The 72,089-nt window shown below is 44.7% G+C and overlaps 1 protein-coding gene across 4 annotated transcripts; it reads left to right on the top strand.

Annotated features, from left to right (window-relative positions):
* Positions 1–21,811: 21,811 nt before the first annotated feature.
* Positions 21,812–64,567, top strand: LOC106612966 (protein c-ets-1-B). 4 transcript variants are annotated; one of them, XM_014214707.2, is made up of 10 exons: positions 21,813–21,935; positions 23,268–23,362; positions 26,136–26,292; positions 47,862–47,981; positions 48,672–48,872; positions 49,407–49,484; positions 49,646–49,891; positions 51,241–51,501; positions 60,905–61,023; positions 61,303–64,567. In XM_014214707.2, the coding sequence occupies exons 2-10, from the start codon at positions 23,294–23,296 to the stop codon at positions 61,516–61,518; spliced, it is 1,467 nt and encodes a 488-aa protein (XP_014070182.1). In that variant the 5' UTR covers positions 21,813–21,935; positions 23,268–23,293; the 3' UTR covers positions 61,519–64,567. The 4 variants fall into 4 exon arrangements, with proteins under 4 accessions (XP_014070183.1, XP_014070182.1, XP_014070180.1 ...); XM_014214705.2 differs by having other exon boundaries at positions 26,136–26,304; XM_014214708.2 differs by lacking the exon at positions 49,407–49,484 and having other exon boundaries at positions 21,812–21,935; positions 26,136–26,304.
* Positions 64,568–72,089: the final 7,522 nt, after the last annotated feature.

Genomic DNA, 72,089 nt, shown 5'->3' with positions numbered 1-72,089 from the left:
AGCCTTCAAAAATGCCTATACTCCATGAAAAAAAAGAGGGAGCGAGCAGTAGAGAGTAGTGTCATTTAGAAAGCCTAAATCATCCCTGGACTATAAATCTACTGACCGCTCATCATTCAACAGCATTTAAAAAGCCCTTAAAGAAAAACACAAAATGAAATGAATATGCTGTCACCTCTAATTTTGATCTAGCTGCTTTGCTCCATAAGACTTGTGTTGTTCCCTGGAAGGCGGTTGAAGGCAGTAGGGCTCTCAGGTTTACCGTGCCATACATTCTCAGGCATTTACTTTGAGGCCCCTGTCCCCCCCAGACATGTCTGACAGCCTGAACTCTCTCGATGTGGGCTGTTCACCAGACTACAAAAATCATTCATCTGTGCCTTCAGACAGTCAAATCTGGATCTAATAAAGGAACCCACTATTGATCCCCTTCTTTTAGGAGTCATTCAACCTCAGACCACTAGAGGGCTCTCTGGTCCAAGCTAGAGCAACTTACCTAGCTCTGTGTCTTAAACATCTTACAAGGCATGTTGAAGAGAAGAAGTATGTCCTAAGACATGCATTTATATATATGAACAATATGTTTAGTTTCATTGGCAGATCTGCAGGAGACTTGATAATACATTATTATTTCCTTAGCTACTAAGCCTAAGTCCTTTCACTTACTATACCCCGAAACACAGACACGTCTTCTGTTGGAGAAATCACCATGTAGCGATTGCCATATTCTTTAGTGATGTATTCTACAACAAAAACAAGTCAAGTGCTGAAATTAGGTATCTTAATCAACTTCAACATAACTCACTGTATTTGATTCTTATTTGACAACTTTAGAAGTTTGAGACGTTAATGAACCAAAATATAACAATTCTGCAAAGTCTCTCTCTCTCTCTCTCTCTCTCTCTCTCTCTCTCTCTCTCTCTCTCTCCCTGCAGCACAAAAAAAGTGTGAACGGGGAAACAAACGGTGCAGTTTACTGATGCCAAGCCAGACAAGAGGGCCGGGCATTGTTTTTCCAAAACGCTGGAGTGAAATGAAACATAAACTTTGACATCCCAATTAAGATCTGGCTAAAATGACTTAAATCGGTTATAGAACCCATTGCCCTTTATGGTTGTGAGGTCTGGGGTCCACTCACCAACCAGGAATGATCAAAATCCAGAAAAGAGCTGTTCAATTCTACAACAAACTAAAAGGGAAGCGATTCCAAAACCTTCCATAACAAAGCCATCACATAGGGAGAGACAGACCTAGAGTAGAGTCCCTTCAGCAAGATGGTCCTAGGGCTCTGATCACCAACACAAACATACCCCACAGAGCCCCAGGACAGCAACACAATTAGACCCAACCAAATCATGAGAAAACAAAAAGATAATTATTTGACACATTGGAAAGAACCAACCAAAGAACAGAGCAAACTGGAATGCTATATGGCCCTAAACAGAGAATACACAGTAGCTGTAGCTGTGATTGACCCAAGTGGGCTCATGGGTGGAATATTCTTTATATATTTTTTGTTTGCCTGAAAATCCAGTGCTTCTATGTCAAACAGTTTTGTTATATTTCAGTCTTCTGTGATGTATATAAAGTGTAATACTGGGATGCAAACTCAAAATTGGCCCTGATTTACCCCACTTCAGTAAAAGGTTCAACCAAAAAACTGAGCAAACTGGAATGATATTTGATCCTAAACAGAGAGTACACAGTGGCAGAATTCCTGATAACTGTGACCCTAAATTAAGGAAAGCTTTCATTATGTACAGACTCAGTGAGTATAGCCTTGCTATTGAGAGAGGCCGCCATAGGCAGGCCAGACTCTCAAGAGAAGAAAGGCTATGTGCCCACTGTCCACAAAATAACCTCCTGCCAAATGTATGACCATATTAGAGACACATATTTCCCTCAAATTACACAGACAGACCCACAAAGAATTTGAATAAAATCACATTTTCATCAACTGCCATATCCATTAGGCGAAGTACCACGGTGTGCCATCACAGCAGCAAGATTTGTGACCTGTTACCTCAAGGAAAGGGCAACCATTGAAGAACAAACACCATTGTAAATAAAACTCACATTTATGTTGATTTGTTTTCCCTTTTGTACTTCAACTATTTGCACATTGTTAGAATACTGTACATAGCCATAATATAAGATTTGAAATGTCTATTCCTTTGATACTTTTAAGTGTGTTGTTTACTGTTTATTTCACTTTTGTCTATTATTTATTTCACTTGCTTTGGCAATGTAAACATATGTTTCCAATGGCAATAAATCCCTCTGAATTGAATTGAGAGTGAGAGAGAGAGGTTGTGTTTGTGTGCAATTGTAAGGGCAGTGCCCCAAACGCCTGGTCAAAACCACTGCATTCCTGCATGCCTCTTAAAGAGACAGTGTCACTGTCATCATATGTGTATCTGTTGAATAAAGTGTTAACATATGGTGCTGTTCTCTGGGTCTGACTGCAGGATACGTTGAAGCCAGTAGGTGGCCATACTAGTTATTATAATGGGCTTTGTGTACGTAAAGACAATGTATTCAGCACAGTGCTTGATTATATATCCACATCAGTCATTTGGTGTAAAATTTAAAAAAAAAATACAAATATTAAATTGTTTTTGGGAAAGATAAATAGATTCCAATTTAGAAAATGCCTGAATCAAAGTCATTATCTCAGCTTGAGCAGGTCTTATGAAAAACACGTTTATTCAAATGTAATCTGCCACTTGAAACCGTACTGCACTTCTTCATGTTACCATGCTACTGAGAGGACTGGCTGGGAAATGGCTGTAGTGTGGTGTTCTACTGATAGAGGGCACAGTTGAGCTTTGGAACAGACTGAGAACCTCATGTAAGTCTATTCACCATTAGTGAGCTAGTAACCAGAGGACCATTAAAAGGAATACAGAAATTGACTGCAATGAATCGGAACAAACATCAAACTTGTTCAACACGCACCAACTTCCAAAACATTTAGACGTTGAATAATTTAGGCAAACTGACAACTGATATGATTGACAGCAGAGAATAATCCAATTTTACTGGATCTGTTCAGATACCAATAGGAAAGAGTTGAGGACCAAACATGTCCAGAGATCAGAGTTTGGTCACAGGTGTTCTTGACAGTCAATGTTGTGACATACTGTAGGGAAATGGAAACCTGAATATACATGCAGTTGCAAATATAGCATTTAGAAGACTAGGCAAGACTCGACAAGGCAATTACCTACAATATACAAGTAACTGCCAAAACAATTGAAACACTTGAGTAAATGGGGGATACAAAGTATATTGAAAGCAGGTACTCCCACATCGGTGTGGTTCTGGAGTTAATTAGGCAATTAATATCCCATCAAATCAAATTTTATTTGTCACATGCACCGAATACAACAGGTGTAGATCTTACCAATGAAATGCTTACTTACAAGCCCTTAACCAACAATGCAGTTCAAGAAATAGAGTTAGGAAAATATTTACTAAATAAACTAAAGTAAAAAATGAAATCAAAAGTAACACAATAAAATAACAGCACCAAGTCAATGTGCGGGGTTTAGATTAGTCGAGGTAATTGTACATGTAGGTAGGAGTAAAGTGACTATGCATAGATAATACACAGCGAGTAGAAGCAGAGTAAAAACAAAGGAGAGGAGGGGGAGGGGGGTCAATGTAAACAGTCTTGGTGGCCATTTGATGAATTGTTCAGCAGTCTTATGGCTTGGGGGTAGAAAATGTTAAGGAGCCTTTTGGACCTAGACTTGGCGCTACGTTACCCCTTGCTGTGCGGTAGCAGAGAGAACAGTCTGACTTGGGTAACTGGAGTCATTGACAATTTTTTGGGCCTTCCTCTGACACTGCTTGGTATATAGGTCCTGGATGGCAGGAAGCTTGGCCCCAGTGTAGTACTGGGCTGTATGCACTACCCTCTGTAGTGCCTTACGGTCGGATGCCGAGCAGTTGCCATACCAGGTGGTGATGCAACCGGTCAGGATGCTCTCGATGGTGCAGCTAGAGAAATGTTTGAACATCTGGGGACCCATGCCAAATCTTTACAGTCTCCTAAGGGGGAAAAGGCATTGTCGTGCCCACTTCACAACTTTCTTGGTATGTTTGGACCATGATAGTTTGTTGGTGATGTGGACTCCAAAGAACCTGAAACTCTCCACCGCTCCACTACAGCCCTGTCAATGTGAATGGGAGTGTGTTTGGCCCTCCTTTTCCTGTAGTCATCGATCATCTCCTTTGTCTTGCTCACGTTGAGGGAGAGGTTGTTGACCTGGCACCACACTGCCAGGTCTCTGACCTCCTCTCATTAGGCTGTCTCATCGTTGTCGGTGATCAGGCCTACCACCGTTGTGTCGTCAGCAAACTTAATGATGGTGTTGGAGTCGTGCTTGGCCACACAGTCGTGGGTGAACAGGGGGGGACTAAGCACGCACCCATGAGGGGCCCCCGTGTTGAGGATCAGCGTGGCAGGTGTGTTGTTGCCTACCCTTACCACCTGGCCCATCAGGAAGTCCAGGATCCAGTTGCAGAGGGAGGTGTTTAGTCCTAGGGTTCTTAGCTTACTGATAAGCTTTGTGGGCACTATGGTGTTGAACGCTGAGCTCTAGTCAATGAACAGAATTCTCACATAGGTGTTCCATTTGTCCAGGTGGGAAAGGGCAGTGTTGAGTGCGATTGAGATGGTCCGCGCATGCTCTGAGTACAAATCCTGGTAATCCGTCTGGCCCCGCGGCCTTGTGAATGTTGACCTATTTAAAGGTCTTGCTCACATCGGCTACGGAGAGTGTTATCACACAGTCGTCCAGAACAGCTAATGCTCTCATGCATGATTCAGTGTTGCTTGCCTCAAAGCCAGCATAAAAGGCATTTAGCCTGTCTCGTAGGCTCACGTCAATGGGCAGCTCGCGGCTGAGTTTCCCTTTGTAGTCCGTAATAGTTTGCAAGCCCTGCCACATCCAACGAGTGTCATAGCCGGTGTAGTAGGATTAAATCTTAGACCTGTATTGACACTTTGCCTGTTTGATGGTTCCTCTGAGGGTATAGCAGGATTTCTTATAAGCGTCCGGATCAGTGTCCAACTCCTTGAAAGCGGTAGCTCTAGCCTTTAGCTCGATGCAGATGTTACCTGTAATCCATGGCTTCTGGTTGGGATATGTATGTACGGTCACTGTGGGGACGACGTCGTCGATGCACTTATTGATGAAGCCGGTGACTGTGGTGGTATACTCCTCAATGCCAATGCCATATTCCAGTTTGGGCTAGCAAAACAGTCCTGTAGCATCCACGTCATCTGACCACATCCGTATTGAGTGAGTCACCTGTATTTCCTGATTTTGTTTTTGCCTGTAAGCAGGAGTCAGGAGGATAGAATTATGGTCATATTTGAAGGGCGAGGGAGAGCTTTGTATGCGTCTCTGTGCATGGAGTAAAGGTGGCCTAGTTTTTTTCCCCTTCTAGTTGCACATGTGACATGCTGGTAGAAGTTAGGTAAAACAGAATTAAGTTTGCCTGTATTAAAGTCCCTGGCGATTAGGAGCACCGCTTCTGGATGAGCATTTTCTTGTTTGCTTATGGCCTTATACAGCTAGTTGAATGCAGTCTTTGTGCCAGCATCGGTTTGTGGTGGTAAATAGACGGCTAAGAATAATATAGAAGAAAACTCTCTTGGTAGATAGTGTGGTCTACAGCTTATCATGAAGTACTCTACCTCAGGCAAGCAATACCTTGAGACTTCCTTAATATTCGGCATCGCTCACCAGCTGTTATTGACAAATAGACAAACACCACCACCCCTCGTCTGCTGGACATAGCTGTTCTGTCCTGCTGATGCACGGAAAACCCAGCCAACTGCATATTATCTGTGTCATCGTACAGCCACGACTCGGTGAAACATAAGAAATTACAGTTTTTAATGTCCCGTTGGTAGGATAGTCTCGAACGGAGCTAATCCAGTTTATTCTCCAGCTATTGCACTTTGGCCAATAGAACAGATGGTAGAGGTGGACAAATTCCAACAAGGCGCCTCGATCTACGCCCCGTGTACCGCCGTCTTTTCTTCACACGAATGAAGGGGATTTGGGCCTGGTCTCAAATAAAAGTATATCCATCACTTTAAAGAAAAAAATCTTCGTCCAGTTCCAGGTGAGTAATCACTGCTTAAAAAAACAAAAACATTTCACCTTCATTTAACCAGGTAGGCCATTTGAGAACAAATTCTCATTTACAACTGCGACCTGGCCAAGATAAAGCAAAGCAGTGCGACAAAAACAACACAGAGTTACACATGGGATAAACAAACATACAGTCAATAACACAATAGAATAATCTATATACAGTGTGTGCAAATGTAGTAAGATTAGGAAGGTAAGGCAATAAATCGTCCATAGTGGCGAAATAATTACAATTTAGCAATTAAACACTGGAGTGATAGATGTGCAGATGATGATGTACAAGTAGAGAATACTGGGGGTGCAAAAGAGCAAAAATAAATAACAATATGGGGATGAGGTAGTTTGGTGGGCTATTTACAGATGGGCTGTGTACAGGTGCAGTGATCGGTAAGCTGCTCTGACAGCTAATGCTTAAAGTTAGTGAGGGAGATAGAATCCAGCTTCAGTGATTTTTGCAATTCGTTCCAGTCATTGGCAGCAGAGAACTGAAAGGAAAGGCGGCCAAACAGAGGAATTGGCTTTGGGGGTGACCAGTGAAATATACCTGCTGGAGCGCGTGCTACGGGTGGGTGCTGCTATGGTGGCCAGTGAGCTGAGATAAGGCGGGGCTTTACGTAGCAAAGCCTTATAGATGACCTGGACCCAGTGGGTTTGGTGTCAAATATGAAGCGAGGGCCAGCCAACGAGAGCATACAGGTCGCAAAACGGATGGCACTGTGATAGACTACATCTAATTAGCTGAGTAGAGTGTTGGAGGCTATTTTGTAAATGACATAACCGAAGTCAAGGATCGGTAGAATAGTCTGTTTTACGAGGGTATGTTTGGCAGCATGAGTGAAGGATGCTTTATTGCAAAATAGGAAGCTGAATCTAGATTTAATTTTGGATTGGAGATTTTTTTATTTTTTTATTCACTTTTATTTAACCAGGTAGGCAAGTTGAGAACAAGTTCTCATTTACAATTGCGACCTGGCCAAGATAAAGCAAAGCAGTTTGACACATACAACAACACAGAGTTACACATACAGTCAATAATACAGTAGAAAAATAAGTCTATATACAATGTGAGCAAATGAGGTGAGATAAGGGAGGTAAAGGCAAAAAAGGCCATGGTGGCGAAGTACATACAATATTGCAAGAAAAACACTGGATTGGTAGATTTGCAGTGGAAGAAAGTGCAAAGTAGAAATAGAAATAATGGGGTGCAAAGGAGCTAAATAAATAAATACAGTAGGGGAAGTGGTAGTTGTTTGGGCTAAATTATAGATGGGCTATGTACAGGTGCAGTAATCTGTGAGCTGCTCTGACAGCTGGTGCTTAAAGCTAGTGAGGGAGATAAGTGTTTCTAGTTTCAGAGATTTTTGTAGTTTGTTCCAGTCATTGGCATCAAAGACCTGGAAGGAGAGGCGGCCGAAGGAGGAATTGGCTTTGGGGGTGACTAGAGAGATATACCTGCTGGAGCGCGTGCTACAGGTGGGTGCTGCTATGGTGACCAGCGAGCTGAGATAAGGCGGGACTTTACCTAGCAGGGTCTTGTAGATGACCTGGAACCAGTGGGTTTGGTGACGAGTATGAAGCGAGGGCCAGCCAACGAGAGTTTACAGGTCGCAGTGGTGGGTAGTATATGGGGCTTTGGTGACAAAACGGATGGCACTGTGATAGACTGCATCCAATTTATTGAGTAGGGTATTGGAGGCTATTTTGTAAATGACATCGCCGAAGTCGAGGATCGGTAGGATGGTCAGTTTTACGAGGGTATGTTCGGCAGCATGAGTGAAGGATGCTTTGTTGCGAAATAGGAAGCCAATTCTAGATTTAACTTTGGATTGGAGATGTTTGATGTGAGTCTGGAAGGAGAGTTTACAGTCTAACCAGACACCTAGGTATTTGTAGTTGTCCACATATTCTAAGTCAGAACTGTCCAGAGTAGTGATGCTAGTCGGGTGGGCGGGTGCGGACAGTGATTGGTTGAAGAGCATGCATTTAGTTTTACTAGCATTTAAGAGTAGTTGGAGGCCACGGGAGGAGTGTTGTATAGCATTGAAGCTTGTCTGGAGGTTTGTTAACACAGTGTCCAAAGAAGGGCCAGAAGTATACAGAATGGTGTCGTCTGCATGGATCAGAGAATCACCAGCAGCAAGAGCGACATCATTGAGATATACAGAGAAAAGAGTCGGCCAGAGAATTGAACCCTGTGGCACCCCCATAGAGAGTGCCAGAGGTCCGGACAACAGGCCCTCCAATTTGACACACTGAACTCTATCTGAGAAGTAGTTGGTGAACCAGGCATTTGAGAAACCAAGGCTGTTGAGTCTGCCAATAAGAATGCAGTGATTGACAGAGTTGAAAGCCTTAGCCAGGTCGATGAAGACGGCTGCACAGTACTGTCTTTTATCGATGGCGGTTATGATATCGTTTAGGACCTTGAGCATGGCTGAGGTGCACCCATGACCAGCTCGGAAACCAGATTGCATAGCGGAGAAGTTACGGTGGGATTCGAAATGGTCGGTGATCTGTTTGTTAACTTGGCTTTCGAAGACTTTAGAAAGGCAGGGCAGGATGGATATAGGTCTATAACAGTTTGGGTCTAGAGTGTCTCCCCCTTTGAAGATGGGGATGACTGCGGAAGCTTTCCAATCTTTAGGGATCTCAGACGACACGAAAGAGAGGTTGAACAGGCTAGTAATAGGGGTTGCAACAATTGCGGCGGATAATTTTAGAAAGAGAGGTTCCAGATTGTCTAGCCCAGCTGATTTGTAGGGTTCCAGATTTTGCAGCTCTTTCAGAACATCAGCTATCTGGATTTGGGTGAAGGAGAAGGGGGGGGGGGGCTTGGGCAAGTTGCTGCAGGGGGTGCAGAGCTGTTGGTCGGGGTAGGGGTAGCAAGGTGGAAAGCATGGCCAGCCGTAGAAAAATGCTTTTTTGAAATTCTCGATTATCGTGGATTTATCGGTTATGACAGTGTTCCCTAGCCTCAGTGTAGTGGGCAGCTGGGAGGAGGTGCTCTTATTCTCCATGGACTTACAGTGTCCAAAAACTTTTGGGAATTTGTGGTACAGGATTCAAATTTCTGTTTGAAAAAGCTAGCCTTTGCTTTCCTAACTGATTGTGTATATTGGTTCCTAAGTTCCCTGAAAAGTTGCATATCGTGGGGGCTATTCGATGCTAATGCAGTACGCCACAGGATGTTTTTGTGCTGGTCAAGGGCAGTCAAGTCTGGAGTGAACCAAGGGCTATATCTGTTCTTAGTTCTGTTCTGATATTCAGTCATAAGAGACGGTAGCAGCAACATTATGAACAAAATAATTTACAAACTTACAAAAAAAACACAAAATAGCACAGTTGGTTTGGAGCCCGTAAAACAGCAGCCATCCCCGCCGGCACCATTATCCACAATCATGCTTAGCATCATGTATAAAAATGCTGGGCAGGCCATTATTTTGGCTACCATGGCTATGCCCCCATAGGATGACAATACCCCCATCAACAGGGAAAGAATGGTCACTGAATGGTTTGATGAGCATGAAAACAATGCCGTGGCCATCTCAGTCACCAGATCTCAACCCAATTGAACAATTATGGGAGATTCTGGAGTGGCGCCTGAGACAGCATTTTCCACCACCATCAACAAAACACCAAATTATGGAATTTCTTGTGGAAGAATGGTGTCGCATCCCTCCGATAGAATTCCAGACACTTGTAGAATCTATACCAAGGTGCATTGAAGCTTTTTTGGCTTGTGGTGGCCCAAAGCCCTATTAAGACACTTTCTGTTGGTGTTTCCTTTATTTTGGCAGTTACCTGTATGTTCACAAACACAAAACAGTAAACATGTATAGAAAAAAGTGGTTTGCTGACATTAACTGGTGGGCTCCCCTGGCCACCACAGACAGTTCTGGTGGTAAGGGGGAGCAGGTGGAATTATGAGAGGCCTAGATTAAACACAGACACAGAACAACCACGATGCCAGGACAACAACCTCTCCTTCAATGTGATCAAGACAAAGGAGATGATCGTGGACTACAGGAAAAGGAGGGCCGAGCATGCTCACATTCTCATCGACAGGGCTGTAGTGGAGCAGGTTGAGAGCTTCAAGTTCTTTGGTGTCCACATCACCAACAAACTATCATGGTCCAAACACACCAAGACAGTCATGAAGAGGGCACGACAACGCTTATTCCCCCTTAGGAGACTGAAAAGATTTGTCATGGGTGCTCAGATCCTCAAAAAGTTCTACAGCTGCACCATCGAGAGCATCCTGACGGGTTGCATCACCACCTGGTATTGCAACTGCTCAACCTCTGACCACAAGGCGCTACAGAGGGTAATACGTACGGTCCAGTACATCACTGGGGACAAGCTTCCTGCCATCCAGAACCTCTATACCAGGCGGTATCAGAGGAAGGCCCAAAAAATTGCCAAAGACTCCAGCCACCCTAGTCATAGACTCTCTGTTATCGCACGGCAAGCGGTACCGGAGCGCCAAGTCTAGGTCCAAAGGGCATCTTAACAGCTTCTTACCCATTCCATAAGACTGCTGAACAGCTAATCAAATGGCTACCCGGACTATATTCATTGACTCCCCCCCCTCTTTTTTTAATGCTGCTGCTACTCACTGTTTATTATCTGCGCATAATAGTTACTTTACCCCTACCTACATGTACATATTACCTCAATTACCTCGACTATCCTGTACCCTCGCACACTAACTCAGTACCGGTATCCCCTGTATATAGCCTCTATTGTTATTTTATTGTTGCTCTTTTATTTTTTTACTTTCGTTTATTTAGTAAATAACACTTATTATTCTTAACTGCATTGTTGTTTAAGGGCTTGTAAGTAAGCACTTCACGGTAAGGTTTACACCTGTTGTATTCAGCACATGTGACAAATAACATTTGATTTGATTTGTCACCTAAAACAAACTTTTACAGATGCGCAATTGAGAGCATCCTGTCGGGCTGTATCACCGCCTGGTACGGCAACTGCACCGCCCACAACTGCAGGGCCCTCCAGAGGGTGGTACGGTCTGCACAACGCATCACCAGGGGCAAATTACCTGCCCTCCAGGACACATACACCACCCGATGCCACAGAAAGGCCAAAAAAATCATCAAGGACAACAACCACCCGAGCCACTGCCTGTTCACCCCGCTTCCATCCAGAAGGCGAGGTCAGTACAGGTGCATCAAAGCTGGGACCGAGAGACTGAAAAATAGCTTCTATCTCAAGGCCATCAGACTGTCAAACAGTCATCACCAACACAGAGAGGCTGCTGCCTACATACAGACTTGAAATCATTTCACACTTTAATATATGGATCACTAGTGACTTTAATAATGCCACTTTAATTATGTTTACATATCTTGCATTACTCATCTCATATGTATATACTGTATTTTATACCATCTATCTTGCCTATGCAACTCTGTCATTGCTCATCCATATATTTATATATTGTTATTCCATTCCTTTACTTAGATTTGTGTGTATTGGGTAGTTGTTGTGGAATTATTAGATTACTGTTAGATATTGCTGCACTGTTGGAACTAGAAGCACAAGCATTTCTCTACACTCGCAATACCATCTGCTAACCATGTGTATGTGACCAATACAATTTGATTTGATTTGAACCCTCTGAGTCTTCACAATCAGCAACAGGGCAGGAGAGAGAGAGAGAGTAATGGCCTATGCCTAAACCACACAAAAACAACACTAGACACTATGGAAGACAACGTTTTTACTATCTCATCCTGGAATATACAAGGTCTGAGGTAATCTGCCTTTGGTTGCCCTCTAGGTTACAGAGAGCTGGTAGTTCCATCCACCAATCTACCAGGTGTTACACAGGGAGGAGACTCAGGGGGTATGCTAATTTGGTAAAGATCAGACTTAACCCACTCCATTAAATTAATCAAAACAGGAACATTTTACATTTGGCTAGAAATTAAAAAGGAAATAATATCAACAGAGAACATTTTAATTCACTGTGCTACCTACATCCTTCCACTAGAATCCCCATACTTTAGAAGAAAGCTTCTCCATCCTAGATGGGGAGTTCAACCATTTCCAGGCCTGGTGACATGTACTAGTCTGTGGTGACCTAAACGCCAGAACTGGACAAGAGCCTGACACCCTCAGCACACGGGGGGACAAGCACTTACCTGGAGGTGACATCATTCCCTCCCAAATATGCCCCCCTTGACACAACTACAACAAAGCAAGCAACAAAAATGGGTCACAACTCTTGCAGCTCTGTCAGTACATAGTCAATGGTAGGCTTCGAGGGGACTCTTACGGTTGGTACACCTACAGTTCATCCCGTGGCAGTAGTATTGTAGATGACTTTATCGCTCAACCCAGAGTCTCTCAGAGCGCTCACAGTCAGCCAACTAACACCCCTATCAGACCACAGTAAAATCACAATATACTTGAACAGATCAATACTCCACCATGATGTATCGAAGCCAAACAAACTGTATGTTATTAAAACATGGGTAGTGTAGACAACCTACCAAAAAACAATTGGCCAACAAATCCAATCGATCCTAGACATCTTCCTGGACAAAATATTTCCCTGCAATATTGAAGGTGTAAATTTATCAGTAGGAAGCCAGAACAGTATATTTTACCTATCAGCTAACATTCTAATTAAAAAATATTATAGCAGAAAACCTAACAAAACTAACAATGAGAAATTGTTTGATGAAGAATGCAAAAACCTAAGAAGTAAATTCAGAACACTATCCAACCAGAAACACAGAGACCCAGAAAACCAGAACCTACACCTTCACTATGGGGAAACACTAAAACAGTACAACAATACACTAAGAAAAAAGAAGGAACAGCATGTCAGAAAACAGCTCAATGTGATTGAAGAGTCCATAGAATCAAATCACTTCTGGGAAAATTGGAACACACTAAACAAACAACAACACGAAGAGCTATCTATCCAAAATGGAGATGTAGGGATAAACCTCTTCTCCAACCTTTTCAGCCATATAACAAAGAGCAAAAAGAAAACACATATACATGATCATTTGCAAAACTTAGAATCAGCTATTAAAAACGACCAGAACCCACTGGATTCTCCAGTTACATTGGATGAGCTACTGGACAAAATACAAATCTTCCAACCCAAAAGGGCCTGTGGTTTTGATGGTATACTAAACGAAATGATAAAATATTCAGACCACAAATTCAAATTGGCTATTCTTAAACTCTTCAGCATTATCCTCAGCTCTGGCATCTTCCCCAATATTTGGAACCAAGGCCTGATCATCCCAATCCACAAAAGTGGAGAAAAAGTTGACGATAATAATTACTGTGGAATCTGCGTCAACAGTAACCTAAGGAAAAATGCTCTGCACTATCATCAACAGCAGACTCAAACATTTCCTCAGTGAAAACAATGTTCTGAGCAAATGTCAACTTGGCTTTTTACCAAAATATTGTATGACAGACCAGGTATATACCCTGCCCACCCTAATTGACAAACACACAAAACAAAACAAAAGCAAAGTCTTCACATGCTTTGCTGATTAAAAAAAAGCTTTTGACTCAATTTGGCATCAGGGTCTGCTATACAAATTGATGTAAGTAGTGTTGGTGGGAAAACATACGATATTATATAATCAATGTACAAAAACAACACGTGTGCAGTTAAAATAGGCAATAAACACACAGATTTCTTTCCTCAGAGCTGTAGGGTGAGACAGAGATACAGCTTGTGCCCCACCCTCTTCAACATATACAGTATATTAATGAATTGGCAAGGGCATGGAACAGTCTGCAGCACCACGCCTCACCCTACTAGACTCTGAAGTCAAATGTTTACTGTTTGCAGATGATCTGGTAATTCTGTGGGCGCCAGGTAGCCTAATGTTTAAGAGCACTGGGACAGTAACCAAAAGGTTTCTGGTTCTAAATTCCCGAGCTGGCAAGGTGGAAAAATCGTCCATTCTGCCCTTGAGCAAGGCAGTTAACCTCCAACAACTGCTCCCCGGGTGCCGATGATGCCGATTAAGGCAGACCCCCACACCTCTCTGATTCATAAATGCGGAAGACACATTTCGGTTGAATGCATTCAGTTTCCTTTTCTGTCCCCAAACAAGGAGGGCCTACAGCAGCTCACAGATTCTGCCAGACTTGGACCCTGACGGTAAATCTCAGTGCAACAAAAATAATGTTGGTCCAAAAAAGGTCCAGTTGGCAGGACAACAACTACATTTTTTATCAAGACACTACTGCCCTAGAGCACACAAAGAACTATACCTACCTTGGCCTAAACATCAACAGCACTGGTAACTTCCACAAGGCTGTGAACGATCTGAGAGACAAGGCAAGAAGGACTTTCTATGATATTAAAGATAATATAAAACTCGACATCCCAATTATGATCTGTCAAAAAATACTTACATCAGTTATAAAACCCATTGCTCTCTATGGTTATGAGATCTGGGGTCCAATCACCAACCAATAAATCACAAAATGGGACAAACACCCAATTGAGAGCGCATGAAGAATTCTGCAAAAACATTATTATTGTACAACGTAAAACCCCAAACAATGCATTCAGAGTAGAATTAGGATTGTACCCACTAATTAACAAAATCCAGAAAATCCAAAAAAGCAATGCACACACATTCCACCACAAAGCCTACAGAGATTAACCTAGAAAAGAATCCCATCAGCCAGCTTGTTCTGGGGCTCTGTTCACAAACACAAACAGATCTCACAAAGCCCCAGCCAGCAACACAATTAGACCCAACAAAATTATGAGAAAACAAAAAGATCCCTATTTGACACACTGGAAAGAACCAACCAAAAAACAGAGCAAACTGGAATGCTATCTGGCCCTGAACAGAGAGTACATAGTAGCAGAATACCTGACCACTGTGATTGACCCAAAATGATGAAAATCCTTGATTATATACAGACTCAGTGAGCATAACCTTGCTACTGAGTGAGGCCGCCGTAGGCAGACGTTGCTCTCAAAAGAAGAAAGGCTAAGTGCCCATTGCCCACAAAATGAGGTGGAAACTGAGCTGAACTTCCTTACCTCCTGACAAAGTTATGACCATATTAGAGACACATATTTCTCACAGATCACACAAACCCACAAAGAATTTGAAAACAAATCAAACATTGATAAACTCCCATATCTATTAGGTAAAATAACACAATGTGCAATCACAGCAGCAAGATTTGTGACCTGTTGCCATGAAAACAGGGCTACCAGTGGAGCACAAACAACACTGTAAATACAACCAATATTCATCTGTTTACTTATCTTCCCTTACTATTAATACTACAACTATTTGCAAGATCTCAAAACACTGTACATAGCTGATAATATAACATTTGAAATGTCGTTATCCTTTTGAAACCTTTGAGTGCAATACTGTACATTTGTATAATGTTGTTTTGTGTTTCTTCTCACTTTTATTTATTGTTTATTTCACTTGCTTTGGCAATGTAAACATGTTTCCCATGCCAAAAAAGCCTTTTTGAACTGAACTGAGAGAGAGAGAGAGAGAGACAAAGAGAGAGAGAGGGGGTGGGGGCTAAGCAAAGAGAGGGGTGGAGGGAGAGAGAATGTGAGGGAAGGATGGAAAGAAGAATGGGGGAAGACAGAGAGCATCCCGTTTCCTCACAGAGAGAATCATGGCGCAGGATGGACTATACATCCTTAAAACATCAACTCTGGGCTAAAAATATCTCCGGCGCTGCACAGTAAGGGGGCGGGGTGGAAATGGGGTGGGGGTTAGGGGGGCATGGGAAGGGGAGCCAAGTGGGATAGTCAGGAGGAAAGCTAGTGAGAAACACTTCTCCGGAGGACGGTTATGTTGGGATAAGACTGAGTGTGAGTGAAAAGGGGCAAGATGGAGAGGGGATGGGGGGGAGTATTATTTAAGCAGTTGTAATCTAACCCACTGGCTGTATCTATCTACCTCCACAGAACAGAACCAGGACTCAAATGAACTATCCTGTCATTAATTATAGGCTCTGGCTCTATAAACACTTCTCTCAGCCTGACCTGGTGGAGGGAGGGAGGGAGGGAGGGAGGGAGGGAGGGAGGGAGGGAAGGGAAGGGAAGGAAGGGAAGGGAAGGGAAGGGAAGGAAGGGAAGGAAGGGAAGGGAAGGGAAGGGAAGGGAAGGGAAGGGAAGGGAAGGGAAGGGAAGGGAAGGGAAGAGGGAACCATGGGTTAGGGGTCTGCTGTTCTCAGGGTGAGCATTAGCAGGCCTCCATCGTTGTAGCAGCTGGAGTACCTATAGTATTGTGGGGGGTTGTAGAGCTAAGTTTACATCCCTTCAGATATGTTAATGAAACCAAGGCCTGGTAAGAATAAGGGAGCGTATGAGTGAGGGGTGGCAGGAGCGATGTCTTTCCCAGGGCAGACGCATAGGCTCTGGACTGGACACTACCCAGACCCTGGTGAAAATCACTCACTGACAAGCAGCAACATCTTCCCTCTCATCGCCCTGCCGTTGATAAGCCTCGCTGCACCTTCACAGATCACAGCATAGAGGAGCTGAGTGAGCCTGGCAGATCTACTTGTGTCACTTATGTTGCTATCAGCGCTAACACAATGGGACTAGGATGGAGTTGCTGATTGTCCAAAACAAACCGAAGACAGAGTCACAAGGGAGGCTGTTTTACACTGTCATCTCCCTCTTTACAAAGCAGGCATGTCACTCCAGCTGACCCCTCTCTCTCCAGCTTCACGTTGTGCTGCTCTCTTACTCTCCTCTCTACCCCTCTTCTCTCTTCACCAGCTTTCTCTCACGTCTCTAATGACAGTATGTGTTTCACAAGCATTCAGAAAACCCCTCTTCTAATTACATGACAAGCATCTCGTTCTGGGCGGCTAATGAAGAGGAATAGTTAGTGCCGGTGCTGGGACCGGGGCCCAGGCTGGGGCTGGACAGAGGAGGGGAGGGGGCTGCGTGGGTGTTCGTTTTGGAGCTCTGCCAGCAGCTTATCAAGGGCATGCTGGACTCAGCATCTTGTTCTCCCTCCTCTTTACTCCTTTTCCCCTCTCTCCCCTTCTTTCATCTTTATTTTCTGCTTCTTGAGCTAAAACTAAGTTTAAGGCAGTCAGTTATCTCTGAAATGTTTTACCACACTGTTGTATTTGAGAAGAGACATATGGAGGGGATAATTTCAATCCCTGTGTTGCAACTTGCAGTTAGTTGGTACATTTGCTGATCTTGAATTAAAATGCTAAGAACAAACATTCCATTGGGTCAAAATCAAACTCTGTATACGTGCCACAACCTCCAAAAATGCATTTGCATTGCTCTTTTACCAAAGTGTTCAAGGGGCTCTAAAAAAAACTTTTACTTTCTGTCCCCTTTACTCAAGAGGTGAAGTGGGAAGCATTTGTTTTAATAGTACTGTGACAGTGTCATGACCCCGTAGATATTTCAAGACAACAACTTGTGAGCTGAGATGAGCAACAGTCAAATGCAGGGGGAAATGCTCTTTAGATTGAACTCAACAACACAGTCCCTGACTGAGGAGTGAGAGAGAGAGAGAGAGAGAGAGAGAGAGAGAGAGAGAGAGAGAGAGAGAGAGAGAGAGAGAGAGAGAGAGAGAGAGAGAGAGAGAGAGAGAGAGAGAGATAGAGGGGGATTCAGCATGTGATTCTGTGAAACCAGGTCTGTCAAGGCAACGCTTAAACAGAAGATCCCTGTCCTGGGCCATCCCTCATGAAACACTCCAGAAACATGAACCATCTGGAGCAATTGCACGCTCCCAAACCATCAAATACTGAGGATGTTAGTCTGATTTAGTAGGCCTATTTAGGCCTGTTTAGACAACTTGCCAAAGGGATTGGTGCCTTAATTAAAGATAATATATCTCCCAAGACCTCTGCTTCACAGTCAGACTGCAACAAACTCACAGTTCTTTGGGTCAGAGTGAGACCTAACCTACCTAACCACTGCCACTTCTGTATAAACACACTCAAACCAATACAGAGAGCCTTTCTATGACTTTAGTATTCATTGAGTTTAGTACTCCAGTGTTTCACACTTTCTTTTTCCCAATGTCAATATAGCTTCTTAGCCTTTTCAACGACCTAAAACTCTACCACAGTGATCGCACATGGATAATGTAATACAATATGACATCCTCACTTTAGTCATTTGAATTGGGGCTTTAATCAAAAAATATCTCGGCAAGGAATAAAACAAGTCTTGAGCAGAAAGATCAGGCCTCTACCTCTCAAAGCACCACATCTCGGAAACAGAAACACACAGGGACCAAAATAGACGTTCTCCTCATAAAGAGCTCCTTCTTTGTAGTCGGCGTAGCAACATCTGCGGGCCAGTTTCTTCAGGGGGGAAAGGAAAGGATTCGGGCATCATATCAAAGAGAGTGGCCATCTCCTGTGTGAGGGGAGTGGGAGGAGAACTCCCCATTCTCACTCTCCTTAGAAAGGGATGAACGCAGCCCAACCTACAGCAATCAGAACACTGCTAATAAAAGACCATTAATATCACCTGTCAGTGCTATCTTTAGAAGATCCAAAAATGAGAAAGTGAGACAAAGGCTTCATGGTCTGCACCCACTCAACACACCACAGGACAACGTTGGGGAGAGGGGGAGGGTGTTGATTAAAACAATATTGGGAATTGGGATGACAGACGCATATTGTCAATGAGAGATGAGAACAGGACTGAGATATCTTCTTAATGATATTCTGAATGATTTCTGATGTTCTTCTTGCTTGTCTGATCCATGGAAGGAACCCTGGGAAGTACTGCTCTTACTTTTTACCTCAGTTTAAATAGTTCACCCCAAAAACGAAGTGTGCCAACTATACCATGCCAACCCTGTGTCAATTCATTGAGGACTGAGACCTGCAGAACTCTCCTGATGCCTAAAGTAAAACATTGTGAAATAAATAACAAGAGTACATACAGTGCCTTTGGAAAGTACTCAGACCTCATTACTTTTTCCACATTTTGTTACGTTACAGCCTTGTTCTAAAATGGATTAAATAAAACAATTTCCTAAGCAATCTACACTCAATAACCCATAAGGACATAGCAATAACAGGTTTTTAGACATTTTTGCACATGTATCACAAATAAAAAACAGAAAACCTTATTTACATAACTATTCAGACCCTTTGCTATGAGACTCGAAATTGAGCTCAGGTACATCCTGTTTCCATTGATCATCCTTGAGATGTTTCTACAACTTGATTGGAGTCCACCTGTGCTAAATTCAATTGATTGGACATGATTTGGAAAGGCACACACCAGTCTATATAAGGTCCCACCGTTGACAGTGCATGTCAGAGCAAAAACCAAGCCATGAGGTAGCGGGAATTGTCTATAGAGCTCTGAGACAGGATTATGTCAAGGCACAGATCTGGGGAAGGGTACCAAAACATTTCTGCAGCATTGAAGGTCCCCAAGAACACAGTGGCCTCCATCATCTCTAGAGAGACCTGAAAATAACTGTGCAGCAACACTCCCAATCCAACTGTACAGAGCTTGAGAGGATCTGCAGACATAAATGGGAGAAACTCCCCAAATACAGTTGTGCCAAGCTTCTAGCGTCATACCCAAGAAGACTCGAGGCTGTAATCGCTGCCAAATGTGCTTCAAGAGAGTACTGAGTAAATGGTCTGAATAATTATGTAAATGTAATATTTCATTTATTTAAATTTTTTATTTGCAAACATTTTGAAAAAACAGTTTTTGCTTTGTCATTATAGTGTATTCCGTGTAGATTGATGAGGGAAAAAACTATTTAATCAATTTTAGAATAAGGCTGTAACCTAACAAAATGTGAAAAAAGTCAAGGGGTCTGAGTACTTTCCAAAGGCACTGTATAACTGTAGTTTCACTAAGACAAAAATCAGGAGGGAAACTGTGAACGTCAAGTAACACCATGACTTTGGTGAAAGTACAGTTGGCAATAAAAAAGTTCCCACTGAATGATGGGGTTTACTGGTGGCGATGGCAGGGTGTTCACTATCTGTTTAATGTAAAGCATGACTGCAGTTGAGCCAGAGAGAGAAGGAAAGACTGAGAGAGAGTGACTGAGCGGAAAAAGGTGGCACAATAATGGGGAGGTGAAAGGCATGAGGCCAAGTGATGAGAGCTGCTTCATGTGGAGCAGAAGTGTATCGGGGCCTCCCCTTTGAACTCCCAACGTTCATAATTGAAACAGCATTGAGAGGGCATCAGAAGAGATCTGGATCGCATTCCTCCCCCTTTATTAAATTTAGCTCATCAGAGGGGCGAGCCTGATTTCCTCTCTCGGCATGGCAATAACTCATCCCCTCCCCTTTTGCCCCCGACGTGTTGCCCATGTGTGCCCTAAGGGGGCCAAGGGAGAAAAGGGGGGGCCGGGGGCGAGCGGCCCGCGTCAGGGCTTCAAACGGGGCGCTGAGAAAGTACAGGCCGCCCACCCCAGCCCAGCCTGCCACTGGGCTCTTCGTCTACAGCACTCCTTCAAGCCTCTCACCTTGGACTTGAAAGCACCCCCAAGATATTTATTTTAAGAGGCAGCCACTGCCAGGGGCTTGGACCGTGCACTTTCTAATTCAAACAAATGTTGTACCAGGGTCAAGAGAACCAGGGTCAGGAGAACAAAGGTGTTTCAGATGAGTCGCAAGTGTTGAGCTGATAAAACCCTGATTTTCCCTCCTCACCATGATGTTTTCCAGTAGAATGTTTTTTTTACAGATAGATAAATACATATAGTACAGTTAATAACCAAATGAATAGATACATCTCCTGTTGTTACCTGTGTATAACAGCACCCTATCAGACACAGAGGGCTTGTAGATTTCACAGAGCGTGGAATCACCTCTTCTCATTTCGCAGACGAGTGGCTGAGGTTTCCGTCAGGCCTCTAATCAGCGTCACACATGCATGGCCTAGGAGGGGGCTGAACGGCGCTGAGGCACCAGCCACTAGAGAGCTCTGGAGGGGCAAATAGGTGACAACTATTAAAGGGAATCCTTTAGTGACCCGGAGGCAGCCATGAGCCACAACGACAAGTGCTGTTTGCGACACCTTGGTGGTGACACACTGTTGATGAGCACATGCTTCCTGACACCAGGCATGACAGAAAAAGGCCTTGGCTTGTATGTTCTAACAACTGACTGACCACTCCCTTGGTCTCACCCTGGCTTGACTCTTCCCTGATGTGATTCTGTGTGGCCTGTGTGCACATAACTGGTGGCTTATTCCAGCCCACACAGGAAGCCTATCCATTGTCACCATTTTTAGCTCAGTGTGCTTCCCTTTAACTCTTGCTTTGGTATGTTCCTGTCTCCTCATCCTACTTATGACAACCTAAACTGGAAATAAAAATGTATTTCATAATTCCAAGTTCCAACTACACCTGCAAAACCAACCGAGCTGATCATATCATTGGCTTGGTAGTAAGAATACAAGTTGACTTGTGAAGTCCACGATTGACAAACCTGTATAGGATTGATGATGAAAACCCAGATGCATCACGAAAAAATTAGACGTTTTTCTATTTGGATAACAGCAGTTCGGTTACTTAGCGAATGTATGGAAAACCCCAAAAGGATTTTGAGTGGGTCTCGGTAGGATTCGAGGGTGGGACTTAAATCCGGCAAGTGCATTGTCCTTCCTCCTTGGACTCACGGCAAGCCCAGGTACAACATCAGTGCATTGTCTATCGCTGAACTGTCACAGCCAAGTAGCGTGCAGAGCGCACCACTCAACCAGCCTGCAAGAAGTTTCACTCACAACACACGGTAAGGTTATATACTCTTACCAATTTTACAAATCCAGTAGATATATGTTGGTAGAAAATAATATTGTTTACATATAAATAGGTGAAAAAATAGGAATTTGATGTGTCGTGTTGTAAAGCTCGCTTTGAAGTGCTGTTGCGCTTCCCGTGAGGAATGCTGTTGGAGCGTGCATGAACCGTACAATCTGTTGCATTTTGAATGAAACGGAGAAGACCTCGTTTTTCTTTCTTCAAACGTACATCAAAATAGTTACAAGAAAAATATTACAGCTTAATAATATTTTTGGTATATGTGCATTCATATGTAATAGCATTATCACGTGCGTCTCTGTTTGGATTCTCTGCTGTGCCATTGGCCACTGACCCAGTCATTTGGAAAACATGTTTATATTTCCAAATACAGACGTAAAGACAAATTATATTTATTTTTAATATTAAGACAATTGTTTTTTCGAAAATATATTTACAAAAATGTAGTACCTCACAATGAACTGCAAAGTATTTGTGTCCTAATGTAATTTTATGATAGACAGATAACCTATTTTTGTCTTAGTAGTCAATTACACTAGTTATCACTTGCAAATTATGAAGTCTTTGTTATGTGTGCTAAATAAGGTCTACATGCTAGGCTACTTGTCCCTGCCCACGTAGTCAGCTCCCCTGGAAACGCTCTCCTCTCAGCTGGGTTTCTGCTCCCCCTGTCTGTGGATGTTGCTGCTAGTAAACACTTGATAAAGAGATGCCCAAAGTGAGTGGAAGGGAAGCAAGGAGAGTGGGAGGGAGGGGGAGAGAGAGGGGACAAGGAGGAAAGGAGGGGTGGAACATCAGGCAAATGTAACCTTTAGTTAACTAGGCAAGTCAGTTAAGTGATCACCTATCAACACTGGAGATAGTGTGACTAAACATGTTCAATTCTGAATATTGAAAAAATCGGCCTAATGTAAATGTCCAAATATGGAAAGACAATAGCAACTGAATTCATTATAATTTTGACTGGAATGTTGTAGGCTAGAATTTAGTATCTGTTATTGCATTGTTGTCCGTGCAAATTTTAAATTTGAGGGGGAAGTTCTTGTTCATTGAAGATCCTCTATTTCTAAACCCTTTTCCATCAAGTGATTATGTCATTTAAAGGCAACATTGCAAAAAGGAAGAATTCTAACAATGTTGTTTGGGATGTCTGCATTAGATGTTACACAGAGTAGTGTGGGGTGGTGCCACTCTATGTTGACCTGTGGTGGCAGGTTATTGTAGTCACACACAAACACAGTGTAAACAGTGTGTGATTGATAGGGGCCCCGCCCGGCTGTTTGTATGCTGATCCCTTCCACAGGCCTGCTGCTCCATCCAAACCCCAGGATGAGTTACTACATGGATCCAGTTTCCTCCTACCCGACCCTTCACCCCTGTGACCGTCTGGGCGCGATGGTAAGACCCCGACCACCATAAATCACACTGCTGTTACAGCCTGTGGATGGGCTAGCTACCTAACACACGCCACAGTGTAGGCAGAGTGTGTTAGCACAGTACCTCTGGATTCCATCAACCTAGCTACCGCAATACTGACTGTCCATGTCAACTTAGTTCAACACTGGGGTGTTGTTAGATTTACTAGAAAACATTGACACTATTTGTCGTAAAAAAAATTCCACTATGAGTTCTTCATTCTAGACCACTATAGACCAGAGGTGAGTATAAGGTAGACATTGTCTTGGGAGGCTGAGGTGGAATAAAAGATGCAAAAAGTCAAAGACCAAGGTGTCAAAACTATAGTTTCAATCACCTCTGGATTGCACAACCTGCTCTACAAAACAATTATTACCTCCTAACCATGTCGGCAGTAAATATCTTAAAGTGTGGGACTAACCATCACTGAGTCTATTTAGAGCCATGCAGAGCAGCCCCACAGAACAACACAACACTTTTCCACGTAATACCATCTTGATGTGCTATAGAGCAGGCTATTTGTAAACAGTCTTTTTAACACCATCCAAATGAAAGGACCATATGAATACAGCCTGTCAGATCACAGGAATCAGGGACATTGGGATTCCTGTCATTTGAGCTCTGAAAGGTGAAGGTTGACAAGCGTTGACAGAAATGTTGCCATTTGTATGCAGAATGCAGCCCCGTTAGACAAAGAGGACGAGGTCACATGCAAATATCAACCCAACCTGGCTCTGGTACAAAACATGGAGGGATAAAGCTCCCTCGCCCCTAATTGGCTCAGGTGGTTCTGCTTGCCTTTGAAATTGAGATTACTGTACCCGAGGCCAGACGTGTTCGAAAGGTGAACATGGGTTGCCACTGCTTTTCCTACGAATTGACATGTATTAGTAGAGAAAAGGCCTCTGATTCCACTGCCCTCTTCCTTGGTAATTTTCCATGTTATTCTGGATGCAAAGAGGGTGTTTATGTGAAAGAAATGGCAGAGGTTTCCATGTTTTGTGACCATGTCCTGTAACAAGGCAGTTAACCCACTGTTCCTAGGCCGTCATTGAAAATAAGAATTTGTTCTTAACTGACTTGCCTAGGTAAATAAAGGTTTTTAAAAAAGGAATAACTGTGGAAGATGCTGTAGTTGAATTGCCCCTGACTCTCCTACTTTTATAAATCAGATGTGTGACCTCAAAGGTTCATCCACAAAAGGAATAGAGAACTCCAAGCAACCTACTTTTGCCGGACCTCCAATATTTTGGAGGACGGCTCATAATAATGGCTACAACAGAGCAAATGGAATAGCATCAAACAAATGGAAACAGTGTGTTCGATGTATTTCATACCATTCCACTTATTCCGCTCCAGCCGTTACCACGAGCCCATCCTCCCAAATTAAGGTGCCCCAACCTCCTGTGCTTTACAGTGCCGATACGACTGCCCCGCTTCCGCTGGCTATCACTCCCCTCTCCCTGCCAGACTGAACTGATAGTGCCGTCATCGGCCCACGTACCCCCTAGAGACTTCCCTAGATTAGGCTCCCTAGTCCCCTCTCACTCACTATTAGCTGGCTGTAAAGCTGACAGCCTACTGATAAACCCAGCATCGCTTTAACAAGAGTCCTTATCAGATGGGCAGTCAGTCAGGTACCCTGATCTGAGATCTCTGCTCCTAGCCAGGCCTGTAGTGAAGACCAACCAGGCAGTAGTCAGTTTAGTGGTGAGGTTACAGGAGCCACCACTATTGTCCCTATGGTGAGGTGATAGATGGAAACTGATACTGGAGAGGCTCCTATGCTTCTTGCTACTGGTCATCACATCCCTGCCAGGTATGCATCAAATGTCACTTTCAGAGTGTGAACACCCATATCCTGAAGTACTGCATCAGAACTGCATCATGTTCCATGTGGTTGCTTAGTGTGATTTTGAGTCAATGGATGTTTTTCTCAGAATAGTCCTGACCGTTATCTACTCACCTGATATATCGTGTATCCACATGCATACAGTATTCATATCTGGTCCTCCCCCCAACTACTCATTCACTTTGGACCTCCCCTCAGTCCAATCTCACATGTGATCAACAGGATGAAACAAAGATAAACCTATTGAATCAAATTTAGCCTTCATTGTATCTGTACGGAAAGCATAAAACAAAACCAGCTCCACTCCAAAATAGTGTTTTTAAAACTCTAGCTTGGTCTCTTCTCCCCTTACAATCAAGCTCGTTTACGTTCTCGCAGTAAGTCAGTAAACTGTTGTATCACATTACGTACAGCAAGTAAACACAGTTTGAAAGTAAACAAGATGTGAGGTTGAGATACTGTATACTGCATTTGTGCCTTGCTGTTGCTGTAGGAACCAGGTTAGGGCTGGGCGATACATCGTCTTTTAAGGTATACTGGTATGGATTTTTATAATACCATCTAAAAAGGTGATTTAGTACACTGCTACATAAATGAAAAATTCTAAGAATTTGAGTACTTCAATGTCAGTTTTGTCCTAGTTTGGCTGAGTATAAAACAATTGGAATGGAGAAAGCCCATTAAAACCACTTATAATTCATTTGTTGCCATCCTCGGGTTATGCACTACTCATAAAACAGATTTAAAACGTATATTATTCAGAAACATAAAATACCACCAAATACCTCCATATCATCAAAAATAAGAAACATATTGTGATATTATACTTTGGCAATATCGCCCAGCCCTAGATTATGTCCAGGCCCAGTGAGTTAACCCCCCTGCTGTGTGTTGCCTTTACAGAGGCGGAGTGGAGGGGTGGCTATGGGACCACTGACCCAGCTCCCTGGTATGGTGGTTCACCCCCAACAGCAGCAGCACTACCCCCCATCCAGACCCCTCTACCCCCAGGATGTCACCCTGCAGGAAGTCCCCAACGGACACGACCTCACATCCACAGGTAGGAGCCAAAGTAAGCCTCTGACTAAGACCAAATCCTACAGAACACAGTTTTTTTGCCTGTTTGTTCATGTCACCTCACTTAAAACAGTAAATGAACCAAGCAAAGTAAAATATGCCTTTTAAATTTCACAAAGGAACACATATAAAGGGAAACTAGATTGGGGTAATAACGGAAATGAGATTGGGGGTGAAATATATTGTTCATTGTGAATGATGTGTTCACTGGAAACAAAGGACATTGTGTGGAGGGGCGTGGTAAATGAACTGTGACTCACACACAGGCACCCACCTCCCCATCCCCACATCTTACATGGACACACACACACACGCACACACACACCAGTCCAGGCAGTCCGTCTTGCTCCAGAGTGCTGCATGCACAGTGGCCGGTTGAGCAGCCCGGGGCCCCCTGTGGGTCTCCTCCTCCCTGGGGACCATGGTGACGTTGACCCCAGGGCCTTTACCAGATGCCTCCTCCTCTGGGGACCGCCACATGCCCCGCATGTCTCGTCCTGCACTCTTTTTTTTCTACCGATTATTTTAAACTGGAACATTCCTCCCAGTGCGTTGTCTCTGTTTGACTCTGGCCTCCCTCGTTCTTAAGAGTGATTTATTCAGGGGACTGGGACACACGCCATGGGGTGGGGGGGGTTGGGGAGGGGGGTTGCTTAGGCCGGGCACCAGCTTTCTTCCATCTCCACCCAGGCTAGATGCAGGGGCACGGGAGGCAGGAGGGCCAAAGGGCGGCCGTATTTTTCCCAAGCCTCTGGTTCCCCTCAGGGGGATTGGGTCAGGGCTGGATCTGATGGGACTTGCTGATGTTTGTTGCTGGAGACACACTCCTTAGGAGGCTCCAGTGCTTCCTACGCTAAACCGTTGACATAAACATTATCAAGTGGAAAAAAATGACCTCCAGTTGACCTCCTCTCCATCGTGATGGTGATCATGCAAACCACTGCCGTTCATTCGTCCGCGCAATGCAACCACCTGTAGACATAATTATAGTTATTTAGTGACCCCACTGAGTGTCATTTGCATGTTGTTGTGTAGCTTCCCAGGATATGGAGCTGAAATCTCCAAACCAGGTCAGTAACCCTTGACACACTCCACTGCCTGAAACCATTGATCTGACCCATATGTTTCTCAAACTAAAATATTTTGACTTCTTAACGAGAGTCGTTTGAGGTCATCTCAATAACCTACTGAGAAAATCAACTAGTAAGGATAGACGTGAAGAAGTCTTTTTTGGCTGACTGTGCCACCAGCAGATGTGCTCTTTCTTTCCTGAAGCCACACTTTACCATGTGTGTAAGCTTGGCCCGCTTATGAGGCCACTCCTGCACCTTGCTTAGCTTTGAACACATTTGTGTGTGCTTCCCTTTCATATTTTACAGCCCAAGTCACAGCGCACGATTAATCAATGCCATATTTCTGCTAATGAACACGCATTACATTTTTCCTTTCATGGAACCAATGCAATTAAACACATATCACCTCAACTGCTGTTGAGTCAGGCTAACATTATGGAAAGTGACTGTCTGTGTGTCAGTATCCACCTAGAATGTCCAATACAGTATACAAATTGTGAAGAACCTCTTTCTGTTTCACTATGTGTATGGCCAATACAAACTGCCCTGGTTACCTTTCACGGAGATGACTGCTACATAATATCAGCACATGTGCACTGAGTACTGGGGCCAGTAATGAAAATGTTCTCTACTTTTAATTGAGGAACACAACTCAAAGTTTGAAAGACTGACTTCCTCATTCAGTACTGTAACACCCTTTTAGTTTACATGAGATGACTTTGTTGGACTTTGGATTTATAGCGTGCTGTTACAGTAACTGTGAGAGAGAGCTGAGAGCAGATGTGGTGAAGGGATGTTGTATGTTGAAGGGCCTTTGCATGTTTGGCCCTGAGCCCACTGTCACACACAGCTTCCTGACATCCGCCATGCCATAGCACTGTTTACAATACCCCCCCACTCTCCTCTCTTTTCCATCCATCTCCTTTCCACTCTATGCTCCGCTCTTCTCCTCTTCCAGAAACCTGGCCACTCTCACACCACTGGGTCTGATCATAAATGCCCACTTAGAGATCCATGGTGTGTGTGCTGCACAGTCTCACTGAAACCCAGAAATGCACACACAAACAAACACACACAAACACACACACTTTACTTCCAGTAGTCGCTCACACCACACATATTAATTCATTAAATTCACACCAGTTTTCTGGCATGTATTGTATTACTGTATCCTCCCATTCAGTAAAAAGCCCACTTCCACACACATCCACCTCCAGGCACCTATGATCTCACTGTAGATTTAAACATACACTCCCATTTAGAACACACAGCTGTGATATGGAACCCAGGGACCATTGGCCTAGGTTTTAATTGATGTGATTTAACAGCTGGATAGTAGGGAGGAGGGAGGAAAGGGGGGGATAGAGGGGTGGAGTCACAGGGCCAGGGCTGGGGCTGGGGGTGGTGGGAGAGAGGGAGGGAGGAGGAGAGCAAATGAGGGGAGGGGGAGAGATTGTGGGGGGGGGTCGCCTATGATGAGGGGCACGTCTTTTCTACGAGTAAACAGGCAGCCTGCGGGGGTCTGGAGGTTATGGGAAAGGAGGAAACAGCAATGCTAATCAGGCCGGCACACACTTCCCCCGACAATAAAACAAAATGAGGGGAGAATGGAAAAAAGAGAGACAACTCTGGAGCAGAGGGTCACAGCGCAGCCCCACTTCGCTAGGCTATGTTTTTGCGAGTGGTTGTAGTAGTGACATTGGCTTTGTTTGTAGTGATAGCTGATAATACCATCAGGCATACTTAAAAATGGTTCTCTAGAGAGCCTCTGTATGTTGTGGCAATGACCAGTCCTGGGAAAGGTAAGTGGGGTCAGTTCCTCTACAGTGACTAACCAGTGACTACATATACAGAACATTCAGTCTTCAAGGACATATAGTACAATCACTGGGAGCGGTGATGCAACGAATGCCAACTCATTGGAAAGGTGGAAAATATGGGTAAAGATCTCTATTGTAAAAATGCTATTGTGTGGCTTAGTAATACATACTGTCATTACACCCTTATGAGTGTGTCAGGACTGAACAATGCATCGGTGTCGATAACAGGTAATGACTATGTCATTGTTATAATCATAATGGTATCATAATCATATCACATTTGGAATAGAGTGAGCTTTTATAGTCAACCAATCAATCCAGCTAATGATTTTAACACAATATTGTAATGAAGACAAGCTTCTAAAAAACAGGCTGTAGTGTAGCTGAGGAGATGAGGGGCTTTCCTTTAGCTGCAGGGGGTGGTGGAGCTTTATCAGTGAGCTCTCTCTCTAACTGTGAGAGAGCAGGAGGAAGGCCTGGGGGGGATTGAATTATCTGCACGATGGAGGGATGGAGGGCACGTGGTGGCGCTAATGGAGGAAGAGATGTCCTTTTTATCGAAGCTAATTGTTCAGAAAGAGCCGAACTTATGTTCAGGCAGGCCCAGAACAAACCCCCCCCCCCATACTCACTCAAACATACATACGGTCAATCACCACGCACACACGCACAAATGCACACACAAACACACAGCCTGTGGTTCTGTCCCTACTGGATGCCTGCGATCTCAGCAGGACTGCATCCAGCCTGTGGCATCCTCAGACGGCTAAGAGACAAGGGCCAACAAGAATCCCACTGTGTCATTAGTGTGTGTGTGTGTGTGTGTGTGTGTGTGTGTGTGTGTGTGTGTGTGTGTGTGTGTGTGTGTGTGTGTGTGTGTGTGTGTGTGTGTGTGTGTGTGTGTGTGTGTGTGTGTGTGTGTGTGTGTGAATGAGTCAATAACTCGCTAAGTGGTACCTAAGAACAGGGATGCCAATCCAGTAATGCCATACCCATTGGCTGGTGGTAACAGAATAATATTTTTCATTTCAGTACGCTTCTCCACTACCTCCAAACCCTAGTGTCTGGGTTTCATACTGTAGCAAAAATACAAACATGTCAACGTGTTGCATTTTAAGGCACATAAAGAAACAACAGCTCGCCAACAATTCCCCAGCCTAGCCATTGTTTCTAAGCAAAGCATACTGTAATACATCCTTGTAAATCTAATCATATCTAAAACCAGGGGGAGGCATGTCATCATGATGTAATCAAGGAATGACACCCAAAACTTAAAGAGAGGGACCGATGTCAAAAGAAGGTGAGCTTCAATCCCCAGGATATAGTATAGGTCATAGGTTAAACTTTCAGCTAGCTAGCTGTCAGTTAACCCCTGGTAGCAGCAGCAGGTCCTTTCAGCTAGCTAGCTGTCAGTTAACCCCTGGTAGCAGCAGCAGGTCCTTTCAGCTAGCTATCTGTCAGTTAACCCCTGGTAGCAGCAGCAGGTCCTTTCAGCTAGCTAGCTGTCATTTAACCTCTGGTAGCAGCAGCAGGTGCACCAGTTACATGTCTGGATTAAAGAGAGGCAGTCAGCCATCACAGATGTGCCCGAGGAGCAGCTTTGCTTTAGCTATGGGTGCTAAAATGCAATGCTATTGCATGAACCCCTAACTGTCAAAACCATGGCAACAGCATTTGCCAGGTGAAGAAGCGAGACATTGAAACCCAAGTGCACATGTTGCCTTATCTGTGGGACATGACGGTGGTGCTGCTCAGTCTCATTGGGAGGACTGTCACTTACACTTACAATGACATAGAGAGACCTTTTCATTCCCATAACCATTCTTCCTGTAACTGTACAATGTATAAATTACAGTACAATGACTAGTGACTAACTTGACGTGGTAGTATCAAGGAAACTGTTTGTGTGGTTAACAACAGCAGCCCCAGTTCTTACAGATGTAGTATCTTAATTTGAAACAGTTTGCTATAGCAGGAAAATAATCCTGCAGCAACAGGAAATGTGAATTATTATGTGGATTATAATTAATGGACAAGTCTGAAATTACAAACTTCAAAAGCCTTTTTAATCCTCAAATACTGTGCACGTTTTACATGTCCTGCATTGCAATCCTGCAAATTCAGATCCTACATCTGTAACTTGCTTTTGTAATAAATAAATCAACTTTAATATTTCCTCTCAGAGTTTCTCTTTGAACCATTGGTTTTAGTAAAGGGAGACCCAGCTCTTATTCCCTCTGTTGTAACGCTCATGGAAATGAGTTTAGCCTGTCAGAAATATAATACTGAATGAAAACCAGAGTTTATTAACCAAGTTGAAATGGGTACATCCCCTCGAAAAAGAATTCTGCCTGCGCTTATATGTGTCTGTTGAGCTCTCAAAACATTAAACAAAAGTTTATATTCAACTTGACCTATTTCCAGAACTTAGTAAGTTTCAAACTAAGATATTAAGTACATAGATAGATAGAGAGATAGATTAATACGTACTTTAAATGTTCACCATTAACACATGGATGTTACTTATAACGGAACGAGAGGGGGCATAATGAAAAGTGGCCTTGAAAAGGCCACTCAGCTAGCTCCGGTCCAGATATTAGTCAGCAACACTATTAGTCTTAATGGCTGCCCTCAGGCACAAAGGACCTGGGCTGTCCTTTTAAGAGTAGATACAAGGAGCTCATTAAGCCAAAACAAAGAGGGCAGTGAAAGGGAGAGAGTGGAGAGTGACTGACTGACTGACTGACTGACTGACTGACTGACTGACTGACTGACTGACTGACTGAAATGAAGTAAGCGGTACCTTTAAACCACCGCTCCCCTCATACCCACCCCCTTGACAGCCCCTTGTGAGGAGCAGTGAGACCGCAGAGGCCACACAACATCTCTGCCTGGCATTTCCACTATGGCTCATATCCAGGTTTGCTAATGGAGATGGTGAAAGATCCCTATTTAAAAATCCATACATGATCAATACCCCTGGCTTCCCTACCTCCCAATCCCATTTGGAGATATAGCTATGTACATACAGAATCATATTGCCTTGCAAATTAGGATGGACCATATTGACTTAACTAGCTATGTTATTTTGTGTATGCAGACCTGTGTAGATTGGATGCTGAATACATTGGCTAAATCCTATGTCACTATATTGTTTGTTTGAGGCATTAATTCTACAGCTCACACACAATGAAACTATTGTACTTTATCTGTCTACTTCTACCAGTAATATTGTCTTGGACAGACCCTCCTACTGTTGTCAACATAACTAGGTTCCACTAAAGAAGCAGAGCGAACTGCATGTAAAAAATTGCAATGACAATCTGTTGCCATGGCAGGTAATTTCCTTGTGGTTGTCATTGTTTCAAGTGGAGCACCAGCACTCCTTCTCTCTCGCTCAGATATTCAGTCATTCTCCTACAAGAGGTGTAACTAAATCTTGATTCAATATCCAAAATGACACGTTGATTGTCCCTCATCAGAGTAGCCTAAAAAACAGACTCAAATATAAAAAGGATCTTATAGATTAAACAGTAGTACTTACAAATCAAATTAGCAGTGATGGCCATGATGACAGGGGCCCCAATTTTATTTGTGTCGATAAAGAGATGATTGATCCAGTTATTTTGAGCACTCTGTGTCTACTGAGCGATTTTGGATGCGTTTCAAGTTTCAGCAGCATCAAATCCTGTGCATTCTCCCAAGACGTCATCCCTTTTCTAAAGCCTGAGAGGTAGTTCTGTAAATAGGCATGCTTGTTTTTTATTGATCAGTACAAGGTGAACAGGAAATAATCGGAGGTGTTTATGAGGGCCGGTTGCAAGTTATGAGGACGCTTGAACCCTTGGAATTGGACACAGACGGAACCCTTAGCCTGGGATGCTTTGTATACTGCTCTGTATGCTGGTCTATCAGATGTTTAACAATCCTCCCACACCTTTCTTTTAACTTGTGCTTAAGGGTGACTGTGAGAATGTTTCATAAACAATGCGAATTGTATAGGGTTATTGACTCACTGTATTTGGTCTCTATCTGCATAATTATGTAATTTGTTCAACATTTTAATTGAAGACCTTCCTATAATGTTTCATAAAAGTAGCGTTATGGGGGAGTCTTTGACATTAGGATTATAGAACATGGATAAACTTCTGTAGGTCTATTGGTGTGTGTAAAAACTCTAAACAAAACGAATCTCTAAATACTAGAAGTAGCCTAACTAATCAGATGTCCAAAATAACCTACTGTCAGCCTCTGAATTTGACTAATTTGCGGGAACATGTGGATCATTGTTTCTCACAGAAAGACAGTGGACAAGAACGTAACGTAATTGAATTGTGAATCACTGGTGGAGTTCGTTTTGCATCGCCTGGTGTTCCGGTTGGGTGTAGATGTCACTTAAGGACCAATGGAATGTTCTAAAATGAGAACTTTCCTCAACCGGGGAACCGGGCCATGCAAAACGAACTTGAGCACTGGCGGTCGAAACGCCGCCCCTTCAGATGTCAAGACGTACATTTAGGCTCCACAGAGGGAACAACCTTTTCCGTGCTTCTCAGTCAGAGCGACAGAAACGCCCTGACGGAGATAGAGGGAGGGAGGGAAGGAGAGAGAGAGAGAGAGAGAGAGAGAGAGTGAGAAAGCCATTGAATTGAGAGAGAGAGAGAGAGAGAGAGAGTGAGTGAGTGAGAGAGTAGCGGAGAGAGAAGTTTGTAGCCTACTGGAGAAATGTTGGTGGAGATAAATTGAAGCGGGAGGATAAGAAAAACGCAATATTGTTTTTGAATAAATCATAACTTTATTGGACGGCAAGGGAATAAAACCATTTTTTATAAATTGTCTCGGAACTATTGTGTTAGAGAGAGAGACAAAAATAGAGCATCCCGTTATCGAACAAATTGATCTGATGATCATGACGGCAGCTGTCGATATGAAACCGACGTTAACCATCATAAAGTCTGAAAGAATGGACGGTGAGTAAATCAACTTTTCAACTTTGACATAATATAACATTGTAATTACAGTAGCCTGTGCTCCGTATGTTTCATATTACCCGGCCCATAGCGGCTTGCATTTCAAACTTGGGTCAACTTTTGTAAGGCAAAATGCCATCCTATGTAGTGCAACATGTATCAGTGGAGGTGATAAGTATTTCCCTATGATAACGCCATCATGTAGCCTAACTGGACATAATGTCCGTGTCCTATCGCATCTCCATAATTGTTGTGTATGCACGAACAAGACAACATGTTTCGATAAATGTTTGTGGTTCCAGACAGTTGTGTTGGATAAAATAATGGTCAAGGGAAAATCCATGTATTTTTGTTTTACATGACTCTAATGCAATTTAGGCTACAGTACATTATGCTTGGTTTATAACCTACTCCTAACCTACAAAATGAATAATATCCCCGTTTACATAGTTGTATTTCTTAATAGTCTATCTCATGTTCGGTAGAAATGATGCAGGGACTATTCTGTCTATACCTGTCTAAAGCTCTGTATCACAAGGCTAGACTGTAGGCTGCTGCTGAACCCTGCACTAGACTGACAATCATATTTCAGAGGATGAAGAGTTAATTTCTGAGGAGACATGATTGAACTATTTTACCTGTATGAACACTGACTTCAACTATGATAAATAACATAGGACTAAAGCAATCAGTGTGACATTGTGCATAAGCGTGTTAAAAATATATGTTTTAATTTGACAGTTGACACATTTCCTCATTCATAAAGTTTGTTAATTTGAACACATGATTATTTATGGAGGTTTACAGTAGCCTTGTGCCTGTTGTGTATGCCTTTGGTATAATAGTAAAAAAAAATGTCTGTCCAAATGATTTCCCTCTAGAGAGTAAGCCTTCTCTTTCATCCTGAGATCATGCCTCTCCGGGCACCTACTATCACAGTCCCATCTCCTCTCCCAATCACAGCCTATCTAACGGCCTCTCCCAGTCTCCCTCCCTGGCCACCCAGAGTTGCCCCAGCCCCAGCACAGGGAGGGGGGGGTGTCATATCAGGCATGCTGCTCTGTCTGCATGGGAGACCACGCCCAGTCATCAGTATTCCCCCTCTCCTTTCCCCCTCTCATCTCGTCCTTGTGCTGAGTGGTTTAGCTGGCGTCTCCAGAGAGAACCAGAGGCAGACGGTGGTGATGAGTGTGCAGGCCTAAGGGCTGGATATCCTGCCTGCTGCCCGTAAGGCCAGGCCAGGTTGCACTGGGCTGTGGCATGGAGTCAAGCCCACACAACACAGTGTTTGTGTCTGTATTTAGATCCGTGTGGTTTAATTCCCCTCAAAGTGACTCTGTTCTTTTACACAGAGAATCAGGCTGATTTCACTCTTTCTTCCTTCATTGATAGGGCTGACTGTGCTTTAGTAGCTAACATCAGGCTAATAATCAGACAAATGTTTAGCTTCAGAAGTGTGCCAGCTGTTAATGTGGCAAAGGCTTGAGACGTCATGGAAACATAATACATACACTACACCGTAACCCGATACGCTGAAAAAAAGGAAGAACGTGTAATGACTCCTTGAGGTGAAGCACTGGTGATGTGTTCACCACTTTAATTCAGATTACACCTGCAGAAGGTGCGCGCACACGCACGCAGACACACAAACACACAGGAATGGTAACACACTCATATAAAAAAGTTGCTGACAGCTGCAGTGGGGTTGCCAAAACATACTGATATCTTGCAAAGCCATTTCGCAATGCTAGCTCCCTCTTCCTCTGCCGACCATGTGTGTTGGGGTCAGGCTGTAGCTGCCAAGACTCTCTACATCAGACATACACATTCCGTCTACTCCTTCCCAGTTTCCATGTAGCTAGCTTCTCTCACTGCAAATAGGACAGTAGACCAATGGCCCACTGATGAACTGAACCCTTCCTGCTCCTTCTGATCCAAAGAGGAAATTGCAATGTTCCTCGGTGGCTGGTTTATACTAGAACAGCCCTTTGTCTGTGAATGGTGGAAAGGGTTAAGTGAGCTATACAGTGATGATACTTAGGCAGAGGATTTGCTTAGTAACATTTACACTAAGATACAGGTATAACCTTTTTCTGTCTCTTTTTCTCTCTATGTGCACACACACACACACACACACACACACACACACACGCACGCACGCACGCACGCACGCACGCACGCACGCACGCACACACACACACACACACACACACACACACACACACACACACACACACACACACACACACACACACACACACACACACACACACACACACACACACACACACACACACACACACACACACACACACACACACACACACACACACACACACACACACACACAGCAAGACAATAGGATTAAGTGGTTGGAGTACATCTCATTGTCTTGTTTATTTTTCTATCTTTGTGAAGGTGCAGTGAGTGTCAGTTTACTGAAGCTTTTTTCACTCTATCCCACTGAGGTAATTATTTTTAAGTGCCTACAGGCTGTGGTGGAGGTTAGGGGTGATCCAAAACAAAGCTGTTTATATTCCACAAAGCAGGTTCCTGAGTTACAGTAGTGGTACTGACATAGTAGATCCTTCATTCCCACACACAAGTCAGATTCTTTGGAATTCCAAAAAGTAGTGCCAATGATATATTGGGAAATACAAGTGAAAGTTTTCCACATGCAAGTGAACACTTGGCAATAAAGTGCTGCTATATTGAATTAGATATGTACTGTAAGCCTAGTATAACGTAGAGCATGGTGCAGTAGCTGATTACCCCATTTATCAAGTAGCCATAACAAAACTAGAAAGCTATGGAGTGGAGCTGCCAAGGCTTAGATAAGTCCGATTTCTTCTCAAGATGGAGGGTGTTAGATTGCAAAATAACGGCCTCTTTTTCTGATTTCAAAAGAATGTAGCTTATGGCTTCTTTACAGTACTGTATATACACTACTCCTACCATCCTGTATCCTGTATAAGGACATGTGCTGTCCTGTACTGACTGAGTCCTCCCTGCATGTTCTAAGATCCCGCTCTCTCTGTTTGTCAGGTCTGCAGGTCAGGGTTAATTGACTGAGAGGAATGTGTGCGGCAGACAGGACTTCTCGGTCGCAGTCTCCCTTTTATCTGATTAAGACGCGGCTGCTTGTCTTAACTGGCACGCTGCACTACTGGGCCGGGCGGCTGCACTCAGAACCCCTTATGCCACCACACACCCTAGCCACACACAGCCAGCCAGGGCCCTCAACGGGCCAGGAGCCAGACGCTTGACCCATCTCTCCCCGGGTGGGTGCCTGTTGGCATGGTGAGGTGTTTTTTCCTCCTGGGCATGGTGGCTTGAATAAGCGTGTGTCGGCTAAGGGCTGGTTTGCCAGTGTCAGCGCTCCTTCAGTAGTGGGGTATAAAATGCAAAATGTGCCCATGTTTGATCCCGCCTGGCCACTTGGCAGCTGTTCAAACAGCGGTGGGGCGATTCAGCCTCCTCTGATGTGGGCTGCTGCTTCTGGACCCAACAGAACAAACATGTTTGCTCAGGTCCATTTCACTTTGCTGAGTCAAGTAATGGCCAACCAGGATGTTAGATCAAGAGCACTTTTCAGTGCCTGGTATTTGGTGCTGTGCCCATAGTAATTAGAGTGTTTACCTAAACAATGTCTCCATGATGCCAGGCTGCCGTTGTGCCCAATCGGCATTGGATGCCCAGTCTCCTGAATGGGCCACAGTCTAATTTTATGCAGAGCAGACGTTGGTAGAATGGTTGTCTATGAGGAGAAGTACTTTACTACTGGCCACAATGACCCAGTGTCTCTCCTGTGAATGGGCTGTGATGTCACTCTATAATATCATTAAATGGGTATCTCCTCCTCCCTCCTCATCCTTCGTTCATTCATCACTTTGACCGTGGTCTTCCCCTGTTAATCTGTGAAATGTTATCGTGAATGGGCAATATCGGGATAACTGCACGCATTAATTTAGCCTTTTAGAGTTTAGTAATATAAAATAGGTGTGCTACCTTGTGATACATCAGTGTACTAAATAGTAAGCATATGTGGAGAGAGAGGGAGCAAGAAAGGCATTTGAAGGTGTGACATAGTGTAAGATGTGCTGAAGCATAGGTATGTGTGGAATCATGTTGAAAAATGTAATTTGGTTGTATAACAGTATGTGAACTTCTTGAAAGATCATTTCTTTTGACCGTGTCAGAAACATCAGAGAAGATGAATCTCTTGGAGTGTAGCCTTCACCAATAAGCCTTCTCGAGACAGCAACCAAAACAAAGAAACAGCACATCCCTGAGTTTTACATCCTCCCCCCTCTCATTCCTCCTCTCCTCCTCTCCCCCTCTCCCTCCTCTTTTCCATCCTCTCTGTGGGCCACATGAGCATCTCTCAGTCTAACGTCACCTCAGGCCTTGATGTGGCGTCGGCTTGTCTCATCCCAGCCGTCTGTCAGTCTCTGCTAATCACTGAGTCACAGCACCAGCCGCACCACTGCATACCACTGGCTGCCTTCTGCCGCCACAGGCCCTTCCTCTCCCCATTACTCCACATTACTGGACTGACTGGGAGAGCTGACTGGGAACTGACTAGTGGGGTCCACGCTGCCTCACTAAACCTTGGCTGTGTCTGGAGGTGTGGCCAACCACCTCCCACGCATCCCACCATTCCCTGTGCGTGGCACTACATGTATTTCTGTCCCCATATTGCTGTTTTACAGTTCCTCATCAGGAGGTTGTTTGCCCAGAGTAAGAATACTTTGCCTGGTATACACATCAATCTGGTGTCCTCCGAGGCCAGCCTGGTCTTTGTTTACGGCCAGCGGCCCAGATTTTCCTCTTTCCTTTTTGTATGCATTTTCTGTTTTCTGCAGACCACCTGTTTTTGGAGTCAGGCTAGTAGTGAACGTCCCATGAGCCACAGTCTGCGCTTTAATGTATGTCAACCCTACTACATCAGAGGGGTATTGACAAGCAGGTCTGCTCTACTTAGCAGAGAACAATAAGGAAAACTGTGGCTGGGGAGGGGAGTTCTATGATGTAGGTGAGGCTCTGTGGCACTCTCATGTCGAGTCGGGCCTCAGTGACGCAGGCACAGTCAAATCGGAGGCGAATGTGCCCTTACCTTGCTCTGCTCTGGACCCCAAGGAGGGGAGGTTGGGGCCAGGGCTGGGGTTGGGGCTCAGGCTGTGGTTGGTTGGGAGTTGGGTGTTTGGAACAGCTAGATGCCTTAGCTTGGCCTGGCTCCTTCTCTCTCTTTCTTCATATCTGCATATTTGGGATGGAGTGAGTGGCCTGGCCTGGCAATCTCCAGACTGAGTGTTGCTAATGACAATTACTGTGGGCGTCTGGAGGAGGCCCAAGGGTCCGTCCTAATGAGAACTTGACAGCGTTCACTTCCATCACTACAGAGCTGCTGGGACACAGTCCACTGGCAGTTTCTCATAAAACCACATGAAGAGGTCTCTCTACGTGCTCCTATCCTCAGCCCTCAGACTCCAGTGTGTTTTTTTGGGGAACTTCTTAGGAAGAAATGACAAATAGTGAGTAAATGACGACATTTATTTAGATGGACTGATTGCTTGCATTATGTTTACTCACGTCAAGAGGAACACAATGTTAAGTTCAGTCATTCTTTGACGGTGTGAGTCACATCTACTCAATGTTTTGGATGAGTCTGTGTGTGTGTGTTTGCACGCTCACGTGCATGTGTTCCATGAGTTGCTGTTATCCATCTGTTACACATCATTTGATCAGCACACACACAGCGATCTCATTTTGTCTGAAGTGTTGCATTGCGTCAAAAAACACCTACATTGAGAAAGAGGTTAAAAGTAAGTAGATGTTTGATATGTTTTACAAATATACGATTGTTTGCCTCTCACTCAAACACCAATTTCAACTCTAAAAGATCACTGTTCCATCGAAAATAGAGATGAATTCATGTATTTGAACTCCAACCATTTTCTAAGGGGCCACAGTCATTCTCGGACTCATTAGAGGCACACAAGAAAGCTGTGGGAAGCACATTAGTGATTGTTAAACACAAGAGGAATGTATGGCACGCAACATGAAAACAATGTGGTCTGGAGGGAATTTATTTATCCACTATCCATCTGTCGCCCATGCTTTAGAATGAGCAGAGCACATTGAGCTGTATGATGTAGAACTGTATCCATATAGTGTTTGTGTGCGTAGAGTGTCACAAACAGAACTGTGGAATGAATTAATATTCCGTTAATATGATGGATTCCCTCTACTTTCAGGCGGTAACGCTTCCCGCCACATTTCAGAACAGTGTCAGGAAACTGTACTCACGGAATGTTGCAGTTTGGGCTGAAAACGGGACAGGCATGGTGGGTTTGTTAGAAGAATGCAAGCGAGCGAGTAAACTGTTTGTCAGATATGTCGTGTGTTTGATTTAATGCCTAAACAGTTCCCTCAGAGCATCCCCTGTGTGTTTACAGCAGGGCTGGGGCCAGGGAAAGCTGCTACATGCCGCTAAGCTCACACCACCTGCTCTGCTCTCTGGCATGGTAGTTTAACAGCTAGCCAGAGCCCTGCTAACTCACAAAGAACATGGAGCAGCCTTTTCCTGCTTTTTCCCCATGTTTTTTGTCTTGCGTAGATTGAAGTGTTCTGAAATATGCTGTAGGCGTTTTTCATAGGGAGCTGGGGCATTGCACAATGTGTATGTATTTTTGCAGAGTGAGACATTTTGCAACCCAGTCGTCACTTCTACTTTGAAGACGCATAAAACCATCTGCTCTTTCTCTATGATTGAAGTATTGAGTGTATGATCGTGAGTAGCAAGACATGTAGGCGGCTGGCATGGATGGTGAGCATGAGCCATTAGTAAGAGCTTTGTCTCTGTTTTTCCCCCTCTGCAGTAAGCAGGGAATTTCCACCAGCTTTCAAGAGAAATACTCAGCATCCACCAGGCATAGCCTTGGATCAATTGAAAAAGGCAGCTAATGTCATCACACATGAACTTAGACTGGTAAACAATATGGATGAGTTGATGTACTTACTACACATCAGAAGCTAGAATTTCAAACATAAAGAGAGAGAAATAAAGAAGAGAAGCTGTGGGGGCATTCGTCTCTGTTAGCCTCAGAGCCTGGAGAGCTGTGTGTTTTGTATTGTAAAGAGAGAGAGACATACTGTAGTTATAGGTCTGGTCAACAGTAGTAGTAGTTATAGGCCTGGTCAACAGTAGTAGTAGTTACGGGTCTGGTCAACAGTAGTAGTAGTTACGGGTCTGGTCAACAGTAGTAGTAGTTACAGGTCTGGTCAACAGTAGTAGTAGTTACAGGTCTGGTCAACAGTAGTAGTAGTTACGGGTCTGGTCAACAGTAGTAGTAGTAGTTACAGGTCTGGTCAACAGTAGTAGTAGTTACGGGTCTGGTCAACAGTAGTAGTAGTTATAGGTCTGGTCAACAGTAGTAGTAGTTATAGGTCTGGTCAACAGTAGTAGTAGTTATAGGCCTGGTCAACAGTAGTAGTAGTTACAGGTCTGGTCAACAGTAGTAGGAGTTACAGGTCTGGTCAACAGTAGTAGTAGTTACAGGTCTGGTCAACAGTAGTCGTAGTTACAGGTCTGGTCAACAGTAGTAGTAGTTAAAATCAAATGTATTTATATAGCCCTTCGTACATCAGCTGATATCTCAAAGTGCTGTACAGAAACCCAGCCTAAAACCCCAAACAGCAAGCAATGCATGTGAAAGAAGCACGGTGGCTAGGAAAAACTCCCTAGGAAAAACTGCCTTGACAGGCCAAAACCTAGGAAGAAACCTAGAGAGGAACCAGGCTATGAGGGGTGGCCAGTCCTCTTCTTGCTGTGCCGGGTGGATATTATAACAGAACATGGTCAAGATGTTAAAATGTTCATAAATGACCAGCATGGTCAAATAATAATAATCATAGTAGTTGTCGAGGGTGCAACAAGTCAGCAACTCAAGAGTAAGTGTCAGTTGGCTTTTTCATAGCCGATCTTTGAGAGTATCTCTACCCCTCCTGCTGTCTCTAGAGAGTTGAGAACAGCAGGTCGGGGACAGGTAGCACGTCCGGTGAACAGGTCAGGGTTCCATAGCCGCAGGCAGAACAGTTGAAACTGGAGCAGCAGCACGGCCAGGTGGACTGGGGACAGCAAGGAGTCATCATGCCAGGTAGTCCTGAGGCATGGTCCTAGGGCTCAGGTCCTCCGAGAGAAAGAAAGAAAGAGAGAAAGAGAGAATTAGAGAGAGCATATTTAAATTCACACAGGACACCGGATAAGACAAGAGAAATACTCCAGATGTAACAGACTGACCCTAGCCCCCCGACACATAAACTACTGCAGCATAAATACTGGAGGCTGAGACAGGAGGGATCAGAAGACACTGTGGCCCCATCCGATGATACCCCCGGACAGGGCCAAACAGGCAGAATATAACCCCACCCACTTTGCCAAAGCACAGCCCCCACACCACTAGAGGGATGTCTCCAACCACCAACTTACCGTCCTAAGACAAGGCCGAGTATAGCCCGGGTCTGGTCAACAGTAGTAGTAGTTACGGGTCTGGTCAACAGTAGTAGTAGTTACGGGTCTGGTCAACAGTAGTAGTAGTTACGGGTCTGGTCAACAGTAGTAGTAGTTACGGGTCTGGTCAACAGTAGTAGTAGTTACGGGCCTGGTCAACAGTAGTAGTAGTTACGGGTCTGGTCAACAGTAATAGTAGTTACGGGTCTGGTCAACAGTAGTAGTAGTTACGGGTCTGGTCAACAGTAGTAGTAGTTACGGGTCTGGTCAACAGTAGTAGTAGTTACGGGTCTGGTCAACAGTAGTAGTAGTTACGGGTCTGGTCAACAGTAGTAGTAGTTACGGGTCTGGTCAACAGTAGTAGTAGTTACAGGTCTGGTCAACAGTAGTTGTAGTTACGGGTCTGGTCAACAGTAGTAGTAGTTACGGGTCTGGTCAACAGTAGTAGTAGTTACAGGTCTGGTCAACAGTAGTTGTAGTTACGGGTCTGGTCAACAGTAGTAGTAGTTACGGGTCTGGTCAACAGTAGTAGTAGTTACAGGTCTGGTCAACAGTAGTAGTAGTTACAGGTCTGGTCAACAGTAGTAGTAGTTACAGGTCTGGAGGCTGAGAACCACAGGCTTGTGAAGGGAGAGGGCGCCCAGCAGACAGCGGTGGAGCCCTAAGAATAGCAGCAGTGTACCAACAGGGAAGGATGGATGGTGAGATAGCCCCAGCCTGTGACCTCAGAGCAGCCCCTGGGCTGGCCCTCATCTGGCCCTGGCCCACGGTCGGTCCTGCTGTAATGCCACTACTTTGCCTGCCCGGCAGCTTCCTCTAGCGAGTGCCGAGTGGCCTCTTCTATTACTGTCTCTGGCCCTCACATGGGAATCCAAATAGCGGTAGAACAAGCGGTCCTCTCAGGACATAGACTGCCCTCTGAACCCCCCCCCCCCACCCACCCAACTTCATTCCCCTGCTGAATGGTCTCTCTTTATGTCAGCAGGGTTTATGACCCTTCGCTCCCAGACTGGGACTGATAGGAATCCCCATCAAATCTCTCTCAGATAGCGGTGTCACATCTGGACATGGGGTCCCTGAGTGAGTAGGACCCCCTGGTGGTACCCACCATGCTGCCTAATAACCTATAAAGCCGTGGAGGGATATTTTCCATAAAGGGGTTAACTGGGGTTGGCCCTGAAATGACCGACCCGCTCAACCCACCACTCACCTCTCTCTTTCTTTCTGGGAAGTGACACCTTAGCCTCAGGAAGTGGACCCTCTCGCATACATAAATACAGCCTTACAGTGCTGCAGAGAGAGAGAAAGAAAGGTGTATTGTCAGCCACGGATGTTAATCTCACATCAGACTGAAATAAATCAGCCCTTTATGGCTTTAAAAGCATTTCACTGCTGAATTATTTGACAGTCCACTGAATAGCCCCATAGACATTCTCCCCACTTTGATCGCACACTCACTGTCTTTCTCTCACACACACACACACACACACACACACAGTGACAGACCTAAATGGACACACACACATTCATACACACTCAGTCTAGGACTATTTATAGCCACATGATAGCACAGTGTCTCTTTCTCCCATTGTGTGGGTGGAAGTTGCCTGCTCCATGCATATCGAGGCAGCGTCGTAGCAGGGGGTTTATGAATGAACGCATCAGTCTCAGCCAGAGACAGCGTCGTAGCAGGGGGTTTATGAATGAACGCAGTAGTCTCAGCCAGAGACAGCGTCGTAGCAGGGGGTTTATGAATGAACGCATCAGTCTCAGCCAGAGACAGCATCGTAGCAGGGGGTTTATGAATGAACGCATCAGTCTCAGCCAGAGACAGCATCGTAGCAGGGGGTTTATGAATGAACGCAGTAGTCTCAGCCAGAGACAGCGTCGTAACAGGGGGTTTATGAATGAACGCAGCAGTCTCAGCCAGAGACAGCGTCGTAGCAGGGGGTTTATGAATGAACGCATCAGTCTCAGCCAGAGGCAAGGAGGAGAGGCAAGGAGGAGAGGCAAGGAGGAGAGGCAAGGAGGAGAGGCAGGGAGGAGAGGCAGGGAGGAGAGGCAGGGAGGTGGCACCGTTCCAGACACTGAGAGTGTGTGAGAGCAGAGGGAGCACTTTGAGGCCTGTGATCAACTCACATTACAGCTCAATGACTCATCCTTCCAGTCTCCCTCCACTCCACTCCCCTCACCCACCCTACCCCACCCGCCTTGGTCTGCCGCACCCCAGCCCCACCACGGTTCCTTAGGGCCATGGCCCTGGCCACAAAATCCCAATTTCACGCCCTCGCTCCGGCGCACAGACGAAGAAGGCTGCTAATTTGGTTCACCGGTGTCTCCCTCCTCCTCCTGTCCCCCACTGCTAACAAACCTGGGGGCCAGAGGTGTGGACTGGAACCTTTTGTCTGCAGGGAAGGTTAGGAGTGGGGGAAGGGAGATGGTTATTCCGGCACGCACAGCATCCATTCAGTAGGTGTCTCTCGGGACAGATATTATAGTGGCACTCCGCACACCAACCACTCACTGACATTACTCACAGGATGACACCAGAGCAGTGGCTGTCAATATATTTTACAGTATATCTACAGCACATCTCTCTCCCAATGTCTGTCAATGATTATATAGTCCCATTTTACATACCACTTCTAATTAAAATTGGAATGATCCGTATGTTCTCTTAATTGGCAGGCAATAAAACTATTTACCACAAGCCACATGCAGTTACGGTCCTCCCTTTCTCCACTCTGTAATCTAAGTTGTGGGTGTCATAGATCACCAACCTTACCCTTCTTCTGTCATAATCACACCCCATATTAAACCCAATCACACTCTCAGTCCACTAAATGGATTGGTCTTATCCTATGATAGACTACCACTCTGTGTTAGAGGTGGCTGGCGGATGCTTATTAACGCTCAGTGATACTGACCTGCTCTGCCCAGCCTGCCATAATGGGACTCCCAGGCATTGAAACCATATCAGGACCTCATCTTTTAGCAGAGACTCTAGACCCAAGCCAGCATCCCCAATTAATGGATGGACAGTACATTAGCTATCTTACAGAGCACTGCATAGGCTGTTTAGAGAGGGAGTGAGCACCATTCTCAGTATACTGTATGAAATGTAATCATTTGTAATGTGTAAAACAGAATCATATTCAGTTCAGACTATAGGAGCTTCATGCACCAGGAAATATCATGTTGAAACATGAATGTTATGCAGTACAGACACACGCACATTGGTTAAGTCATAACTAGGACACCTGTCTTTTCTAGGTTTTTAAAACCGCCTGTTTCAGCTGGTGGGCATCTGAAGGATCTGAAGCCCCACCTGCTCACCCAGAAGGAGCTATGTGTGTCTTTGAGTTGGTTTGAAAGTGCAGACAAACTCCGCTCGGTCCATCTAAAATAAAATGCAACATTCCCTCAGTCTTTGCCTTTGATAGATATCAAAGCCCAGGCACAGTCTGACTCTGAGCATTCGCCATCTCATCTCAGACAGCGACCGCTCTCCGCTAGTGCTATCTAACACTACATAGTTACTCAACAACCAGCCGCCTTGGTGAAGACGGTCAAGATGACCGTGCAGTCAGGGACATGGTGTACGCTATACAGTCAGGTCTCGTTTTATTTTCATTTCAGAATGCTTTCAGAATCGGAGCCTGTTTTGCTATGTGATGTTGAGGGCCTTGTCTGACAAAAGCCTCTTCAGTCTTTTGCAATATGATACTAAAATAGCTTGATACTGTAGAAATGTGTAACCTAGCCAACAGAGTGGATACTCTAATATGCAGTATAATCAGGTCTTCCAAATGGAGAGAGAGGCAGCATGGAGGCCTAATCCAATCACACACAGGCAGAGTGTTACGGTTCGCCTCCATTTGGGCACTCTGCATAATGTGGCCTGTCAGCTTCCAGCAGTTAGACAGAGAGAGAGAGCCTTGGGTTCCAGTCAGGCAGTGTTGGGTTACAGTTCCACAGCCCAAAGAGGAGAGATAGCTGTTGTACATTCCATACGAAGTCGGGAACATTGACGAGAGTTGAAAACACGCATGAACTGCACATCGCCAAGGCCTCCCCTTCGCTGGGCTGGCAGATCAAACCAGGGCAGAGATCCCAGAACATCTGTGGCGTTGAGAGACAGCAGAGTGGTGACAAAACATCTCCAATCTCCCTCCGGGCCTGCTTGTGATCTGGTAGTTTACCTCACACGGCGAGGGGTGATAGAGACAGAGTGACATACAGCCGTGGTAATCATTTATGCCTTTCTTTGTTATGAAATGCGGAGTGGGGATTTCTATATTTATTCACAGTAGATTGTCTGTCTGTCTGTCTCTCTGTCTGTCTCTCGGTCTGTCTCTCTGTCTGTCTCTCTGTCTGTGTTTGTCTCTCTCTCTTTTCATGTCTTGGTTTTTTCAGACTGTTGCCGTCTTGATCCGAGTAGAGTTTTAGCACTCTAGTCTAGCTCTCCTGCCCTGGGGGCTTTCCCTCTCCCCCTCCCTCCATCTACCCCTCTGTAGCCTGGTAGAGTTGAATTAGATCAGTGCGAGTCATCAGGCACTGTTTAAAGCCATCAAAGAGTGCTCTGTCTCCTGCTGTGGGCCCACTGGCTGCGAGGGGAGAACAGTGAGCCTGTGTGTCTGGGACCCCAGAGACACCCCTCACCCTCCATACACCCCCTCGACCCCCTCCACCCTGGCAGAGCTCAGGGTGACATCACCTCATCCCTAACCTCTGACCCTTGCCGTTTGACCACCGTGGTGTCGGGGTGACAGTAGACCCTCTGTGTGTCAAGGGAGGACATAATTAGGAGGTCACAGTGGCCACTGATAAGTATTAGCCCCACCCTGTGAGTCCCACCCAGGGTGTGACCGGGTCAGTGAGAATGGCCTCTGAAAGCCTCTTAAAGCCCTTCTACCTTGTCCATGTGTGAGTCATTCATGTATTATATTGCCAAACAAACAACCCTTCGCTTTGAGGCACTTTGACAACACGGAGAGTGGAAGCTGGAGCATGTGTTGTTTGTGTACACACGTATCTGACCAAGGCATTTGCAGCAGCTACCTTATAGTATAATTGATTCTCTCCCAAGTTGATACACTGTCTGTCTGGACAGTGTGTGTGTGTGGCCCTGTGCTCTGTCTCTGACTGCTAGTCTCCCTCTCCTGTGTGACTGACAGATCTGGAATGTGGAGACGTGCCCCTGCTCACTCCAGGGAGTAAAGAGATGATGTCGCAGGCTCTGAAGGACACGTTCAGCGGCTTCACAAAGGAACAGCAACGACTGGCCATTCCCAAAGGTAAGGCACTTAAACAAGGGATTACTTTTTCTTTCTGTGTCTTTCTCTCTATTTCTCTTTCTCTCCCTCTGTTTCTTGTTCTACCTCTCACTTTACATGTATATTTTTAGATTACTCACTGTGACATGTTTCCCTATACACACTCAAAACCTAAACCCCTCCTCTCGGTATGACTAAAGATAGCTAAGTGGTGACATTATATTCAAAATGACAGATTGAGTGTACTGGTTGTCAGACAGACTGTAGGAATCAGAGAAAGCCGGGGTAGAGAGACAGACAAAAATGGTTCATTATGGTTCCTCGATTGAGGCATACCACAGAGCTCATCATTTTGGTATTAGCAGGTCTATATTGGGTTTCCCCAGTCCAGCCCTCCCAGGCAGTCTGAAAATAGCTGGGGTTTCACTGACAGTCTATTGTTACTGTCACCACGTATCTGCACCACTTCTCCTCTTACCTCTAATAGAGGCAGCAGGTCTAAAATCATGACCCACTGAAACTGCTAATGAAAATGAATGTGCTAGAGAAATGGCTCTGTGGCCTGATAATACCTCATCTCCATTCTAGTTCAGGGGAGTGTAGCTTAAACCAGAGGAGTGGAGTGGAGGTATTTTGTGACCATGTATATGACTGTGACCTCAGGTAGCTCTTCAGTGACATGTCCCTCTCTCTCCCCCATGTCCCTCTCAGACCCCAAGCAGTGGACAGAGAGCCACGTGGGAGAGTGGCTGACGTGGACGGTGAACGAGTTCAGCCTGAAGAGTGTGGACTTCCACAAGTTTTGTATGAACGGGGCCAGTCTGTGTGCTTTGGGGAAGGAACGCTTCCTGGATCTAGCGCCTGACTTTGTGGGCGACATTCTCTGGGAACATCTAGAGATGCTTCAGAAAGGTAGGCCCAGGCTGTAGCATGACTGTACTACAGTACCCATAATGCTCCATACAACATATCAATCATGGTTGGGCTCAATTCAAACTGAAGTAATTTAATATTCAGAAATGTCAAAACTTTTTATATAAATACTTTTCAGTTTATTGAGAAGTAATTAAAAAAAGAAATGCCTTTGATATATTATTCATTTGTGATTTCTCTTTACTTGCTGAATTGACTACCTTCAATGAAAAATTGAGCCCAACCCTGGTATCAATCACAAGCCTCAGAAATGCTTACTGTTCCTTTCACATTAGCTGTAGTGTGTATTGAAGCACAGCATTGTCTATCTTTGTGCAAAACGATTTCAAGTGTTAGCGCTGTTAGCATTTACATGGTAATCTGAGACGAAGAGGAAGACCTCCCTTTCGTCCTGGTCATTAATATTTAATCAGCTAGGCTCAACCATACTGGATGCAGTGTGTTTATGGCTATTATAGGATACATGGAATCAATGACGGGGTCAGTGACAGTTGATATCTATTTTTCATGAAGAAGACACAAAGCATTTCCCTGTCAATGGCCTGACCTCTACCTTCCAGGAATCCCACTATACCTCAGACTACTTTGTCAGTAAGTATCACTGAGGGGACTACATCCTATGTACTGTAAATAGTCTGGCTCTAATGCATCAATGGTTTGTTAATCCCTCACTATCTTTCTCTCCTCCTCCCTTTCTCTCCCCCTCTCTCTCTCACTCTCCTCATCCGCCTCCTACTCCTGTGTTTCTCTAGGCTATGGTATTGAACATGCCCAGTGCGTTCCTCCCTCTGAATACTCCGAGCCGGGCTTCATCACAGAGTCCTACCAGACCCTTCACCCAATCAGCTCAGAGGACCTGCTGTCACTCAAGTACGAGAGTGAATACCCCAACGTCATCCTCCGGGACATGCCCCTCAACCCACTTCAGGGGGACTACTTCTCCGTCAAACAGGAGGTGGTCTCCCCCGACAACATGTGTGTGGGCCGCATCAGCAGAGGTGAGGGGTTACACACAAGATAGTGAAGGAAATGGTTGGAAATCAAGGTTTAGTGTAGTGTGGCTGTTACAGCTGCTGTATTTTAGGTGCCATATCTCAAAGAGGAACAAGTTAACTTGGGTAACTTGGGGCCATAACGTGAGTAGGCCTTTAGTCCATGTCTCAGTTCTGCATAAGACTGAGACTCTGATTCAATAGATATTATTTGTGTGAGTCTTGAGGTCTAGCTAATTGTGTTGGGTTTGTGAACATCACTGTGTGCTGTGATTTTGCTGATGTTTTCCAATCTTGCCCTGCCACATCACTGCATGTACCAGGATAGTAGAAAGGAGGCCCTACAGCTGGCTTGTGGATCAAGCAAACTCGCCTCGAGGAGAAAATAAATAAATTGTTTGTGTCAAGAGTGAGAAGTGAACAAAGCCACACGGTTCGTTAGAGCTGTCTGTCCCTATAGCTTTCATGTAAAACAGCTCAAGCGAGGTAACCTTAAAAAACAACCACATTTTTTTTCTCTCTCTCAACTTTCTCATCTCTGTTTCTCACATCTCAACCTTGAGGTTGTTCTCAGCAAGGACAGAGAGTGACAAAGTGTCAGAGAGCGTGGGTTTTCTTTCTCATGAACCGCTCTGTTTACTTTATCACATGCACATCTGTTTGCTTTCTCACTGATCGTTTGGAGAAGAATTAACAGTGTGGTTTACATTGATACCAATAAAGCTGGGGTTTTCTTCTCAAATCCCCCAGCTGAACAAATGAATTGGGGGTATCAGGGATTTTACAGTACACAGGACCAATCCAGTGGACTGACTGGGCATTCGCCTGCAAGGTATGTCCAGGCCTCGTACATAATAAATCCCAGGGTTTTTGGCAGCGCATTGTGCTTTCTCAATGTGGGAAAGTATTTGTGGCACCACCGAAAACCACACGTGGCTTCCATTTGTGCAATTGAAGATTTCAGCATCAGTCGAGGCACTGGATTATCTTTCATTCTTTAATAGCTCTCAGTTGAAATGCTCCTCTTATCTTTGCCGAGGCCAGAAATAGCAATTCAATTTGTATTGATCTTCTTCCAATTAGACAAAACCAAATGCCAGTTGCGTATGCTAAACTGAGTGTGAAAATGAAGGGGCCAAGACCATACATTGCGTTAAACAGAACAAAGAAGCTCAGTGAGAGTGTAATTTACTGCCAATGTCTAATGTGTATTCCTGCTATAAATATTGTCCTCTGTCAAATCGTAATGTCCCTGCTCAAAACGATTTACTTTCAGACAATTATATTTTCATTCCCTCTCACACTATGAGACAATACAACTAACAGCTTCTGCTCTCTCCCTCTCTGTCTCTCAGGTAAGCTGGGAGGCCAGGACTCGTTTGAGAGCATTGAGAGCTTTGAAAGCTGTGACCGTCTGACCCAGTCCTGGAGCAGCCAGTCTTCCTTCAACAGTCTGCAGCGCGTCCCATCCTACGACAACTTTGACTCCGAGGACTACCCCAACGCCCTACACGGACACAAGCCCAAGGGAACCTTCAAGGACTACGTCAGGGAGCGCTCAGACCTCAGCAAGGACAAACCTGTCATCCCCGCCGCAGCACTCGCAGGATACACAGGTCAGACGAAATTAATAAATAAATCATGTCATCAATAAATCAATCAATCAAATGTATTAATAAAGCCCTTTTACATCAGCAGATGTCACAAAGTGCTTATGCCAGAAACCCAGATTAAAACCCCAAACAGCAAGCAATGCAAATGTAGAAGCACAGTGGCTAGGAAAAACTCCCTAGAAAGGCAGGAACCTAGGAAGACACCTAGACAGGAACCAGGCTCTGAGGGGTGGCCAGTCCTCTTCTGGCTGTGCCGGGTTGAGATTATAAGAGTACATGGCCATTGAGGCCAGATTGTTCTCCAAGATGATCAAACGTATATAGATGACCAGCAGGGTCAAGTAATAATCACAGTGGTTGTAGAAGGTGCAAAAGGTCAGCACATCACGAGTAAATGTCAGTTGGCTTTTCATAGCCGAGCATTCAGAGGTCAAGACAGCAGGTGTGGTAGAGCGCGAGATAGAGGGAGAGTCGAAAACAGCATGTCCGGGACAAGGTAGCACGTCTGCTGAACAGACTATTGCAGCATAGATACTGGGGGCTGAGATGCGGGGGTTCGGGGGACACTGTGGCCCTGGCCGACGATACCCCCGGACAGGGCCAACTAGGCAGGGTATAACCCCACCCACTTTGCCAAAGCACAGCCCCCACACCACTAGAGGGATATCAACAGACCACCAACATACTACCCTGAGACAAGGCTGAGTATAGCCCATGAAGATCTCCTGCACCGCACGAGCCCGTAGGGGAGCAAGACCGGAAGATCACGTCAGTGACACAACCCACTCAAGTCGAGTAGAGCGAAAAAAAGCCTGGCACGACGTGACGCACATATCCTAGGGACGGCATGGCAGAGCACTAGTAAGCTAGTGACTCAGCCCCCGTAATAGGGTCAGAGGCAGAAAATCCCAGTGGAGAGAGGGGAGCCGGCCAGGCAGAGACAGCAAGGGTGGTTCGTCATTCCATTGCCTTGCCGTTCACCTTCTCACCCATGGGCCAGACTACACTCAATCATAGAACCTACTGAAGAGATGAGTCTTCAGTAAAGACTTAAAGGTTGAGACCGTGTCTGCGTCTCTTACATGGATAGGCAGACTATTCCATGAAAATTGAGCTCTAAGCTCTGCCTCCAGCTGTTTGCTTCGAAATTCTAGGGACATTAAGGAGTCCTGCGTCTTGTGACCATAGTGTACGTGTAGGTATGTATGTATGTATGTATAGCAGGACCAAATCGGAGAGATCGGTAGGAGCAAGTCCATGTAATGCTTTGTAGGTTAGCATTAAAACATTGAAATCAGCCCTAGCCTTAACAGGAAGCCAGTGTAGAACGGCTAGCACTGGAGTAATATGATTAAAAGAATTGTCAAGATTCTAGCAGCCGTATTTAGCACTAACTGAAGTTTATTTAGTTCTTTATCCGGGTAGCCAGAGAGTAGAGCGTTGCAGTAGTCTAATCTAAAAGTGACAAAGGTATGAATTAGCCTTTCTGCATTGTTTTGGACAAAAAGTTTCAGATTTTTGCAATGCTACGAAGATGGAAAAAAACCTCCCTTTGAAATATTCTTTATTATGTTCTTCAAAAGAGAGAGCAGGGTCCAGAGTAACGCCAAGGACCTTCACAGCTTTATTTGAGACGACTGTACAATCATCAATATTAATTGTCAGATCAAACAGCAGATCTCTTTGTTTCTTGGGACCTAGATCTAGCATCTCGGTTTTGTCCAAGTTTACAAGTAAAACCTTTGCTGCCATCCACTTCCTTATGTCTGAAACACAGGTTTCCAGGGTAGGCCATTTTTGGGCTTCACAATGTTTCATCGAAATGTACAGCTGTGTGTCGTCCGCATAGCAGTGAAAGTCAACATTGTGTTTCTGAATGACATCACCAAGAGGCAGAATATATAGTGAAAGCAATAGTGGTCCTAAAACGGAACCTTGAGGAACACCAAAACTTGCAATTGATTTGTCAGAGGACAAATCATCCACAGAGATCAATTGATATCTTTCCGACAGATAAGACCTAAACCAAGGAAGAACTTTTCCGTGTAGACCAATTAGTGTTTCCAATCTCTCCAAAAGAATATGGTGATCGATGGTGTCAAAAGCGGCACTAAGGTCTAGGAGCACGAGGACAGATGCAGAGCCTAGGTCTGATGCCATTTAAAGGTAATTTACCACCTTCACGAGTGTAGTCTCAGTATTTTGATGGGGTCTAAAACCAGACTGAAGCGTCTTTGTCTTCAGTAAGACAGCTTTTAAATTTTTGGGGGAGGGGAATGAAAGATTCGATATAGGCCAATCGTTTTTTACATTTTCCGGGTCAAGGTTTGGCTTTTTCAAAAGAGGCTTCATTACTGCCATGGTTAGTGAGTACACATCCGGAGGATAGGGAGACGTTTATTATGTTCAAAATAGGAGGGCCAAGCACATGAAGTATCTCTTTCAGTGGTCTAGTTGGAATAGGGTCCAGTATGCAGCTGGAAGGTTTAGAGGCCATGACTATTTGTGTGAATGTGTCAACAGATACAGGATTAAAAAAACTTGAGTATCTCCAGTGATCCTAGGTCCTGGCAGTTCTGTGCCGATTCAGGACAACTGAGATTTGGAGAAATACACAGATTCAAAGAGGAGTCCTTAATTTTCTTTCAAATGATGATTATCTTTTTGTCGAAGAAGTTCATGAATTCATCACTGCTGAAGTAAAGTAAAAGCCATCCTGTCTTGGGGAATGCTGCTTTTTAGTTAGCTTTGCAACAATATGAAAAGTACATTTTGGATTGTTCTTATTCTCCTCAATTAGGTTGGAAAAATAGGCTGATCGAGCAGCAGTGAGGGCTCTTCGATATTGCACGGTACTGTCTTTTCAAGCTAGTCGGAAGACTTCCAGTTTGGTGGAGCACCATTTCCATTCTAATTTTCTGGAAGCTTCCTTCAGGGCTTGGGTATTTTATGAATACCAGGGAGCTAATTTCTTTTGACAAATGTTTTTAGTTTTTAGGGGTGAGACTGCATCTAGGGTATAATGCAAGGTTAAATTTAGATCCTCAGTTAGGTGGTTAACTGATTTTTGTACACCAACATCCTTGGGTAGGTGGAGGGAGCCTGGAAGGACATCTTTGAATTTTTGGGTTGTCCGAGAATTTATAGCGCAGCTTTTGATAATCCTTGGTTGGGGTCTGAGCAGATTATTGGTTGCCATTGCAAATAAAAAAAATGGTGGTACGATAATCACGGATTATAATTTTTTTTTTTTTAGATCCACAATATTTATTCCACGGGACAAAACTAGACCCAGGTTATGACTGTTGCAATGAGTAGGTCCGGAGAGATGTTGGACAAAACCCACTGAGTCGATGATGGCTCTGAAAGCCTTCTGGAGTGGGTCTGTGGAATTTTCCATGTGTATATTGAAATCACCAAAAAATGGAATATTATCTGCCATGACTACAAGGTCCGATAGGAATTCAGGGAACTCAGAGAGGAAAGCTGTATACGGCCCAGGAGGTCTGTAAAAAAGTAGCTATAAAAAGTGATTGATTAGGCTGCATAGATTTCATAACTAAAAGCTCAAAATAATGAAAACACAGTATTTTATTTATTCTTTGTTGAAATTTGCTGTCGTAAATGTTAGCAACACCTCTGTCTTTGCACAATGCGCGGGGGATATGGTCACTAGTGTAACTAGGAGGAGGGGCCTCATTTAACAAAGTAAATTCATCAGGCTTGAGCCATGTTTCAGTCAGGCAAATCACATCAAGGTTATGATCAGTGATTAGTTAATTGACTATGGTGATTGCTAAGGTGAAAACCGCCATGTTTAGTTTTGCCAAACCTAGATCGAGGCACAGAGACGGTCTCAGTGGGGATAGCTAAGCTGACTACACTGACTGTGCAAGTGGCAGACTCCACTAAGTTGTCAGGCTGGGTAGCAGCCTGCTGCCTGGCCTGCACCCTATCTCATTGTGAAGCTAGAGGAGTTAGAGCCCTCTCTATATTGATAGATAAGATGACTAAATGCAGGTTATAGTTTGAAAAATGTGCGATCAGTATGGCCAAACGTCCATCCCTCTTACTTCTTACAGCCGTTTTTATGCCACCCAACTGGGCCCTATGTTACATGTTTGCCAGGCAGTTGCAGCAGTTGTACATTTTTTTATTTGACCTTTATTTAACTAAGCAAGTCAGTTAAGAACAAATTCTTATTTTAAATGACAGCCTAGGAACAGTGGGTTAACTGCCTTGTTCAGGGGCAGAACAGCAGATTTGTACCTTGTCAGCTCGGGGATTCAATCTTGCAACCTTTCGGTAACTAGTCCAACGCTCTAACCACTAGGCTACGCTGCCGCCCCACCTACATACTGTAGGTGTACGTACTACATACTGTAACTGGGTCTCCGTAACTGGCAGCACAGCTTCTGGCTGAGAGCGTTTATATACACTCCTCTATATCAGCCTCTGTGGCACTGCAGGCCCAGAGTCATGCACTTACAGGAAACACTTGCTCTCAGCCTCTTCTCTTCCTTCTCTCTATCTCGCGTTGTCTTGCACTTCTGACTTTTTCATCTGCACCGTTTTATCTGTGGCCGCATCTCAACCTATTTTCCAGTTCGTCTTGGCAACCCGGGTGCAAACACAAAACGATACCTGCCCTGTGCACTTAACACTTGAGTAGATTTATCTGTTCATCTGTTATAGCCCCTTTCTTTCTACCTGATGAAAAAACTACTCTATCTTCTATTTAAACAGAAAGAAACACATTTTAGAAGTAAAAAAAAAGATCCAAGGTCTGGCACATTCTATTTTAGTATTCTTTTTGAGGTTTTCAGTTCATTGCTACTTAAATCCCTATTCACCATTTGACATTTTGGAACCTATACAGAAAAACCACATGATTTCACATGTGGAAAATCACATGATTTCACATGAAATTTCACTTGAAATAATTTGAAAACGTGTTTTTGGAACACATCACATGTGAACACGTGAAATTCATGTGGTCTTTCCGTAAGGGAGGGGAATTCTCCGTGTTTCAAAGTAGAGCACATATACAGTATATATAAAGTGTATTCAGAAAGTATTCAGACCCCTTGACCTTTTCCACATTTTGTTACGTTACAGCCTTATTCTAAAATGGATCAAATAATTTTTTCCCCTCATGAATCTACACGCAATAACCCATAATGACAAAGCGAGAAAAGGTTTTTAGAAATGTTTGTGCATTTATTACAAATTGTGTTTTTACAACTTGATTGGAGTCCACCTGGGGTAAATTGAATTGATTGAACATGATTTGGAAAGGCTGTCTATATAAGGTCCCACAATTGATAGTCCATGTCAAAGCAAAAACCAAGCCATGAGGTCGAAGGGAATTGTCCGTAGAGCTCCGAGACAGGATTGTGTCGAGGCACAGATTTGGGGAAGGGTACCAAAACTTTTCTGCAGCATTGAAGGTCCCCAAGAACACAGTGGCCTCCATCATTCTTAATTGGAAGACGTTTGGAACCACCAAGACTCTTCCTAGAGCTGGCCGCCCGGGCCAAGCTGAGCAATTAGGGGAGAATGGCCTTGCTTAGGGAGGTGACCAAGAAGCCGATGGTCACTCTAACAGAGCTCCAGTGTTCCTCTGTGGAGATGGGAGAACCTTCCAGAAGGACAACCATCTCTGCAGCACTCCACCAATCAGGCCTTTATAATAGAGTGGCCAGACAGAAGCCACTCCTCAGTAAAAGGCACATGACAGCCTGCTTGGAGTTTGCCAAAAGGCACATAAAGGACTCTCAGACCATGAGAAACAAGATTCTCTGGTCTGATGAAACCAAGATTGAACTCTTTGGCCTGAATGCCAAGCGTCACGTCTGGAGGAAACCTGGCACCATCCCTATGGTGAAGCATGGTGGTGGCAGCATCATGCTGTGGGGATGTTTTTCAGCGGCAGGGACCGGGAGACTAGTCAGGCCTGTGAAAAAGAGCAAAGTACAGAGAGATCCTTGATGAAATCCTGCTCCAGAGCGCTCTGGACTTCAGACTGGGGCGAAGGTTCCCCTTCCAACAGGACAATGACGCTAAACACACAGCCAAGACAACACAGGAGTGGCTTCGGGACAAGTCTCTGAATGTCCTTGAGTGGCCCATCCAGAGCCCGGACTTGAACCCAATCAGACATCTCTGGAAAGACCTGAAAATAGCTGTGCTGCAACACTCCCCATCCATCCTGACAGAGCTTGAGAGGATCTGCAGAGAGAATGGGATGAACTCCCCAAATACAGGTGTGCCAAGCTTGTAGCATCATACCCAAGAAGAATCGAGGCTGTAATCGCTGCCAAAGGTGCTACAACAAAGTACTGAGTAAAGGTTCTGAATTCTTATGTAAATGTCATATATATATATTTTTTTTGTAATACATTTGCAAAAAATCGAAAATACTGTTTTTGCTTTTTGGTATTGTGTGTAGATTGATGAGGAAAAACAATGATTTCATCCATTTTAGAATAAGACTGTAACGTAACAAAATGTGGAAGAAGTCTAGGGGTCTGAATACTTTCCTTATGCACTGTACATCTATGGAGACTGAGAAGCAATTTAAGGGGAAACAATAAAGTCTCTAAATAACGTTAATGCACTAGAAACAATAGTCCTTTGGGGACTTTCTCCCCTCTGTATTAAATTGCAGTCACAAGGTCACTAGTAGGGGAGAAGGGAAATGCCAGAACACACACTGTATGTCACTGACAACGTATACTTCAGATTGCATTTAGCATTGCCTACAATTGCCATCTCAAGGTCATTTTTGATCTGCAAGGTTGTCTGTACTAATCAATTATGTAAATTACCTAATTGCATACCTACAGAGACGTACATTAGATGTAAATTAGAAATGTAAGATAACGTGAAAGATAGATATAAACAATTGGCATGCCCTCATTGAAGCCTTTGACATTAGTAATAAAATGCCAGCTGTGGTAAAGATGTAGAATCTTAATTTGATCCACCCTGTTGAAGGAGAACTTTCCTGCAATGGTTTTAAAAGGCTTCTGAAATGTGTAATTTCCACTTAGAAATTTCATGCTTGATTTTCCCTAATGAAAAATGTATCATCTCCGACAAAAATGTCCATTAATTATAATCCACATAATAATTCACATTTCCTGTTGCTGCAGGATTATTTTCCTGCTGTAGTAAACTGACTCAAATTAAGATCCTACATCTGTAGGCTATTTGCTGCATGTCACCATTCATGCATTTCTGTAAAGTAATTCACTTCCCTATATGTACAATGATTTAGCATTAGTTACAAAGCTACCGTAGACTCATGTTCAGAGGCTAATGCATGTTCACATATTTTCATTGGAGTCAGAATACTTTCTCAGAGCTTTTAGTCATGCAGAACTAAAGAGAAGAAAAGAAACATAAGACTTCAATATGCCTATGTTTAGCTGGCAACAACCATTGTTATTAACTGTTATCAACCTGTATCCTGTCCAGCAGCCAAGAGAAAGATCACCCCCATTACGCCACCAAGCAACAAATGCATTTTCTTACTATGTGAAAAATAGAGAAAATCTGCCATAAAAGAGTAAGACTTGTATGTAGTATCTGAAATAGCTGTTGATGAAAACGTATTTTGGCTTCCTGTCCCAGTAGCTGTGCACTGACAGGCACACACACGGTACTCTGTCACACACAGTGATGAGTTGGTGTGATAAAGAAGGTGTGAGATAAGTGAGGCTCAGTCAGCCGTCAACTCAGAGCTTGACTGTGTATCTCATCACCAATCACACTTCTGTCAGCTCTTGGGATGCAACAGGCAGTCAGCCACAGTGCCTTGGACAATTACAGCCTCCTCCTCCTATCTATCTCTCTCTCTCCCTCCGTCTCTCTCTCTCTCTCTCTCTCTCTCTCTCTCTCTCTCTCTCTCTCTTCTCTCTCTCTCTCTGTCCACCCTGCATAGGCTACAGTCTCATCTGTAAAGCCTAAGGGCAGATCCTAAACAGTACTATGAATGCCAACCCCCCACCCTTTCTCCACCGTATATGTTTTTTCAATGAGGCCCATTGTGCCTGGGGGTTTTTAACATATTTTTGGAGATTTTTTGGGGGGGGTCGCCAACATTTTCGTGTGAGCGCTCAAGGGGTTTGGAAACGGGCACTGTTGTATCATCCTTATGTGGGCCCACTGTTACAGTAGCGGGATTTTTGGAATGTGACTTGATCTGGAGGATTATTTGCTGAAGTTTGGGTATTGCGTCTTTGCATTTATGTTCGTAACTGAATGAAGAGGGTAGAAGGCCTGGATTGAAAATGACTTATTTTGCTTTCAAGTGTTCAACCCACGGTCCCATTTCTCTGAAAGCTTTGGTTTGTGTTGTATAAGGGTGTGTTTATGAGCCAGTTCTGGGAGGTAACAGCTCCGCTCTGCTACAGCTTTGCTAAGCAGCCGCTGCATAGGCAGGTGTGATTTGAACTGAGTGGGGTTTTCTGTCTGTACAGAAAACCACAAGATCAAAGAGTACCAAAGCTTTGTTTTTCTCTTCTGCTACTCTTTTTCTTTTCAACACACATGTAATAACCCCAGCAGTTCTGGTTGTCACATTTCGGCCATTTGTTAAGTCTACAAATATATATATATATATATATTTTTTTTTGTAGACTTAACAAATGGCCTAAATGTGACAACAATATATATATATATAATATTTATTCAAATTGTAGGTAAATGCATTAAACTGCTTTTATAGTATATTGCTTTATCAGTGCATACCTGAACATTACAGAAAGAAAGCAACATTTATTTACCAATTAGATTAAATGTAATATTTCTAATGGCTGATCTCTGGGAGTCTACACTACACTACAAACACACACACACACACACACACACACACACACACACACACACACACACACACACACACACACACACACACACACACACACACACACACACACACACACACACACACACACACACACACACACAGCCAAGGCCTCACATGAAGACCCCCTCTTTTTTTAAACCACAGTGATTTCATTGCCATGGAATTCATAGTCAGACAAAAATATGCTGTGAGCTCCAGATACTGCAGAGGGAAAAGTGTACACAAAGGGATTCATGATGAATGGGACCCTTGTCTGTGAAAACACTGATTTCTCTCCACTATCGTGCCTTGTGCACGTCTGATTTAGAATTGAATATTTGTCTTTTATAGTAGGAAATGAATGACCCTAAGATGAGTAGTTAATGAGAAACATGAGGAAAACAGTCAGTCACAGATATGCTGTGTTTGCATGTGGCTGATGATGACATGTTCTGTAATACTGATCTGTATTATACTGAAAACAAGACTCCTCTCTCTCAATGTTCTAACCTTGTTCTCGTCTCTCTCCCTTATCCTGGTTCTGCTCTGCAGGCAGTGGCCCCATCCAGCTGTGGCAGTTTCTGCTGGAGCTTCTTACGGACAAATCCTGTCAGTCCTTCATCAGCTGGACGGGAGACGGCTGGGAGTTCAAGCTGTCCGACCCTGACGAGGTGAGAGGTCATGACCCCCCCCACCTCTGACCTTACATGGCATGGGGGCCCTAAACAGTTAGACAGATGAGGTTGATGTCTTTTTAATGTGATGCCAACAACACTGTCATTTGCCTCACTTAGACTTTAGTGGTATCAGGTACATTTAGCTACATTAAATATTGATCCATGTCAAGAGAAGACATGTACACGATAACATTGTATTGTGAGGTCAGTGCAGAGCTCTGTCTCAAGTTTGATACACAGTGTAACAGGGTGCCTTTTCCCTCTGTGACTCAGGTGGCTCGGAGGTGGGGGAAGAGGAAAAACAAGCCCAAGATGAACTACGAAAAGCTGAGCCGAGGCCTGCGCTACTACTACGACAAGAACATCATCCACAAGACATCAGGGAAGCGCTACGTCTACCGCTTTGTCTGTGACTTAAAAAGCCTGCTGGGATACACCCCCGAGGAGCTCCACGCCATGCTGGATGTCAAGCCTGATGCGGACGAGTGAAAACAGAGGGATGAGAGAAGAGAAGAAGAAGAGGAGAGTAAAGGAGCCAAGGGGACTGGGGCTCAGAGATTGATATTTACCGTCCGGTAAAAGGGGGCGTCCATTTTGGGACCAAACATGTTCATTCTTAACACCTAAACTGTGGTCTGTATCATTTTGAGCTGTTGTCAAGCGGTGTTCAGAAAAGAAGCACTATGCCAAATGTGCAAATTCATAATATGTTGCATTTGAGATAGATACAGGTATTACTTAGTAACTCAAGGCACAAGGAAAGCTATCAATTAGAATAGAATGGCCATTTAGCCTAAGTAGGACAAAAAAAAACTGCCATTGAGGAAGAGGGCCAAGAGACAGTGAAGGAATCATTTTAGGGAAGGACATTGCATGGATGGAGAGTTCCTTCTATGGAATTTGTTGCCAAATTAAAAATGGAAAGTAGTGGAAATACGTCACTGTTTCTATGCCACTGCACACAATAGGCATTGGGTAGAGTTCACAGCTTGGACCAAAAAAGTATTTTTATTTTTACTGTTGTTTCAGAAGCATAATGTTTGTGCCAGTATTATCGTTGAGATTGTACTGTTGAGTCTCAGTCCGACCAGGGTTCCCCCGTTTAGTTTTTTTTATGCTGATGAAGCTATTCTGAAACCAAACATTGCACCATTTAAGGCTAAGTTAGTCCTGTCTCCTCTCTGCGAAAGCCCAATAACTGAAACATGCTGATTTGGTTATACAGATGACACTAGACACTGGCGTTTTTACTCATTTTCATAGGTTGGATGGAGAGTAACTTACTCATACCAAGAGTGGTTGATAGACAACTGAAAGTAACCGTTGCTTTAAAACTGACGCTTTCACCTTTGCACATTTGCCGCTTCACTATAGAAATATACTGTCTGCCACCAGGACTGCAGATTGCATACATTACTGTCCTGCCACCAGTAATAAAAGTCCTTAGACACCCTTTCTGTGGTAAGTTTTGAAAGTATGTGGACACAAAAGAGTCAAACGTGCCCAATCTGTATATTAAGTGATTTTCCATGCCCCCATTTTAGCATTGTTTTAGACGAGAACAAATAGGGAGGGACCTATTGTCGACAGATTGAATTGCGAGCCATGTACATGAGGGATTGTTTTTGTCGGAAAGCGTAGGAATGTAGAGTGTACTGTATTTTTGTGTGTTATGTGGTGTTCTCTGAATGAAGGGAAGCTGCCATTGCTAGGTAAGGTATATCAAGGTGCATGATGGTAGTAGGATGAAAAGATAAGGGTTCGAAGCAAGGAGTATAAACTTTGGATGACTGTTTGAAGAAGAGGACTGGGTGGCTTTGGAGGGAACCGTGGAGTTGTGGAGTTGTGAAGTTAAAGAGAATGATCATCATTATGGCATGAGGATGAGATTAATGCTTGTGCCGTTGCACAGCTTGGAGGATTTTGTTAACTGAAGTGTTTGTATAGATGCTCCCTTTCACCACTGTCGGAGGAGGTAGAGATCTATAGGAAACAGGACTACCATAACAGTTGGGCTAAAGGACTACTTGGAGAGATTGTGGCATTATATGCTATTTTCTTACCATGCTTTGTACATGCTTTTATATTGTTTCTAAGACAAAAGGACATCCCATTCAGTATATGGAATGGATAAATGAAATTATATGCCCTGAATACTGTATGTACTTGTGCAGCTTGCTGAAGATCCACAGTAGTTTTGCTGGTTGTCGTCAGTGGGAACATGACTGTACGCAGGCATTATGGGAAAAGCCGAAGTCAAGAAATATCATCTTAAAATACAAATGTTATTGTTTACAGTGGCTGAATGTTACCCATATTGATGAAAATAGGTTTTGAAATGTCTATTTGTACAGATTGTATTTCATAACGCTTTATTAAGACCCAGATTAAACAAATAAGCAAGAGACAAAGCAGGAATAATAACCAAACCCATGTGAGGTCTGGGCGATAGATAGCGCTTTGGGTTTGTCCACCATCTTGGAGGACATGGACCGTTATTCCCTCACGTTCAAAGTGTTGTTTCTGCTTTGATCTTTTGATTTGTTGGAAAGCACTCAGCATTAGGACTCAGCAAAGAGATTTGGCTGGACTGACTGTAGTTCCCCCTTGAGATTATAGGAAAGCGATTTCTTTCCATATTAGTTACTTTTTAGTTGGGCAACTGACCACAGAGTTGGTACTTCAAGTGTCAGTCAGCATAAACACACACACACCCACACACACACACATGTAATTGTGTAGAGAAGATTGAATTCTCTTGAACAAATCAATCCACCCAATCTCTGTGGTTCCGTCCTTTATGCACGCTACATTTCCAGGATTCACATCACTGTTTGATTATTACTGTTCAGATGTTTTTACTTCAAAGAATGTTTTTTTTTAATGTTAGGACAACTGTTCAGATATTTAAATATATGCTTAAGTTGTTGTTGACGATGCCTTCCAGCTCCAAGCCAGTCACCATTTTGAGTAGATCAGAATATAATATCTTTGTCTGTTTAAATGGAACATATACTGTGTCTGTTTGGTCTTCAAAGTCAAGTTTGTTTCAGTAAATGTCATTCATATACATTAAGTTGTAGACACAAGTATTGCACAGCTATTTCTAAATGGACTAAATACATACATACACAGATACCTTGCCATATTACCATATCTCAAACTGCTCCACTAGGAAACCTGTTTTGTTATGGATGGTGTTGTTTTTTGTATATTTTATAGTGTTTCTGTATTTTTGTTAATGAGATACTTTTTATGTATTTAGTTCACAAACATTTGAATATTTTTCAATAATTTATATTTTATAAAAGAAAAAGACACAGACAGCTGGTGCTTTCATGGGAAATAAAGGTAGCACAGGAAAAAATGTAGCGATTTTCTTTCGATATAGAGAATAGACCTTTCTGTTAAAGAAAAAGGCTGATGCTGGCCCATCATTGATTTCTGCTGGAAAGTTTTATAAACTGAAGCTTCTATTTCTTAATGTACTTTAAAAAAAATTATGTCATAAAAAATATATGTGAACAAATATTTCATACTTTTGTGTGTATTGTGTGGTTATTTCTTCTAATATTACCAGAGCAAAAAAGGCTTTTGAAACATTACATCTATACTGTAACATACAGTACATTGAGCTCTTAACATGAAAGAAATCAGAAATTGCAGTCTTACTTGGCTTCCTGGCCTTGACTACATGCCAAAAGAAAGGTTAGTCAGCTCTTTGTAAACACAATAAAAGTAGATACAGAATTTTCTCCTGTACATATTATTATCCTCAAAATATTTCTGTGTACTGATTTTAATAACTACCTGGACATATACTGGACGAATACATCTAGTCCTATTCACATCACACATTTGCATATTAATAACTCACGTCCAAAACCTGCCTGAGCAAGTCAGTATCTCACTCAACCATGATAACACTTAAGACTGTTTACACAGGCAGCCCATTTCTGATCTTTTTCCTACTAATTGGTCTTATGACCAATAAAATCAGATATTTTCACATTAGATCTTATTCAGAGCTGATCTGATTGGTTAAAAGACCAATTAGTGAAACAAAAGATCAGAATTGGGCTGCCTGTGTAAATGCAGCCGAATATAGCACATCTTCAATGTGCAGATCAATAGTATGTGTTGGTCTCAGTTTAGGCCTGGTGGCAGATCAAGGTCCCCTCTGAAAGGCATGCTGGGACGTCGCTGGCGGGTACCTGGTTAACGAGCCTGTCACTTCCACGGTGATGGTGACGTCAAGCAGAAGCAGGCACACTGGGCCAATTCATGTGTTTGTAACCCTAGGGTCCTAGCAATTCCACTTCAGATAAAAACCATACAGGCCATGGCCCGCTCCCCAGCAGCTGCCCTGGCCGACACAGCACAGCTGTCTGGCTCCTCTAGAACAGCACACTGGACAAAAGGCCAAGGACCAGTCCCAATACAGACTAGTGTCTTCATCCCACAGTCACAGAATGATCTCAACCAAACTAAGCTTTATCAGTTATTGGCATAAATATGTACATTTTTATATTCCTTAACTGGGATGATAATGTATAACGACTTGGTGTCACATCATGAGATGTCACATCAGAACAGATGCTAGACCTTGAAATCCGTACCATACTTAAGATGTATTGTACATCAAAAACCAAGTAGGAAGATCCTTGCTGAGATGTTCAATAGCGTGCAATATGCTCATGGTTCAAATAAGCTGTAGGGAAGAAGCTTAGGTTAGAACTTTAGTATTAAAACTATAGTCTCAGACTCCTTAACAATGGTATCATTTTTACTGGGACTTGGATGCAACTGTAATGAGGTCTGTGTGTAGCTTGTGTAGAGGAGTCAGGAGCAGGACAGCAGATATGAGTAAATAAATGTAATTTACTCAAAATAGGCAAATAAAGTACAGTAAAGCAAGCCCACATAACAGACCGTATAACCTCTTATGGCTAGGGGGCAGTATTTTCACGGCTGGATAAAAAACGTACCCGATTTAATCTGGTTACTAATCCTACCCAGTAACTAGAATATGCATATACTTATTATATATGGATAGAAAACACCCTAAAGTTTCTAAAACTGTTTGAATGGTGTCTGTGAGTATAACAGAACTCAAATGGCAGGTCAAAACCTGAGAGATTCCTTTACAGGAAGTGGCCTGTCTGACCATTTCTGGAACTTCTTTGCCATCTCTATCTTTTACAAAGGATCTCTGCTCTAACGTGACACTTCCTACGTCGTCCATAGGCGCTCAGAGCCCGGGAAAAAACAGAATGTCGTCATCCCAGCCCCAGGCTGAAACACATTATCGCCTTTCTCAAGTGGCCGATCAAGGGACTGTGGGCTTAGGCGCATGACCTGGCCGCCCCAGTCTTTGTGATTTTTTCCTCTGTTTGCCGAAAAGGAGATTCCCGGTCGGAATATTATCGCTTTTCTACGAGAAAAATTGCATAAAAATTAATTTTAAACAGCGGTTGACATGCTTCGAAGTACGGTAATGGAATATTTAGAATTCTTTTGTCACGAATTGCGCCATGCGCGCGACCCTTCTTTACCATTCGGATAGTGTCTGGGACGCACGAACAAAACGTCGCTATTCGGATATAACGATGGATTATTTTGGACCAACCCAACATTTGTTATTGAAGTGGCAGTCCTGGGAGTGCATTCTGACGAAAACAACAAAAGGTAATCAAACTTTTATAATAGTAAATCTGATATTGGTGAGTGCTAAACTTGCCGGGTGTCTAAATAGCTAGCCCGTGATGCCTGGGCTATGTACTTAGAATATCGCAAAATGTGCTTTCACCAAAAAGCTATTTTAAAATCGGACATATCGAGTGCATAGAGGAGTTCTGTATCTATAATTCTTAAAATAATTGTTATGCTTTTTGTGAACGTTTATTGTGAGTAATTTAGTAAATTGTTAGCAAATTCCTCCGGAAGTTTGCGGGGGGTATGCTAGTTCTGAACGTCACATGCTAATGTAAAAAGCTGTTTTTTGATATAAAAATGAACTTGATTGAACAAAACATGCATGTATTGTATAACATAATGTCCTAGGTGTGTCATCTGATGAAGATCATCAAAGGTTAGTGCTACATTTAGCTGTCTTCTGGGTTTTTGTGACATTATATGCTAGCTTGAAAAATGGGTGTCTGATTATTTCTGGCTTGGTACTCTGCTGACATAATCTAATGTTTTGCTTTCGCTGTAAAGCCTTTTTGAAATCGGACAGTGTGGTTAGATAAAGGAGAGTCTTGTCTTTAAAATGCTGTGAAATAGTCATATGTTTGAAAAATTGAAGTTTTTGTATTTTTGAGGAATTTGTAATTCGCGCCACGCCTATCATTGGATATTGGAGCACGTGTTCCGCTAGCGGAACGTCTAGATGTAAGAGGATAACATACAAACAATCACTCACAAAAAACATGGGGGAACAGAGGGTTAAATAATGAACAAGTAACTGGGGAAGTGAAACCAGGTGTGTAAAACAAAGACAGAACAAATGGAAAATGAAAAGTGGATCAGCGATGGCTAGAAGGCCGGTGACGTTGACCGCCGAACGCTGCCCGAACAGGGAGAGGGACTGACTTCGGCGAAAGTTGTGACAGTACCCCCCCTTGATGCGCAGCTCCAGCTGCGCGCCGACACCGACCTCGGGGACGACCCAAAGGACGAGGCGCAGGGCGATCCGGGTGGAGATGGTGGAACTCCCGCAGCAACCAAGGGTCCAGGACGTCCTCCACCGGCACCCAGCATCTCTCCTCTGGACCATACCACTCCCACTCCACGAGGTACTGAAGGCCCCTCGCCCGACGCCTCGAGTCCAGGATGGCTCGAACAGCATACGCCGGGGCCCCCTCGATGTCCAGAGGGGTTGGAGGAACCTCCCGCACCTCAGATTCCTGGAGTGGACCGGCCACCCCCGGCCTGAGGAGAGACACATGGAACGAGGGATTAATACGGTAATCTGGGGGAAGCTGTAACCTGTAGCCTCACGGCCCATTGCAAATGCACATGAGCAGCGTCCCAGGTCTCCACCGAGCGCTTAAACCATTTGTCCACCGCAGGAGCTTCGATCTGGCTCTGATGCCAAGGTACCAGAACTGGCTGATACCCCAGTATGCACTGGAAAGAGGAGAGGTTAGTGGAGGAGTGGCGGATTTAGTTTTAGGCCATCTCTGCCCATGGGATGATCCCTGCCCACTCCCCCTGCCGAAACCTACCCACATCCTGGTTTACTCTCTCAACCTGCCCGTTACTCTCGGGGTGAAAACCTGAGGTGAGGCTGACCGACACCCCCAGACATTCCATGAACGCCCTCCATACTCTGGACGTGAACTGGGGACCCCAATCAGAGACTATGTCCTCAGGCACCCCGTAGTGCCGGAAGACGTGAGTGAACAGGGCCTCCGCAGTCTGTAGGGCCGTAAGGAGACCGGGCAAAGGGAGGAGACGGCAGAAAACCGATCCACAACGACCAGGGTCGTTGTGTTGCCCTGTGAGGGAGGAAGATCCGTCAGGAAGTCCCCCGACAGGTGCGACCACGGCCATTGTGGAACCGGGGAGGGGTTGTAACTTCCCTCTGGGCAGGTGCCTGGGAGCCTTGCACTGGGCGCACACCGAGCAGGAGGAAACATAAACCCTCACGTCCTTGGCCAAGGTGGACCACCAGTACTTCCCACTAAGGCAACGCACCGTCTGACCGATGCCAGGATGACCAGAGGAGGGTGACGTGTGGGCCCAAAAGATCAAACGGTCGCGGACAGCAGACGGAACTTACAGACGCCCAGCTGGACACTGGGGAGGAATGGGCTCTGTGCGTAACGCCCGCTCGATGTCCGCGTCCAACTCCCACACCACCGGTGCCACCAGGCAAGAGGCCGGAAGTATGGCAGTATGATCCATGGACCACTCCTCTGTGTCATACATCCGGGACAGTGCGTCTGCCTTAGCGTTCTGGGAACCTGGTCGGTAGGACAGAGTGAAAACAAAACGGGTAAAGAACATGGCCCACCTTGCCTGGCGAGGATTCAGTCTCCTCGCCGCCCGGATGTACTCCAGATTGCGGTGGTCAGTCCAGATGAGAAAAGGGTGTTTAGCCCCCTCAAGCCAATGTCTCCACGCCTTCAGAGCCTTGACAACAGCCAACAGCTCCCGGTCCCCCACATCCTAGTTTTGCTCCACCGGGCTGAGTATCTTCGAAAAGAAAGCACAGTGGCGAAGCTTCGGTGGCGTGCCCGAGCGCTGAGAGAGCACGGCTCCTATCCCAGCCTCGGACGCGTCCACCTCCACTATGAACTCCAAAGAGGGATCTTGATGAGCCAGCACAGGAGCCAAGGTAAACAAAGCCTTCAGGTGACCAAAAGCCCTGTCCGCCTCAGCCGACCACTGCAGCCGACAGGTCCCCCCTTCAGCAGTGAGGTAATGGGAGCCACTACCTGACCAAAACCCCAGATAAACCACCGGTAGTAGTTGGAAAACCCTAGAAACCACTGCACTTCCTTTACTGTGGTGGGAGTCAGCCAATTACGCACGGCTGAAATACGGTTACTCTCCATCTCCACCCCTTAAGTGGAAATGCGGTAACCTAGGAAGGAGACGGACTGTTGGAAGAACAGACATTTCTCAGCCTTGACGTACAGGTCATGCTCCAACAGTCTACCAAGCACCCTGCGCACCAAGGACACATGCTCGGCGAGTGTAGAGGAGTATATCAGAATGTCGTCGATATACACCACTACACCCTGCCCGTGCAGGTCCCGGAAAATCTCGTCAACAAAGGCCTGGAAGACTTATGGAGCATTCTTCAACCCGTACGCCATGACGAGGTACTCATAGTGACCTGAGGTGGTACTAAATGCCGTCTTCCACTCGTCCCCCTCCCGGATACGCACCAGGTTGTAAGCACTCCTGAGATTCAATTTTGTGAAGAAGCGCGCCTCGTGCATTGACTCGATCGCACTGGCGATAAGAGGCAGCGGGTAGCTGTACCTCACAGTGATCTGATTGATACCCCGATAGTCAATACACAGGCACAGACCTCCATCCTTCTTCTTCACAAAAAATAAACTTGAGGAGGCAGGTGAAGTGGAGGGCCAAATGTATCCCTGCCCCAGGGATTAGGAGACATATGTTTCCTCCTGTGACAGAGGATACACGTGACTCCTGGGAAGTGCTGCATCTACCAGGAGATTTATCGCACAATCCCCCCGTCGATGGGGTGGTAATTGTGTCACCTTCTACTTACAGAAGGCGAGAGCCAAATCGGCATATTCTGAGGGGATGCGCACGGTGGAGACCTGGTCTGGACTTCCCACCGTAGTCGCACCGATGGAAACCCCTACACACCTCCCTGAGCACTCTCGTGACCACCCCTTGAGAGCCCTCTGTTGCCACAAAATAGTGGGGTCGTGACAGGCCAACTAGGGTAGGCCCTGCACCACGGGAAATGCAGGAGAATCAATAAGGAAGAGACTGATTCTCTCCTTGTGACCCTCCTGCGTAACCATGTCTAGTGGAGCGGTGGCCTCCCTAATCAGCCCTGACCCTAATGGTCAACTATCTAGGGCGTGCACAGGGAAGGGTATATCCACAGGAACCAGGGGAATCCCTAAACTATGGGCAAAAGAACGGTCAATAAAATTCCCAGCTGCGCTTGAATCTATGAGCGCCTTATGCTGGGCATGCGGGAAAAACTTAGGAAATTTGATAAACACATACATGTGAGCAACAGGGGGCTCTGGGTGAGCCTAGTGCCGACTCACCTGGGGTGACCCGATAGTGCCCTGCCTGCTGCCTCGACTCCCTGAGGAACACCCCCAGCACCGACCAGCAGTGTGCCCTCTGCGGCCACAGATGGTGCAGGGAATGGCCCCTCCTCCGGTCGCCCTAAGTGCAGCACCTCCCAGCTCCATGGGCGTCAGAGCGGAGGTGCTGGGGGATGGAACTGACAGGCCCCGATCCGGACGTCCGCGGGCAGTCAGCAGGTTGTCCAGCCGGATGGACAGGTCCACCAGCTGGTCCAATGTGAAGGGGGTGTCTCGGCAGGCCAACTCCCGACGGACGTCCTCGCGCAGACTGCACCGGTAGTGATCGATTAGGGCCCTGTCGTTCCATCCCGCTCTGGCGGCCAGGGTCCGGAAGTCCAATGCAAAATCCTGTGCGCTCCTCATTCCCTGCCTCAGGTGGAACAGTTGTTCACCCACCGCTCGACCCTCAGGTGGGTGGTTGAAAACTGCCCGAAAGCGGCGGGTGAACTCTGCGTAATGGTCCGCGTCTTCTTCACTCCATACGGCGTTGGCCCACTCCAGGGCTTTGCCTGAGAGGCAGGAGACGAGGGTGGACACGCTCTCACGTCCCGAAGGAGCCAGGTGAACGGTCGCCAGGTAGAGCTCCAGCTGTAGTAGGAATCCCTGGCATCCGACAGCCGTCCCATCATACTCCCTCGGGAGCGCGAGCCGAATCCCGCTGGGACTGGGTGAAGGAGGGGTGGACAGTGGGGTCGACGGTAGTGGGGCTGGTGGAGGCGCTGGAAATCCTCCTCCTCTCTCCCGACGATCCATCGTCTGCAGCACGCAATCCATGGCGGTGCCCAGACGTTGCAACATGGTCGCGTGCTGCTGGACGCTCTCTTCTACCGCCACAGGGAAGGCGTCTGCTCCTGCTGACTCCATTCGTTTTGGTGAGTGATTCTGTGATGAGGTCTGTGTATAGCTTATGTAAAGGAGTCAGGCAGAGGACAGCAGATATGAGTAAATAAATGTAATTTACTCAAAATAGGCAAATACAATACAATAAAGCAAGCCCACATAACGGACCGTATAACATACAAACAATCACTCACAAAAAAAACATGGGGGAACAGAGGGTTAAATAATGAACAAGTAATTGGGGAAGTGAAACCAGGTGTGTAAAACAAAGACAAAACAAATGGAAAATGAAAAGTGGATCGGCGATGGCTAGAAGGCCGGTGACGTCGACCGCCGAACGCCGCCCGAACAAGGAGAGGGACCGACTTCGGCGGAAGTCGTGACAGCAACATGACTAAAACTTCT

Source organism: Salmo salar, chromosome ssa09, assembly GCF_905237065.1.
Source record: "Salmo salar chromosome ssa09, Ssal_v3.1, whole genome shotgun sequence".
In the NCBI taxonomy this organism is placed as follows: domain Eukaryota; kingdom Metazoa; phylum Chordata; class Actinopteri; order Salmoniformes; family Salmonidae; genus Salmo; species Salmo salar.
Note: the sequence above shows the minus strand (reverse complement) of the source record. Positions and strands in the feature narration are given on the sequence as shown.

Bases quoted from the DNA above. Each gene is read 5' to 3' on its own strand.
- LOC106612966 (XM_014214705.2), top strand. From the start codon at position 23,294: ATGAGTTACTACATGGATCCAGTTTCCTCCTACCCGACCCTTCACCCC. The intron at 47,982-48,671 runs GTAAGGCACTTA...TGTCCCTCTCAG, and splicing joins ACGACTGGCCATTCCCAAAG to ACCCCAAGCAGTGGACAGAG. The intron at 48,873-49,406 runs GTAGGCCCAGGC...TTTTTCATGAAG, and splicing joins TCTAGAGATGCTTCAGAAAG to AAGACACAAAGCATTTCCCT.